Raw genomic sequence first — 72,089 nt, 5'->3', positions numbered from 1 at the left:
GGAATGTTCCTTCTAAGCCAATTTGCTTATTATGTATGTATGTATGTATATATATATATATATATTGAAAAGATGATGTATTTAATCAAATGATTTTTCTGCATCTATTAAGATAATCATACAGTTTTTATTCTTCAATGTGTTAATGTGATATGTCACATCTATTGATTTTCATATGTTGAACCATCCCTGCATACCAGGGATAAATCCCACTTGGTCCAGGTGAATGATCTTTCTGATGAGCTGTTGGACTTGGTCAGCTTGTATTTTGTTGAGGATTTTTGCATCTATGTTCATCAGGTCTATAGTTCTCTTTCTTTATTCTATTTTTTTCTGGTTTTGGAATTAAGGTGATGCTGGCCTCATAGAATGAGTTTGGGTGGATACCCTCTCTGTCAATTGTTTGAATATTTCAAGAAGAATTGGATTTAGGTCTTCTTGAAAAGTCTGGTACAATTCATCAGAGAAGCCATCCAGTCCTAGGCTTTTCTTTATTGTCAGTTTTTTTTTTAATACTATTCAGTTACCATCTTGGTTGTTGGTCTGTTTAGGTTTTCTGTCTGCATGACTCAACTTTGGTAGATCATATGTGTCCAGAAATCTATCCATTTCATTTAGATTTTTCAGTTTGTTGGTATATAGCTGTTTGTAGTAATTCCTTATGATTATCTTTATTTCTATGGTATTAATTGTTACATCTCCTTTTTCATCTCTGATTTTATTGATTTGGGTCTTCTCTCTCACTCTCTTTTTTTTGGATTGGTTGAGAAAATGGTGTATCAATTTTGTTTATTTTTTTCAAAAACCAGCTCTTCATTTCACTGATCTTTTTATTGTTTTTTTTATTTCAATTTTGTTCATTTCTTTCTAATATTAATAATTTCTTTCCTCCTACCAAAGAGGTGAAAGATATCTACAATGATAATTATAGAACATTAAAGAAAGAAAATAAGACACAAAAACATGAAAAAAATATTTCATGTTCATGGATTGGAAGAATTAATAACATCAAAATGTCCATACAACTGAAAGTAACTTACAGATTCAATGTATCCCAATCAAAATACAAACAACATTTTTCTCAGACCTAGAAAAAAAGGATGCTAAAGTTCACATGGAAACTCAAGAGACCATGAATAGGTAAAGAAATATTCATCAAAAGCAAAGCCATAGGCATCACAATACTAAATTTCAAGATATACTACAGGGCAGTTAGAATTAAAACAACGTGGTACTGACACAAAAATAGACATGTAGACCAATGGAACAGAATAGAAACATCGGAAATCAACCCAGACATCTACAACCAACTAATCTTTGACAAAGGAGCTAACATCAGGAGCAAGGAGAGTCTCTTCAATAAATGGTGGTAGGAAAATTGGGTCTCTTTGCATAGAAGTATGAAACAAGACCACTAGTTTACACCTTATACAAAAAATGACTCAAAATGGATCAAGAATCTAAATCTATGACCTGATTCCATCAAATTACTAGAGAAGAACACTGGGGAAACTCTGCAAGACATTGACATAGGCAAAGACTTCTGGAAAAGACCCCAGAAGCACAGGCAATCAAAATAAAAATTGACAAATGGGATTATATCAAGCTGAGAAGCATCTTCACTGCAAAGGCAACACTCAGCAAACTGAAGAGGCAACCAATAGAATGTGAAACTGATAAAAGATTAATATACAGAATCTATAAAGAGCTCAATAAACTAAACAACAAAGCTAACAATCTAGTTAAGAAATGGGCAAAGGACTTGAACAGGCATTTTTCAAAAGAGGAAAGTCAGATGGCCAACAGACACATGAAAAAATGCTCGGGATCATGAGCCATCAATGAAATGCAAATCAAAACCACAATGAGGTTTTTACCTCACCCCAGCTAGAATGGCTATCATCCAGAAATCAACAAACAATAAATTCTGGCAAGGATGTGGGGGAAAAGGTACCCTAATCCACTGTTGGTGGGAATGTAAACTAGTACATTGTGGAAGACAGTATGGTGATTCCTCAAACATCTGAAAATAGATCTACCATATGACCCAGCCATCCCACTCCTGGGAATTTACCCAAAGAAAATGAAATCAGCATATGAAGCCTTTATCTGTACCCCTATGTTGATTGTAGCACATTTCACAATAGCTAAGTTATAGAATCAACCTAGATGTCCTTCAACTGATGAACTGATGACTAGATAAAAGAAATATATATATATATATAATGGATAAAAGAAATATATACATATATATATAGGTGTGTGTGTGTGCGTATGTGTGTATGGCTGAGTAGTATTCCATATAATATTTATACTATATATATTCCATATAGTATATACTATAATATATATTCCATATATATACAAATTATATGGAAGACTACTCAGCTGTAAAAATGAATGAAATCTTGTCTTTTGCAATAAAACAGATGCAACTGGAAACCATTATACTTACTGAAATAAGCAAGTCCCCAAAAGACATGCATTATATGTTTTCTCTAATCTGTGGTAACTAATGGAGTTCAAAAAATATGTAATGTATATGAGCAACAATGACATTTTGAAATTTGATTATTATTACAGCTTTTGTCTCTACTGTTGCAGAACAGTGCTTTTTTTCTTGTTACTATTTGTTGAATTCTTTACTTAGTGGAGAACTAATCATGATTATAAAATAAACTGAAAGTATGTTATTGTAAAAATTAAAATAATGGATAAGAAAGGAAGGAGGAGATAGAGCAGGATTTTGGGCAGGAGGGAGGGGAGGGTGGAAAGTATCACTATGCTCCTAAATCTGCATAAAGGAAATACATGAAATTTGTTCACTTTATGTAAATTTAAAAAAATTTAAAAAACAAATATAAAAGAATATACCACCACTCCCCTGAGATATAATTACATTCCATCTTTCATCTGTTTAGCGAACATGTATTTTGTACATGTTCTTGTGATATGATGTGAAGATAAAAGATGATTCATTGTGCCTACTGTCAAGAAGTACCTACCTAGAGAATTTTTAAAAAACAAAAATACAGAAAACAGTGATGGGGCAGGCATTTTGCCTAGCAGTTATGATGCTGGTTAAGACACTTTTGTCCCATTTCAGAGTGCCTGAGTTAGATTTCCTGCTCTGGCTCCTGACTCCAGCTTCCTGCTGATGCAAATGCTGACAGTTAGCAGTGATGGCTCAGATGGTTCAGTCCCTGCCACTCACATGATAGACCTGGACTGAGATAGACCTGGCTCCTAGCATTGGCCTTGCCCAGGTACTGTAGCATTTGGGGAGTAATGTAAGCATATGTAAGCATATGGGAGCTTTGTCTGCCTTTCTCTGTCTCATGGCCTCTCAAAATAAATAAATAAATAGAAGAGAAACTAACTGTGACATAATGCTTGCTTTCATCAATGAAAATAATACTTCCTGTGTCATTTGAGTGCTATGGTCACAAGACCACTTCCATTTTCATCCCTCCTTTGGATTAATGATGCATGTGTCATAATTTCTGTTTTTGTGAATATGGTCTCGGGAAGTAGACATAAAAACAGAATACTCCGGCATTATAGAAGAGGAAGCAACCTAGCATTATGGAGGGGAAGATAGAGAAGGCTCCACAACAAGGGTGATATTCACTGCAGGGTTGAAGGAGGAGCTGAAGTTCACAGAGGAGCGAAGAGTATCTCAGGTCACAGTAGCAGCATGCTCAGAGACATCAAACCAAGAAATAGCCACATAAACCATGCGATCATCCTGATCTAAATAGTGATTTATGCTATTGCCTACAGGCCAAGAATGGCTGACCAGTGACTAGATAAATGCCACAGGGGAGAAGACTGAGAGTTAGGGAGGAGAGGGGATGGTGTCAGAGAAACTTCATGGGACAAGTCAGGTTTGATGCAAAGAAACAGCTTCAGAGACGAAAGATGTTGGGAGCTTTTCTTTCTATCCGATAGGACAGAATTCTCTAAGCTGGAGTATTGAGGAAGTCTTCTCGTGCATATTGCTTAGCCTGGAGAACGGCTGTTTCTACTTCTCAGACAGGTGGCTACAGCTAGACACATGCACCTTCATCCCTCTTCTGCAGGTCCTTAAGAGAGACCTGAGTATCTCATACGCCTCAGTACCCCAGAAGATGCCTCAGCTCAATGAGTCCTGTGAATCTCAAAGAGGACTCAAAAAGCAACCCCTTCCATTGAATGCAGCAGGTGCCAAATCAGGCCCGGCACCATGGTTGTCTCCTTCGCTGTTGTCCCAACAGAAGCCAGGAAACAGAAGACTGAAGTACAAATGTGGTATGGCTGGAAAAATCTGTATTTCATATAAGCACATGGGTAAATACCACCTTTCTTTTTGGCATCAAAAATGAAAAGAATAAATAATACTAATGTCTCTTTGGGTAAAATTTATTTTAAAGCATATGTAAACACCAAATTGTCAGTGATTGAGGCTCCTGAGACAGCTGCACCATAAGCACCTTGAAAATACTTCTTGCAGAAGATCATGACAGGTTTAAGTTCTCTTGCAAAAGTATTTCATGGGAAGATTGTTTTTACCAAAGGCAGGTTGGAGAATGGGTAAAGGAAAGAAATGGATCAATTTTATTTTTTTTTTCTAATTAAGATTTCTTTAAAGAGAGACAAGAGCTGAAATCTGTCATTGCACAGCCAGTGAATTCGGCACCTGCCTCATACCCTTGATTTTTATGGCTGGAAAATGGGACACTGCCCTATAAATTCTTAGGCAGAATACGATGTGTTTTTTATTCATTGGAGCCTTCTAATTGGCTTATTTTCCTGTCTTTCCTGGTGTGTCTGAGAAGTACTCTTTCAGGCAAAGCTCCAGTGTGTTTCATTTTGCTCCATCATGTTTATAGGAAGTCCCTCAGGTATGCCAGTTGCTGTAGGTAGACAAGGAAGTACAGATACAGTGGAGTTCTCCTTTCTGCCCAGAGATGCTGCAATCACAGTGCAAAGTGGGAGTGACTGATGTTGTGGGAGCGAGAGAAAGGACACCTACCCAACCTGGGCATCCCAGTGACAATGACCTGGCGGAATGAGCTGAAGCAAAAGGAACTGGACAAGTCACAGGGGCCTGCCAGGGGTCCATGTCAGGATACACGTGATCTGACAGGCTGCTGTCTCCAGCAGCCACAGGTGGTTTCCAAAATCTGGAGCCAAGAGCTTGCTGGTGAGCAAGGAGAGAGCATCATGAGACAATCAGAGGATGAGTATGCAGGGCCTTAGCATCTGATGATCAGCACAGCACTGTATCCAGTAGGGTCTGGGAAAGAACAGATGGAAAGAGGCACTCACAGAGCAGCGGCAGGGATGTCAAGGGTTCAAAGCAGAAGCAAACACTCTTGGGCCTGAGGAGTAGGGGAGGAAAACAGCGGGGGTCACCCACCACGAGCTGCTGTTCAGAAGAGACCCAGCCATGGTGGAACCCTGGTGCCATAGCAGGGAGAGACCAGGAAGCCACACCTGCAACCCTCGCTTCCTGCCCTTGATCTCCACCATTGACTGAAATTTTCCCCCTCTTGGCCAAGGCCAATGGGAAACCAGAGGCAAAGTAGCCCGGCAGAATTGAGTGTGAGTGGGTCAGAGAGTTGGTGACAGGGTGTGGGATACAAAACTGCTTCGTTTACAGGTTCTGCATCCACAATACATCCAGTTAATGCTGACCTCAGACAGACAAAAGGAATCTTGGTTTGAAATTTCAGATGTCATAAACACCAGGTGAGACATGGTTTTCAGGCAAGTATTACAAACATAGATAAATTCCATTATTATAAGTTCCATATAACAACTGTGTAGTTTTCCTCTATTTTGTTAAAAGACTATGCATTGCTGAAAACCATTTTCTTGGTGTTTTGAACCTAGATCTATTCTTCTAATAAAGCCCCTGGATGTTTATTGAATCCAGTGACTGGTTTATGGGAATTTGCTGGAAATTTCTATAGTGATTTATACGTTTAGGTGAAGGAATTTAAAAGGTTAATCTTGGTGGGAGAACAGAAATTGAGGAAGGGAACTGAACATTTATTGTGTACCTAGAGTCTCAGTTAATCCTCACAACCTATCCTTCATTTAAATTTTTTTTTAAAAAATCTATTTTTGTTTTATTTGAAAGTCAAACAGACAGAGACAGACACAAAGAGAGATCTTCCACCCGCTGGTTCACTCCCCAAATGCCTGCAACAACTGAGACTGGGCCAGACCAAACCCTGGAAATGCAATCCAGATCTGCCATGTGAGTGGGAGGGACCCAGGTACTTCAGCTATCACCTGTTCCTCCCAGGGTGGACATTAGCACAAAGCTGGATCAGAGTTGGGACCAGAACCCAGCCAGTCCAGTATGGAATGGGAGCATCTCAAGCAGCGTCTTAACTGCTGTACCAAACACCACCCCCTTCATTCTTTTTTCACACACTGTGGATATTGTGCCATTGAAGCTCATTAGATAACCAGTGGAACCAGAATTGAGACTTGGGTCTTTCTAATGCCAAAGCCCACATTCTTTTCACAAAACCACAGTGTCTTATGTTGACCTGAGGCCTTACAAGACAAAGACTCCTCTTGAAAAATGGGCAAAAACAACTTCCTCTTTGCTACTGGTCCATAAACACGTGTTACAGGCAACATATCATCCATCTCCAATCCCTGATGCTTCCTTAGAACATACATTTTATAATGATAAACTGTACAACCTCATTTTTCAATAACTGATAAGTACATCAGCACTGACAAAAATACCTTTATAGAGGGGCAACCTGTGTGAGGAACTGCAATGACAAGAAAACAAATGCCAGCTTTGATAGGTTCTTAGGCTAAAGGTCAGCTTTATTTTAAAGAGTTGTTTCTCAGATATTGTGGCCATAAAACGTGATCTAAAAAGAACACAAAAAGGAGGTACATACGTTATGTTTTCCCTTTCCTGGCTCAACGGCTGTTTGAGTCTCAGACATTCAAAAATGTATCTTCCCTGGATTCATGTTTTGCTGTGGGGCGTAGTTCTTTCTCACGTGCTTCACGTAAGAAATCAATATGACTATTATGGAAGAGAGAAATAATCCCCACCTTTGATGATTGGCTCATGCTGAGGGAACCCAGTTTTAAGCAGCAAGCTTCATGCTAAACACATCAGATGGGGAAGACCAGATGTTTAACAGGCTTTCCCTGTTTATTTATTCATTAAAATTAGTACTGTAAAGCCATCTGAGTTTTCAGGTTCTCCATGAAGTATTACCTGTTATACAAACTTCTGCTGAGTTCTATTTAAAGTTGCAAATTAAAAGAATGGACTCTAGGGTAGTTGTTTAGTATAGAAGTTAAGATACAAGTTGGGATGCTCACATCCCATATCAGAGTGCTTAGGTTCAGCCCCAACTCCAATTCCAGCTTCCTGCTAATGAATATCCTGTGAGGCAGCTGAGGACTGCTCATGTAGTCGGGTCCCTGCCATCCACATGGAGATCCATATCGGGTTTTCAATTCCTTGTTTCTACCCTAGAAACAAGGGGAGGGGAGGGGCAGGGAGAAGAGAGGTGAGGAGAAGAGAGGAGAGGAGAGGGGAGGGGAGGGGAGGGGAGGGGAGGGGCAGAAGAGGAGTGGGGAGGGGAGGGGAGGGGAGGGAAGAGATCGAAGAGATTGGATGACAAGCCCAAGATCTCATAGCTCGTTTTAAACTACAAAGGGAGGGCAGCATTATGGTGTAGCAGGTCAAGTTGCTGTGTGTGATGCAGGCATCACATGTCAGAGCAGTTGTTCTAGTCCTGGCTGCTCTGCTTCCAATCTAACTCCCTGCTGATGCTCCTGGGAAAGTAGTGGATGATGGCCCAAGTACTTTGGTCCCTAACACTCATGTGGGAGAACTGGACAAAGCTCCTGGCTCCTATATTTGGCTTGGCCCAGCCCTGGCCATTACAGCCATTTGGGGAACGTATCAGTGGAGAGAAGATTCTCTTGCTCTTTCTATCTCCCCCTCCCACCCTACCTCCTTCTCTTTATCTGTAACCCTGCTTTCAAATAAATAAAACTTGGCTTTTTTTTTTAAATGACTCCAAGTCAAGGATTCAGTCCAATATTCACACACATCAGAGGGCACCTACCAAATGTGAGTCCTTGCCATTACTGTTTTTAAGCCATCTCTAACAGTGTTGAGTGTCTTCCTTCTAGTTATTCTTCTTTCAACTTTCTTTATGCCCATGCATTTCTTCCCCTGGCTGGCACACTCATTCAGTCATCAAACACTCACATACCTCACAGTACATTCCTTCAAACTCACCCAGAATTCTCAGATTAAACTCTAGTGACCCTGGACCACTGCAGTCCTCTCCAGACCTGTGTCTCTCAGTATCACCTTGTCTTTGTGACATACATCAAAGTACAGTTTTGATACCCTCTGAGTCATATAAACAGAACAAGTGCTTTGATGGAATTGAGCAGGCACTCATGGTGCATACTGGCACAAACAAGTCCAACAGGGGGAACATAAAGCCTTTCAGATGAGTGCTCCATCAAGTCTATGAGCTGCTTCAAATTCCAGTGTGTCATCTGAGCTTTGCAAATGCTGGTCCTCCGAACATAAGGCTTCCTCACAATCGCTTTCTCCTGGGGTCCCATACTCAAGGTGCAGCAAGACCCAGCAACCTCCAGGAAGAGTTTTCTTTCCCTTTGTCCTTTATTTAAGAAAATAATAAAGATATACAAAAGTAAAACAAATACTAGTAAGTTCCCTTCCCATCAACCAGCTTCTACACTATCTTCTCATGTTCATGTACAATGCTGTCTCCTCTCTGGACCTGGGGGTGGGGGGTGCCAACAGAGTGCAAGCCACTCACAGTGGCATGAAGGGTAATAGGGAGTCTCTGACAGGTTTTTTAAGTTGGGAAATTGCATGATCAAACTTGCTTTTTATCAAAAAGTTCAAGATGCCTTCAAAAAACTTCATAAAAAATGAGTATTATGGGAAAATTGTGCATGGACTTCAAGTGTGTGTGTGTGTGTGTGCCATAGCAAATTCATCTTTTAATTCAATTTTCCAACAACTGTTTGAAGTGCCTTTGTACTGGAGTAGGATACAGGTGAGAAACAGGCAAGACTAAATGCAGGGTCATTAGAAAAGAAGCTGTTGCTGGAGACTGGGTGGAAAATAAAATACACAGACAGTTGGGATGAACTCTGGTCATGATATGTGATACAGGAGGCAAGGGGTGGGGAGAAAACGTTCCTACCCTGGGAATCTAAGAAGGCTTCTTATAGATTGGTAAAGTGTAAGCTTGTTCTTGAAGCAAAGTAAAGACAAGCATCTCTGAACTGTATTCTACTGAGAAGAGTTTACCCAGCAAAGAATGTTGTTTATGGTGCACTGATAATTAAGCTTGACCCTCTATTCTCAATGCTCCACTGACCTTCAGTTGGAAGGACCTAACAAATGTGTGATTTTATTTTAATGAACAGAATTTCTACTTCACCCCCACTAGCAAACAAATCCAGCAAGTTCGAATGGTTCTTGTAGAGCCATTACCGTGGGTGCTCACACTTCCGGCATAAAACCTCAAATGAATGTTTCCTGCTACCACTCTGCTTTCTCATTGATGCTGTTCAAATGTCAGTGGTTTTAGCACTGAGCTTAACCTTTACACATTTTCACCAGAGTTACAGAAACACAGCCTGTGTTAGATTTCCTTATGGTGGCGTGGGAATGTTTTATATACACAGTTACAAGCCAAGAATACTGGCAGCTCCATCAAACTGCCTTGGAGACATCATTCACGTTTGAGTGACTGCAATAAGGCAATGGTGCCCAATCACACCCAAATGCTAAGCACATATTGGTCATTCATTTCTTCAACTCATTCAAAAAATATTAACTGTAACCTACTATTGGACAAACATTCTTGAAAGCAATGAGAATACATGATTGATGAAAATGAAGTGCCTGTTTTCATGATGCTTATACTAGAGGTTTTCAAAAAGTTCATGGAAAATTACATTCTCCTTGGACCTCTATCCAATCTAGTACTTTCTAGTCTTCTCCACATGAGTCATTTTCTCATACAGCACTCATCACCACTTGATCTATTATTTTTGTGGTCTGTCCCTTCCATAGAATATATGCATATTTCAAAAAGTGAGTGAAAAAAAATGGACTCAAAGATATTTATTTCAATGTGAAAAATTTTTGAAATCCATGCATTTTTTATAATATGAGGAATATTCCAGGGTTCATAGAAAATATGCACTATGAAAAATCTATTCATGAATTTCAAAAGATTTGTACCAGAATAAGCCTACATTGTAATCCCCATCTGACATGAACTTTTTGACAAACCCTCATATCTTATGTGAACAATAAAGAAATGTTGGAAGATAACTGATCTAAATGTTAACAATATGTGGTTGATCTTCACTATCTGTAGATTTATGTTTGTGAATTTATCTACTTATGAAATTTATTTGTAACCCTAAAATCAATACTCATGGCACTTTCATGGTTGTTTGATTATGTCTGTATAGTACTGAAAAATTTGTCACGTGACATGCATGTCCCCAGCTCAGCTACATTGATGCTCTACAATCTTGTTTCAACTTTCAAACTGTAAAAAAATGGCCTTTTAATGGTCTATTAAGTGGCACAAATTTTGAATGTTTTTGGTTCTGTTAGTGATTCCTGTTTCAAAAGGCCCCCAAGCATAATGCTGAAGTGTTCCTAAACTCCAGAATGCGGTGGTGTGCCTTACGGGGGAAAATACGTGCACTGCATATGCTGCCTTAAGTTGCTGTTGGCTAGGATCTATGTTAGAGAACCAACAAAACATCTGAAAAAGGTGTCTCTCAACAAAAACATACACACATAAAACAAAGCTAGCTATTGATCAACTGACATAAACACGGTAACCAGGCCTTACAGGAAGGAATCTTCGTTTTCCCCAGGATCAGTAGGTCAGCACTCTCTCACTCGGTGTTTGCAGTGACTTTATAGAACACAACTACAGCGAACACTGAAAATAAACTGTAGCTCTCCTTTATGTTCTTGCTATTACCACATACTGAAAGGCATCTTAATATGGTTGAAAAACCATGGCTTTGGGGTGAAGCACATCTAGATTTTAATCACAGATCTGCTTCTTACATTTGTGTCATCTGGCTCAAGATAATTAATCTCATTGGGTCTCAACTTTACGATTCACAAGGTGGTACTTTGGCAGGTCCTTTGTAGGCTCGTGAATGAAAAGATAAGAGAGCATCAAATATTTGGTATATGGTAGGTACTAATTACTTTGAAGGTATTCTGCAAATATTATCTAAATTTTTATGTTCAGTATATCTTGGTAATAGGAATGCTCTAATGGAAGAAAACTGCTTGAATCTATCTTTAAACAATCCAGTTTTTAAACTGAAAAACACTTAAGGCAGATACTAAAAAGCCCACATGGTACAGAGAACGTGTGAACATTAAGCTTCTGGCCTACCCCCCAAATCTCAGTGTCTCTTCCAACAGGCTACCAGTGTTAACCACTGCGTATGTTTATAGAAGATTTATAAGCAAACATAGATATTTATTTGTAAATATTTCAGAAGGAAAAAACTTTATTTTTTTAAATTTTATTTAATGAATATAAATTTCCAAAGTACAGCTTATGGATTACAGTGGCTTTCTCCCCCTCATAACTTCCCTCCCACCTGCAACCCTCCCCTCACCCTCTCCCTCTCCCATTCTATTCACATCAAGATTCATTTCCAATTCTCTTTATATACAGAAGATCAATATAGCTTATATTAAGCTTTCAACAGTTTGTACGCACACAGAAACACAAAGTGAAAAATACTGTTTGAGTACTAGTTATAGCATTAAATCACAATATACAGCACATTAAGGACAGAGATCCTACATGAGGAGTAAGAGCACAGTGACTCCTGTTGTTGACTTAACAAATTGACACTCTTGTTTATGGCGTCAGTAATCACCCTAGGCTCTTGTCAGGAGTTACCAAGGCTATGGAGGCCTTTTGAGTTCTCCGACTCTGATCTTATTTAAACAAGGTCATAGTCAAAGTGGAAGTTCTCTCCTCCCTTCAGAGAAAGGTACCTCCTTCTTTGATGACCTGTGAAAGACTTTATTTAAAAAAAATATAGGCTCTTCCATCTCTTTGGATATTAAAAGCAAGGTTTGTAACAACTCTGGAGTTTTGCTCTTTATTGCTGTTTTGTGGTTGTTAAAAGCACAGAGGGATATATGCTTGGATGACAATACCCTGTTATAAGCATGTGCATCATTGGCAATGTGTATGCATCTTGTTATAGCTTCTCATGTCCCCTGCCATTCCTTTTTTTTTTTTTTTTTTTAGATTTTATTTATTGGGGCCAGCGCTGTGGCACAGTGGGTTAAAGCCCTGGCCTGCAGCACCAGTATCCCATATGGGCACCAATTCTAGTCCTGGTTGCCCCTCTTCTGATACAGCTCTCTGCTATGGTCTAGGAGAGCAGTAGAAGATGGCCTAAGTCTTTGGACCCCTGCACACACGTGGGAGACCTGGAAGAAGCTCCTGGCTCCTGGCTCCTGGCTCCTGGCTTCGGATCGGCAAAGCTCTGGCCGTGCGGCCATCTGGAGAGTGAACCAGCCTATGGAAGACCTCTCTCTCTCTCTGCCTCTCCTTCTCCTCTCTGTGTAACTCTGACTTTCAAATAAATAAATAAGATCTTTTTAAAAAATATTTTATTTATTTATTTTAGAGGTAGAGTTACAGACAGTGAGAGGTAGAGACAGAGAGAAAAGTCTTCCCTCCATTGGTTCACTCCCTAGTGGCCGCAATGGCTGGAGATTCGCCGATCCCAAGCCAGGAGTCAGGAGCTTTTTCTAGGTCTCCCACATTGGTGCAGGGGCCCAAGGACTTGGGCCATCTTCTACTGCTTTCCCAGGCCACAGCAGAGAGCTGGATCGGAAGTGGAGCAGCCAGGACTAGAACTTGCGCTGATAGGGGATGCTGGTGCCGCAGGCGGAGGATTAACCTACTGTGCCACAGCGCTGGCCCCCCCTGCCCATTTCTCACCTTTCATATCCACACCTCAGGCGACATAGTTGATTCTCTGTTAACAGACATTACCAACTTCTAACCAGCTTTGAGATCTCCTATCACTTCGGTTGATGATATCAGTTAGTAATATGTTCCAAGGATGAGTTATGATGAGTCTAAAATGATTGGTGTACTCTCTTCCCATTTTCTAAAGACTGACTCAGTTCCATAAGGCAACACAGACAGAACTTCTTGCCCCTTCATATTTCAGGACATTGTAATGAGCCATCTTGTATGTATGCAAAGGAAGAGGAATTATTGCCCAACTGGCGTTGGTCAACTGGAAAGAAGAGAAAAGTTTGGATTCTGGTAACATTGTGCTGCTGTTAACATTGTCACTTTCAGAAGCCCCTAGCTGTAGAAACAGAAAGGCAACATTCTTTCCATGCTCTTTCATCCATTTTCAGTTCTATACCCTGTTACTTGAAGCCAAAAGCAAGATAAATGGCATAGATCATCCCTTTGGAAAAGCTCCTATCAGGGGAACTTCACTTCCACTCCCAATAGCACTACTGTTTCTTTCCCTCTGACTCTCGCCCCATAGTTCTCTTGAAATCCCTCCCTGCTCACCAGCCTAGACATTCACCTTCCTTCCTGAGGGAGCCACCAGACATCTAAGAAGAACCACAAAAGTTAGCCATAGTTCATTCTCCAAGCCTTATAAGGCTGAATGGATGCAACATTGGTGCATTTGATCATTAAGCATTTATTAAAAACCCATTATCAAGAACTGTGCCTGCTTCAAAGGAAACGCTCAGCAAAGTGAAGAGGCAACCAACAGAACAGGAGAAAATATTTGCAAACTATGCAACTAATAAAGGATTAATATCCAGAATCTATAAAGAGCTCTAGAAACTCAACAACAACAAAATAAACAATACAGTGAAGAAATGGGCAAAGGACCTGAACAGGCATTTCTCAAAAGACGAAAGTCAAGGGTCCAGCACTGTGGCACAGCGGGTTAAAGCTCTGGCCTGAAGCACCGGCATCCCATATGGGCGCTGGTTCAAGTCCTGGCTGCTCCGCTTCCAATCCAGCTCTCTGCTGTGACCTGGGAAAACAGTAGAAGATGGCCCAAGTCCTTGGGCCTCTGCACCCCATGTGGGAGACCCGGAGGAAGTTCCTAGCTCCTGGTTCCTGGCTTTGGATCGGCGAAACTCTGGCTGTTGTGGCCATCTGGGGAGTGAATCATCAGATGGCATACTTCGCTCTCTGTCTCTACCTCTCTCTGTAACTCTGTCTTTAAAATAAATAAAATAAATATTAAAAAAAAAAAAACGAAAGTCAAATGTCCAACAGACGCATGAAAAAATGCTCAGGACCACTATCTGTCAGGGAAATACAAATCAAAATGACAATGAGGGTTCACCTCACCCCAGTTTGTATAGCTTTCATACAGAAATCAAAAAGCAATAAATGCTGGTGAGGATGTGTGGAAAAAGGAACCCTGTTGGTGGGAATGTAAACTAGTATAGACATCTGAGGAATGGAGATACCTCAGATATCTGAAAATAGATCTACCATATGACCCAGCCATCCCACTCCTGGGAATTTACCCAAAGGAAATGAAATCAGCATATGAATGAGTTATTTGTACCCCCATGTTTATTGCAGCCAAGTTCACAACAGCTAAGATATGGAATCAACCCGGATGTCCTTCAACTGATGACTGGATAAAGAAATTGTGGTATACATATATAGTATGGAATACCACTTAGTGATAAAAAGAATGAAATCCTGTCTTTTACAACAAAATGGATGCAACTGGAAATCATTATATTTAGTAAAATAAGTCTGTCTCAAAATGATAAATACCATATGTTTTCTCTGATCTGTGCTAACTAATAGAGTACTAAAAAGGTAATGTATATGAGCAAAATTGACATTTTGAGATTTGATTATTGTTTATAGCCCTTGTCTTTACTGTTGAGGAACAGTGCTTTTTCTCATACTATTTGTTGAACTCTTTTATTTAGTGTAGGATTAATCTTACGAGTTTAAAATAAACTGAATGTAGAACATTGTAAGTATTAAAAGAATGAATAAGAAAGGAAGTTAGAAGGGAGAGTAAGAACATGGGCAGGATGGGGGGTACGGTGGGAATTACAACTATACTCCTAAGTCTGTATATATGAAATATAAAAAATTTGTTTCCTTTAAAAACAATAAAATAAATTTTAAAAGAACTGTGCCTGATATAGTACTGAAGTTGCAAATTAGACAAATGTTCTCTGCCCTTGGTGAGTTTACAATAAACTGATTGATCAAATAATTATAAAATCAATATGTAATTGCTAAGTATGAACAGGAGCACAAAACCCCAGGTACTCAGTGTAAATGCACAGAAGGTGCAGAAGATTGTCAGGAGCAAGGGCTTCTTTTACACCTGGCCTTGAAAATTCACGAGGGTCCTTGAACTCAGAGTGGCAAACCATTGTAGCTTTATTTTCATTACTCCTATCCAAAACTTAAAATTCTGTCACTCTATGAATGTAGCCAACAACTGCACTAGTATTTTGTTGCTGCCAAGATCTTGAAATAGTGTTTACACTATTACTTTAAAATTATTAGTTAGTATACTTACCTCAAAGTCCTGACATTTAACAAGTTCATAACTAAGCACACATACTCACCTTCAAATAGCACCCTCATATATTATGATAATTTTAAGAATGATTTTGATAATTTATTTTCAAATAGAGTTGCATATTTCTGTATGTATTTAAAAATATTTTTTGAGAAAGGAGCCCCTAGGCTTCCTCAGACTCACAAATGGATCATAGTCCCCAAAATCATTAAGAATCCTTTTTCAAGTTATACAACTGGGGAGTTAGCAAGAAAAACTCATTCAATACCACCTTCCTTTACTACTATCCCCTGGGCCTTTTGTGTTGTAGCCACAGATCCAAATATGTGTTGCCCCAAAAGAGGTGGGGGAAGGGCTTGGAGAGGTAATTCTGGAAATGGCTCACTGAGAGAGAAAGTAATGCCCCAGAATTAGGGAAAGGGTGAGGTTTGGGTGTTTCTTGGAAGTAAAAAGTAGCACAATCCTCCCTTGCAGTTCCACAGGGAGGTGCAAGGACCCATGGCCCAAAGCCAGGCAATGGATCCAGGGGACTGGCACAGGCACCTACGCTCCCAACCTTAGTCCTGAATTGCTGCAAAGCATGGCACAATGGAGTGGGCTTTCACTGATGACAGTGAGTATTGTTCCAGGACCGCTGATGCTCTGAATACCAGATTCTGGACACTGCCCAACTCTGGGCTCATACGCACACAAAGAGAAAGAGAGCAAGAGAGAGCAAGAGTAAGAGCAAGGGCTAGGACTAGGGCTGGGGCTAGAGATAGAGAAAGAGAGAAAGAAAGAGAAAGAGAAAGAGAGAGAGAGAAAGGAAGAAAAGAAAAAAAATGAAGGGAAGGGAAGGGAAGAAAAAGGAAGGGGAGGGTGGGGAGGGGAGGGAAAAGTGGATTTTTTGGCCTTTCTGGTAAGCTTGGACTTAAAGTCGTATTTCTTTAGAGTAAATAATGTGTCATTTCTTATCCCCAAGTGTTTTGATGAATAAAATATATGGGTGCTTTATGAAGAGTTTATGATTAAACAGGAGTTAACTTGGTATGGTTGATGGGGACAGGGATGTTCTTGGCGTATGCAAAGTCTTGGATGAAGAGAGAGCACATGACCCTGGTGGAATGAAAGCCCAGTAAGCATAAGCGTAAGACTATAGAGGGACTTAGGAAGCCACCACAAAGCCTTATAGGCCACATTAAGAAGTGTGGCCTTTCTCATAACACTAGGGTGGCTCCAAGTATGTGTTTAGGGTGGGATAAGCAGAGAGGAAGAACATGAAATGATGAGATCTGCATTTTTCTATAAATACCTTTAGCTGAGTTATATTGAAAGCCTTGGGGGAGGATAAGATTTGGTGAATGAAGGCACTCTAGGAATCTAACTGCAACTGTCTGATGAGAGGGGATAGTGGCTTGCACTACATAGGAGGGAATGGAGGGAAAGGAAAGGGAGAGGGTTTAAGAAACAGGAAATAAATGTCCTCAGATCTGTGGGCAAATCAAACCTCTAGGGTGAGAGGTGTCAGAGTTCTTGGCTCATCAACATGGGTATATGGCACTCCTGGAGGTGGCGAAGGTGGCATTGTTCCCTGACATAAGGCTTGCTGGGGAAAGAACAGAGGAGAGGAGAGGAATTACGAGTTGGTTATGACAGTATTGGCAATGCAGTGCTTATCAAGACCTATTAAAAACCTAGGGGATAGATATGTTTACCCTGACTGGACATGATGCAATGTTTACTCGTATAGAATATTACACGGTAACTTGTAAGTGTGTATAATTTGTGTGGGTCGTTTAAAAATAAAAATTATAGAAAACGAGATGTTGTCATGGCATACTTGTTGAGGCTAAATAAGTAGTTTGAGGTGTGGAAGCAAGAGAGGGCATCCATAAGCTAAACAGATTCAAGGAAAGCTCTACATCTTCATATTTGAAGCCTTCGTTGATCATCCTTAGCCTTTACACATTGTGAGGATGATGATGTTTGATTATGATCCCATTTCATGACCAAGAAATGAGTTTCACAATCACATATCCAGTAAAGGAAGAAGCATGATCTACACCCAATTTGTTCAGAAACATGGAGACACCGATTACATTCACCTTATAGGGTTGTTGTAGAGATTAACCCTTCTGAAGCACTTGTTGTGTGATAGTTACTGCTTTAAGAATTTTTAATTTTTTAAATTTTTTAAAATTTTTTATTTGACAGAGTTAGACAGTGAGAGAGACAGAGAGAAAGGTCTTCCTTCCATTGGTTCACTCCCCAAATGGCCGCTAGGGCCCGCGCTGTGCCAATCCTAAGCCAGGAGCCAGGTGCTTCCTCCTGGTCTCCTATGCGGGTGCAGAGGCCCAAGCACTTGGGCCATCCTCCACTGTCTTCCCAGGCCACGGCAGAGAGCTGGACTTGAAGAGGAGCAACCGGGACTAGAACTCGGCCCCCATATGGGATGCTGGTGCCACAGGTGGAGGATTAACCAAGTGAGCCACGGCGCCGGCCCCAAGAATTTTTAAAATTTAATGTTTGCAAAATTTACCTGGCAAATGCTATTACTATTATCATCTCCACTTCAGAGATAACAGGAATGCACAAGACTTAAACAACTTGTTTTTTTTTTTTTTTGGTAAGTCAAAGCCAAGATTGGAACCCAGGAAGTTTGGCTCCAGAGTCCATGGTCTTGCCCACTAGGCTATGCTATTTCAGATTCATAAAGTGCAATGCAGCAATCATTCAGTAAATGTAAACAAGTTAGCCTAGGACTTAATACAGGATATCAATTCTTTGTAGAAAATAAAAAAAGATGTCACATTAACATTAAAGGCTAAGGAGCTTAAATGGAAAAACATTTGTCAGAAAGTAGATGGTCAATTAATATTTGTTAAATTAATATATAAGTGGGTGGACCCTGGATGAGAATAGCAAAAACTAATTACAATGTAATACCTGGTCTGCTAGTATTTCTTGGAAATGTCACTTGTTTTCTAAGATCTCAGTTCATTTTATTGTAAATGTGTTTGCTGGACATTTGAAGAGGGAAAACAGTGTATATATGCCATATATATATTATATATGTATAATGGTGCATGTATGCTATCACTCCCACCTCCTGCTCCCTTGACAGACATTGCCAATCCATCACAGCACTGTTTCCCACTGAGACCAAGGTCACCTTCATCACCACACTCTCTGAAACCATCAGGGATGCCACACAAGGTAAAATCTGATAGCCAATGTTGAATTCCATGGTCCCTAAAGTCCCTTCTAGCTCTGACATCTCATCACTTTCTGAAATGAATGGCCTCCTTCTGCATTAATCTGCTGCCTTCCAAGGTCTTCATTCAACCCCAAAACCAGACTCTTGTCTAGATTCTTCAGGCCGTGGGGCAGGACAATGAACCATGTGTTGAAAGGTCTCTGATGTGTCTGCTCATCTGATTGGTGATGTAGATACTGCCTTTGCAATTGCAGGCCACGTGCTGCTGTCAGCAGCGTCCCTCACCGGAGACTTCCCACTCTTCCTATGCATTCCCAGAATTCTCAGAAGTAATCAGATACTTTTTTCCACTAGTATTCTGTTCATCCTAAATTTGTTTCCAGTCAGCCTGTCCACAGCTGCTATCCACAGCAGCAGGGAAACCACATTGCAAGGGCTCTCGCTGATACGTCTTTCCTCCCCTATGTGTCCAACCCCCAGTGCTTCCTTCTGTTTTCTCTCTGCAGCTGTGCACCAGGACTTTAGGAAGCAGTTTGACCAGATACACATTTTAAAGAGCTCTGGAGTGATTTTTCACCATCTGCTTTTGAGTACTGGAACTAACAATAATGTCTTTGAGCATCATTCGGTATTTCCCTCAGCCCCCTCTCAACATTGCATCAAGACCTATCAGCAACTCTAATTCGGACTAGAGAACAATATTTATAGGATGATTTTATATGTACATATACTAAACAGACCAAATGGGTACAGCCAGGTGGCCTCCTGGACCCTCCCCACCACACTGGGCACATTGGCTACCCTGTGATATCTTGGCAGGACAAGAATGAACTAGAAGTCTGTGATCCCTCTTGGTTATTTACTCAAATGTGTGGCTATAGGCAAGACTCTGCACTACCCTGAGTCTCAGAGTCTATGGAGTCATTTCCACACAGGAATAAGACCCATCCTGCCCTGGAGACAGGAAGTGACTGGTAACAAGAAAGAGGAAATCAACAGAGTCCCTGGGACCCCAGTCTCAGGTATAGATGTGAAAATAATGCAGCAAGGCACTATATTTACAAAGTTTGACTCTTCCTGTGGCTATGTTGTGCGGTGAGCAGGGACAAGGTGCTTCCTGTACCACAACAACAAACAAAATCTGAGATTAGATCCTTAAATGAGCCCAGGAAGATGATTTAGGTACAGAATGCTACAGCAAGGCCCAAGAGCTCCCTCTAACATGGTAGTTTGCCTCTTCAAAGCCAGAAGGAGAATCTCTTACTGTAGCCTTAAATAATATAAGGCACTGGACAGAAATCTTATCTGCTTTGCCATGTCCTGCTCTCCACTTATACTCAGAGAAAAGGGAGACTCCAAGATGGCATGACTCCAGGGGATTCCAATCCAATCCCATCAAGGTGGCATGTACCAATGCCAACTCACTAGTCCACGTGATCGATTTCAGGTCACAATTATCACATTGATAGGTCTAAGAGTCAAAGGGATCACACAAACAAGACTAGTGTCTGCTAATACTAACTGATAGAATAAAAAAGGGAGAGAATGATCCAACATGGGAAGGGGGAGACACAGCAGACTCATAGAATGGCAGATGTCCTAAACAGCACTCTGGCCTCAGAATCAGCCCCTAAGGCATTTGGATCTGGCTGAAGAGCCCATGAGAATATTTTAGGCATGGAAAACCAAGACACTCTGGTAAAAAAAAAAAAAAAAAAAAAAACTAAATGAAAGATCTCTGGGAGTGAGATCCCAGTGGAAAGAACGGGGCCATCAAAGAAGGAGGTACCTTTCTCTGAAGGGAGGAGAGAACTTCCACTTTGACTATGACCTTATCTAAATAAGATCAGAGATGGCAAACTCAAAGCGTTTCCATAGCCTTGGCAACTCATCACAAGAGCCTAGGGTGATTACTGACGCCATAAACAAGAGTGTCAATTTGTTAACTCAACAACAGGAGTCACTGTACACTTACTCCTCATGTAGAATCTCTGTCCTTAATGTGCTGTATATCGTGATTTAATGCTGTAACTAGTATTCAAACAGTATTTTACACTTTGTGTTTCTGTGTGGGTGCAAACTTTGGAAATCTTTACTTAATATGTGCTAAATTGATCTTCTGTATATAAAGATGATTGAAAATGAATCTTGATGTGAATAGAATGGAAGAGGGAGTGGGAGAGGGGAGGGTTGCAGGTGGGAGGGAAGTTATTGGTGGGGGGAAGCCATTGTAATCCATAAGCTGTACTTTGGAAATTAATATTTATTAAATAAAAGTTAAAAAAAAAGATGGCATGACTCATGGAATCTCACTGTAGAGTCCTGCCCACCACAAGCACCCCATGGTCTGTTGTGCACACAAGCACCTTGACTCCTTAGCAGAGAGTATCACCCAGGGCAGGAAGCTTGAGAGCATTGTCCAACCTCAGTGGTGCTGATCCAACACTGCTGCTTGCATATATAGACCATTCACCGATGAAATTTTAGAGCTTTGCGGATTCGGGTCTGCAAATTATGGATGCTCAATTGTTTCTATATTGTGATTTGTTGAGTAAAGTGCCTGACTCAGCACATTCTATAAAAGGAATATTATCACAAAGCTAGCCACTCTATCTACTAGTGCTGTGTGGATTGGTCTCCCACTGTGCATCCTGGGAGAATTCCCATGACATCTTCTACATTCCACTTCCTCCATCCTATGCCCCCAAAATCTTTCTCTGTGCTTATCTTCAGTTAAAAGATAATTAGTATTACCCAAAATTCCTTCATTTGTTCATTGTAGATAAAAGTGAAAATAAATTTACAAGTAGCTTACCACTGGACCAGAGCAATCTCAATATCTCAACCAGAAGATATTTCACAATGGCTAGAGACATTTTTGGTTGCCCCAACCAGGGCAGGGCTACTGCTTTGCAGCAGGTTGTGGCCAAGGATACTGCTTGTCATCTTTCAATATACAGGATGACTCCCCTCACATCAAAAAATGATCAAGCTCCAATTGTCAAAAGTGCTAAAGCTGAGAAACACTAGACCAGAAACAAGAACTGGGTGCTGATTTTAGCTCTCTCTTGGGTAAATTCTATGTTAAAAAAGTACCTTGTCTTATCAGGGCCTTGGTTTTCTTATTTGTAAACTGCAGGTTGGCTTAGACCTATCTGCAAAAAGTTGTAGCAAACTCTTCATAAAGGTAAATGCATTAATTTTGAAATATTGTAATTTATATTGCCATTATACTCTGTTCGAGAAGGTTGTTAAATGTTTTTCCTTTTAAAAATGCTTGTGGTCATTAACCTGAAAATCATAAAAAAATCTTGTGACAATAAAAGTTGTGTCTCCAAGTCAGTCCCATAAACTTTCAAATTTTATTTATCCCTGAAATCCACAGTTTGAGGAACTATTGGCCTATATGATCTCAATTTTCCAAATTCAACAAACTACAATTTTGCTATGATTCTGTAAGAAAATAATGAAACAAAGTGGTTAGGAATTTGCTGCTTGATGTAGTGTTACCCTTTTCTGAAAATTATACTATTTCAACCATTAGTCACTCAGTAAACTTGAAGCAATTCTGTAGAATCGGGGACTCTGGAAGTAGGGGCTAGCCCACAGTTGGAAGAGCTGGGAGGCAGAGGTCAGAAAGCCACGGCTGCAGTCCTGGGCCCCGAGGTTCAGAAGCAGGCAGTTCTCAGAAATGTGTCCCAAAGCCTCCACGAGTTTCACTTTCATGCTGCAGCTGCCTGCCCGAGAATCACGGCTTTTCTCTTCTTCAACCTCGCAGGTCTGTAGAGTGCCTTTCACTGGCAGGCAAACCAGCGGGGATGGGGAGGTATCTGGGGATATATAGCCCTATGTCTCCTTTGTGATACAACGGAGACTTTAGAAAGGGGTAAGCACAGGGATTCCAGCTTGGCCAAAATCCAACACCTGCTCTAAACAGACTGAGATACCAGCCCATACCTCCACCAGCCTCCTTCTGCCACATCCTTACATAGATGCCTGGAGTAAACCCAGCCAAGACCGGGGCGACTTGCCTATGAATGTGTGCTGTGCTGTTGCAGAAGTGAAGAATCCGAAGAAAGGGGCTACAGTGAGTTAAATAGATCAACATTATTTACAAAAATACCTGATTTTTGAACTCATTCCCTGGCCCTATTCGCAAAGATCACTGGGATGCCTTTTGGGATTTTCAATTCCCCATTAGCATTTTGTAAGCCAACAAGTCTTTGAGACTCAGGTCCTGTGACCATCACATTAAGCTATAAAATTGTGTTCTGCTGATGCAGTAATTGCCTGACATGGCTACCTGGGTGGAACTCATGCTTAGTATGCAAATCTGCTCCAAGAATGCATTTGACAATCACTTTTCTGTCCGCAGAACTGCCCCTTGACAGAAAATGCATTCCAAAAAATGGCTTTCTATTTTTTGCCTTTAAAACTACAGCTTGCAAGTCCAGTGGTAGCAGAGAGTGAAAACATATGCTTATAATTAGGATTACCATCAGGGAATTCAACCTTACTGAGGGAAGGGAAAGAGGCCCGCCGAGGGGGAACAAAAAGCTCTCTGAAAAACAGGAGAAACAAGCTTGGTCTGGTTGGCTATTCCTGGTAATGGGAGAAATTTGATTGTGAAAAACAGTGCTGGTTTCATTCCAGATTTTAAATAAATGTTGCGTAGGCGGGAAGAGAAATGCTGACAAATAAAATCCAGCTTTGGGGATCTGCTTTTCATGAGGGGATGAAGGAGCTTCACAAAGAGCCACCATGTCCTATGCAGCTTCCCTGTGGTTGGACTCTGAAACCAGGCTGGCCACTTACTCCAGACCTGGGGACCCATGCATGGTTCTGATCCTGGGGAAGTCAGGACGAGGGCCCTCACTTCTCTCCTACTCAGATTCCCTGTTGGATTGCTGGGTTCTAAGTCTGAGGTTGCAATAAAACAAGCAAGTCTTTGATTGCTAGCTGTGATGCTGCAAGAGTTGGGCAGGTGATATCCTTTCTCTGGCCTTCAGCCTCTCCAACAGGAATGCAATGTCCACCTAACAGAAACATTCTCAGAATTAACTGAAACAAGGTCAAGGAATGCAGAGTGCCCTGGCCACACAGCCACAGAATCACTGTTACCATGCCTTTGCTGGACTCCTGAGCTCCTTGGGATTGGCTAATATTATGAGTCAATGTTGTTTTTTTTTAATTTAATGATTCATTTATTTCATAATTACTTATCAAATGCAACTATGTAGCAAGAACACTGGAGTAATTATGGTATACAGGATGAATAAACATGATCCCTGTTACTATCCGGCAAAGGAGACAAAAACTACTAGGACATTGCAGTAAGTGGGATGGGAGAAGACCCAGATGCTAAAGAATCACATATGAGGGAAATTTTGCCTAGGCTTGGGAGCCAAGGAAAGCTTCTCTGAGTAGGGTTCTGAGTACTCCTGAATTATGAATCTGACCAACCCAGAAACAGGATGGTGTGAAAGAGTAGACAAAGGAAAGGAGACTTGAAGCTTTAGACCACAGTGGGTATCAAAGTTCAGAGTGTGATTATGCACTGAAACAAGTTCCTTTTGGGAGGATGGGGCAACCATGACCAGCTACTTGGCAATCAACCACAGGTATCTGTACCATTTCCCCTCGCTTGTATGTTGTTAAGCCTTTTGCTTTTCTTGGAACCTCCCTTTCCCCCACCCCTCCATCCATCTGTTGGAATTCTTGTCATGAATTTGACAGACTCTTGCCATGTTACTTTGAGCAAGTTATTTCATTGTCTGAACCTACACGTTCTTGTCTATTGTAAAAGAATCAACTATAACTCTATTTGTGAAAATATACTGAAAAATATAAGGTGATTGAATTCAGGATGAGTGGGGTTAAGATCAATAATAAATGGAGGGAGAGAGAGAGAGACAGAGAAAGAAAACTGGAGGCAAAATGCCCCAAGAAGTCTGTAGATGGACTACAGACTCCATTGTCTGCTAAGTATGTCCACAGTTCCAAAAAGATACCACAACAATTGTCACAGACCTCTGTCAGTCCCTTGAGTCACTCAATTAGATCTCATGTAGTGAAAGGAAGCTGGGTATAATGTCTATGAAATCAGACAAATTGGAACTGAAATCCCATCTCTGGAGAGCCAAGGTCAAGTTACCCAACCTCTATCAAGACTTCTCATATAAATAAGATGATATATCTAGCTCATAACATTGTTAAGAAGACTAAGTTAAGTGCAATAAACTATGTGAAGTGCTCAGTACATAAAGGTACTAAATAATTCTTGGTTGTATAAGCAGGAGAGCCAAGGAAGACCACTCAAAACACGCCACATCGGAGTCCATCTTCAATTCACTTCTGCAATCATTTCCTCTAATTAATCTTATTTCTCCCCCTCCTAAATCACTATAACATCCAGTATAGACATTCCAACTGGATTTTGGTTTTGAAAGGGCAAAGTTTGTTTAGTTTAACTTGAGAAATGAAAGACGTATAAGGGGAACATGCACATATAAGAAAGCAGGAATCTCAGCTCTTTAACCAGACAGGATTTGTGGACACAGGAACAGAAATGCAAAGTGGCTTGGCACCCTCGGATCGCACCAGCGCTGGAGTTCACTGATAGTCCTTAAACTTAGTCTACTTAGTTTCAAGCATTTTGGAATGCTCAAAAGATTATTATTAATTATTTTTGGTTTGCTTGTTTTTGTATGTTGATTTGTTTTTCATATAGGTAAGACATGGAGACCCAAAACTGTACAGAGAACTAGATACGGTTCATCAGACTTAGTGTAGGTTCTTCATGGGAAAGTAGCTAGTGATGCGATTGTAAAACTGGACTGGGATCAGACCGTGGAGTGACCCTCAAATACCTTATAAAGAGGGCTTTGATTCTTCTAAGGTCATGGGAAGATATCCAATAATTTAATAATACTTTAATTTAAGAAAGTTCCTTTTGCAGTTCAGAAGATAGACTAGAGGAATACGATTGTGGCAAAATGTCTATTTGGAGACTATTTCAATGATGTAGGTGAGAATTCTGTGAGACTCAGTGAAGGGAAAGTTCAGATGAGCTGCTGGGTCCAAGCTGGGCTATATGACAGAGAGAAGCTCTGTTGGGACATGTTTTACTCAGCCAGTGCCTCAACAATTCACGTGGTGGCTTGGACAGGCTAAAGAACAGACTCAGAGTCTTTTGGTCTTTCAGGGATTCATACCTCTTTATTCTCACAGTGGTAGGTGAGGGTACACAGAAAACATAGTAGCTTGCTTGTGATGGCTGACAAGCTACAGAAAGGAGGGCTGCACCCAGCTCTGCCCTCAGTTTCTGATGTATGTGTTTCCGACAACAGTGGAAGGCAGCCAATGAAGCTACATAGTAGGGCTGTATCAGTTTCTAGGCCTGCTGATCAGCAGAAAGTATATGAGCTACCAGGCTTCCCTAGTTGCTATCACACCAGTTGCTGCAGAGGCACAGTTAGGGGAACATAACAGCATGGAAACTTAATAAACATCATCTTTCCAAGTTCATCTCCTCAACATGAGCTCACTGGATAAGGGGAATAGAGTATAGGACACATACAAGTTACTACATGAAGTGGGCTATTTAGGAGCCTGATGACACAATGAAGAGGAAGTTCATTGCTAACAGTTTGTGGAGAGAAATGGTACTTAGATATTAAGCATTTGAGAAGACAAATATTCTTCCAGCCACATGACACCACAAGATATCCTTTTCACCTTCTTAGGGAGATTAAATTATGTTGTGCTTGTATATGGACATCTAAAGTTTAAGCAGCCACAGGTTTATAAAATTGTTAGACCAATAGCACAAAGGAAAAGTGATTAGATGATGCATCAACAAAAATGAAGAAAAGTAATAGCAGTCTAAGAACTTTAAATTTGTGTTAAAAACTTTTGTACTCTAAGAATGAACCCTTACTAGTTAGGAGCACAAAAATGGAAAACTATCTTTAGGGATTCTATAAGCACTGTACTGAGGGAAGATACAAAACCAACCCAGTTTGGAAATTATTTACTTCACAAATACTTATGTAGCACTTGCTATGTGGCAGACATTATTATAATATATTTCATATTAGATTAGATTACAATACATTAGATTCTCTCCTTTGATCCTCATATAGAATTCACTACTACTATTACTGTAATCTCCATCATATAACAGGATTCTTCTTCCATTTCCTATCCCTACCTAGGTAGGGTTGTCATATACAACGAAACAGTTTATGTGCTGCCAAAATATGCCTTTCATAAATAGTGAGTCAGGGTCAAAATCTACCACAATTAGGTGAGGCCTGATTCAACAACACCCAGAGGAGGAGGGAACACATTCACTAGTTGCCCTCCCAGGAAAGTTTTTTCCCCCTAATTCACACAAAGGATGATGACTGGCTCAAATTCAAGGTTCCACTGAGGCCAGAGCCTTGGCCAAGATCCCATCCAATGACCAAGCCCTCCACAGCCTGTCTAGCCCTTTCTTACCAACTGGAACCCTCTACTGCGAAGTTTCAACTTCGGGACTCTAGTGTCATGACTGCTGGTTGACTTTGATCTGAATAGACTGATCATCTTAAGTCACAAGTCTTCCCACATGAGCTCTACTGCACACTCAGAACATATATGTACCTTAGAAGGTTCTAGTATGCCTTTGCTGCAGGAGACAACTAGGGATGTTGGGAATAGGATACTACATACGTGAAATCACCAAATTTAGGTGTCCTAAATTTGCCTATCTCTTGAATTTGAAAACTCAAACATGAGCAGTCAGGACTCCTGCCCCCGAGAAGCTAAGAGCTAGATCATAATTCCTCATAAAATTTGAATCTTCCCAGCACCATTTGCACGAAGTTCCTCTTCTCCATCCCTTCTACTCCCACACATTTCTCCTACCTCCATCCCAAACCATAGTTCTGCGGCCCTATCCAGGCAATCTGAATAATTTGTTATTAATTTCAATGTCAGAAAAATCTGTGCCTGAAAAGATACCTGCTCTCTGGTGTTGGTGCTAGGTGTATTTTCTCAGATAAACAGGTAAGATCAACATATTCATCATATGGCTAAGAAATTAGTGGGACAATGAGTAACACCAAAAAAAAAAAAAAAAGTGGGTTCAAGGCTCAGGTACAGTCAAGTTTAGTGTTAGAATAGCCACTGAAGCCATGTATCTTTGAGCAACTGATTTCACATCTCTGAGTCTCAATTTCAAAATATGCAATATGCTAATAATTACCTCCAAAGGTTGCAAAGATAAAAAATAAGATGCCCTGAAAAGTATGCCTATAAGACAGTTGCAGGTAATTAGGATATTTCTAATAAGGCACTTGGAAGGAATTTAAGGACTGACTATACCTGAAATGCTTTTGTTTCCAAAAGAAGATTTTTCTCAGGTACCACTAGAGATAATTCATTGATGAACTTTTACTTTGACTTTTCCCATACAGCACTTGGCTATAAAGGAAAAACACTAGAGTTGTATGTGCTGGAAATACTATTTGTCATCAACATAAAGAATCTGTTATATTCTAAATACTTTCTGTAAAATAAATTACTTACCCTCATAGTAAGGGGAAGACTTTCACCAGGAACCTGAATTGGGCCCCCGAGTTCAAAGTCAGGCTCTGCCTCTGACGAGCAAAAGACACTGGGCCAATCATTTCTCTTATTTGACCCTCAGTTTCTCCTTTTTCATATTCATGCTAATGATGACCAATTTGCAAGGCAAATAACATTTTGCAAGGAACTGATGAAATTGTTGACTCAGGATACACTATGGAATAAGGGCTCAGTAGGAATTCTCATTTCCTTTGAAAGGGTCCAGATTAACACTGTCATGAACACACACTGTGAAATGATACCATTGCACCTTTAACAGTTATTTCTAATCCTTTAGTTTTCAGTATGTCTTGGGGGAAGGGATTTGTTGATATTTGGACAAGTTAACAACATAGTTTTGTTTTATGAGCTGCCAGTATCAAACGTTGTCTCTATGTACTTTCATCCAGCTTTTATTTGAGATTTTGCATAAACTTCTCTTCTGTGTTGATTTGACCTTTTCAAACCCCTGTTCTCTGAGTGTTTGAGACAAGATGAGGATATGTAGTGTGATGAAGTTGAATCACACTACATATCCTGAGTCCAGGCAATTGGCTCTGATGCCAGGAGAACCTATTAAAATATTAAATGAGGAGTTAGTGACAGGTTTAACTAGCCTCTTGTGGCAAACCTCCAAGTCTTAACTTAGTAAGGTTGGGCTTTGGCTGTAACAAACCAGCTGTCACAAGCTGTGCGAGATCATTAATTACATACATGAGCACTGGTAAATTATTGCCTGATGGCTAGATAAAATTAGGGATTCTTATTTGTTTAATGTACCATCTTTCCACTTTCAAAGGAGTCACATAAGAAAATGACATTGAATTAAGTTCATGGAGGTACAAAAGTTGAATAAAATGAACCGTAACAAATGCTGGAACAGAGATCTCAGAACCAAAGAGTAGACGTGAGACTGATGTTGCTAATAGGTTGCTCTGACAATGGAGTGCCTATCCCAGCATTTTGCAATACTGTCCCAGGAGACCACTCTTAATGGGTCAGGCGGGTTTATAATGAGGCCCTTTTTGTATTTTACTAACCACGAAACTTTGGATCTTTTCCAAACTACAGCACCTTATTCTGAAAATCTGCACTCTAATGATAATGGCTGTCATTTATTGAGCAGTTATGAGGTATCATGCAATTGCAAAGCCTGGAGATTATCCTACTAATTAAAATACAATGTTAATAAGGAAAAAGGAATAAAATAGTATATTGAGGCAGGACATCCTATGACCTCGACTCGAAGAACATAGAGCAGGAGTGGAGAAGGGTTGGGGTGTTCCAGTCTTATATGCAGTGCCCCAAAGAGTCAGCTGACTTTGGGCCAATTCTAGCTAGTTCGGTGCCCCTGGAAGGTCAGAATTCTCAAGGAGAAACAGAAGACAATAGTTCCTGCTACTTTGTTTCTGGCTTATTACTATGGATGACAGCCAGCTGATGTAGGTAGACTGGGAAACAAGACTTCTGGAGTTTGATATCAGGCTAATAACTTGGAATCCATGGGAGACAGATTGTAATAATGGGCCCTTTTATCATTCCTCCATGTAATCATTCCCTTTGCCATGAGACTTTCAGTTCTTCTCACTCAAGAGAGTCCAAGTCTCTTTCCCCAAACGCTTTGTATGGGCTGGCCTTCTGACTTGCTAAGCTCAATGGAAAGCAGCAGAAATGACCTTGCTCCAGGTCTTGAGAGGCCCTTGTCTTTTCTATCTTCTCATGCACCTGCCATGAGGACATGCTTCAGCTGACTAGCTCAGCAGACACACACCAGGCAGAACTGCATTGCCTCATTCATCCCATATGAGGCCGTCCAAGATCACCCAATAGTCATCCAACTCCCAGACTTGGAGTGAGATAACCAAGATCAGCAGAAGCATCTGGCTGACCTATAACAGTCTGCAGATATATGAGCAAACCTAGCAAGATCAGCCGAATCCTGGGGATTCATGCGTCAATACATGTTTATTGTTCTATGCCACAAAGTATTTTTAGCTGCCATGCAAAATTATCGTGGCCGTGGATAAACCATATTGAGTCTTACAAAAAGTACTACTTCACTCTAGATTACTAAGAACAAACTCACCAATGAGAGCATCATTTGTACGTCATGTGACAGGGTTCATTATTAGTCAAGAGAAAGAATCTTAAAAGCTTATGAAGCTCTCCTGGTCAATCTGAAATAGAAGTTCTAGTAGATCCAACTCCACTCAAGGCACAGAAATTGATTGTCTATGTAAGTATGATGTCTTGCTAAGCAGTTTCAATGCTTGGAAGGATGTTTGTCAATGGAAATATACACTAGGGAGAGAGAGCAGAACCATGCTATGTAACTCATCTCCTCCCCCTGAACACTGAGAATCTGTGGGCAATACTTCTGTCATCATCTCTGTAAAAAATAGCTATTGTTAGAGGAAGAAAGTTGTACCCTTTGGCTGTGTTGAGTAGAAAAAAAGGTTGAAAACAATCAACCTAAAATCAGAACTGACTTTCTGTTATCAAATATAACCATCATTTATGGGCAATAGAGAACTCTGTGTGTTTTTATAGTCAAGTCTGCCAGACAGTAAGTAAAAGAATGGCAACTTTCACCTATACCCACGATTTTCAGATCTTGCGCTCCACCAGGCTATGACAATCCACAGACAGACACAAAGTCTTCCTTGAGCTAGGAGGTGGTTTCTCCCTCTGTCTCTCTCTCTCTCTCTCATTGTCTGTAACTCTGTCAAATAAATAAATAAAAATCTTTTAAAAAATGAATCTGGACTTGAAGTTGAATTCTATATTCTTTTCTCCTAGTAGGAGACTCAGTTAACATTCTGCCTGGATCTATGTGAATCTCCTTTAACTTTTCTATTCATCCTTCCCAGGGGTCTTGTGGGATTTTGCTTCTGAAGATTCACATCTGAAACTCTCTTTGGGCATCTTTCCTTCAGTTTCTGAAACTCTTTCCCAAAAGAGCCTAGGAGTTTGTATCTTCCTGTTTGTTCCTAGCCACTGACTGACTGGTGTGGGTATATGAAAGCCCAGATGCTCACCTTAAGCTGGATTGAACTCTGAGAAGTAATGTACTCTTCTGAGGTCCCAGTGAGATCAGAACTGAGGCTGGGACCCCGCAGTGCTCCTCCTTGACTTCCTGTGCTGCTTCCTCCCTCCCTTACTGGTCTTTTCTAGAGAAGTTTCCTCATCTCAGGGCTTTTATGGACAAACACAGTCTAAAGCACTCTGTGTATCTTCTTTTGGAGGGCCTACCTCTCGTTTAGCAGATACTCCCATAAAAAGTAGAAATTTTAGTTAGTCCTGGACCCATGAGGTGGATTCAGATGGATCTGCCAAAATATTAAATATAGAAAATACTAGAGTGACACAGTCACAGCATCTCAGGGTAGTAAGAAACCTAAGGTATTTCATTCCAATTTCTACCTAGTCAGGAATTCTTTCTCTAACACATCTGGAAAGTGGTCATCAAATTCTTTTTGAATAGTGTCTTCTTTTCAAAGTACCTTGTCCCTTTGTTGGACAGATATGTTAGAAGGGTTAACCTTACACTGAATCAATCTATCCCCCTATAAATAAAACCTATTTTTAAAATATGTATTTATGTATGTATTTATTCGAGAGGCAGAGAGTTCCCATTTGTTTGTTCATGTTTCACATGCCTGCAATAGCCAGGGCTTGACCAGGCCAAAGCTGGGAGTTGGGAACTCAATCCAGGTCTCCCCTGCAGGAGTCAACTCACTTTAACCATCACTACTGCCTACCAGGCTCTGCATTACCAGGAGGTTGGAATCAGGAGTGGAGCCAAGAATCAAACCCAGGTACTCTGATGTGGGACATGGGTATCTTTACCACCAGGCTAAGCACCTGCCTCACATCACCTTTTTAAAACAAGAAGTCTTTTCTGTTTAGAATTGATGGAAGGTAGAAGAAGAAAGAGGACTCAGGGATTTGTACTCACCATTGCACAATGAACATACAACTACAGACTTTGACACCTGAATTTCATCCAAGACCCCTTCCAGTATTTGTCTTGCCTTCAGCAGGGGCAGCAGAGCTTCATGACAAAGGCAGGAAGATGGGGCATTTCAATGCTCAGCATAGGATAGACATGTAGCCATAGGTTAGCAAACCTCAGAGAGGCTAATGGTAAGGGTGTGATAACATAGTTGAAAAGGTCACAGTCCTTATCCAATAAAACAAGCTCTATAAATGGTATACAATATTTGTTCCATCGAGTAAGACACTCAAAATCTATGAAGAGCCTCAGTGCTTAACCAGAGGAGGTGAGTTGTGGAATGAGAAGGCCATGCGAAGGTGGCCACTGGCAAGCGAGCATCAGTTAGTCAGGAATGGCTTTGAAACCCACCTGGCTCTGGAAACTGCCTGGCAACAGGCTGTGATTGGATGGATTTGAAACTGCCTGGCGACAGGCTGTGATTGGATGGATTTGAAACTGCCTGGCGACAGGCTGTGATTGGATGGCTCTGGAAACTGCCTGGCAACAGGCTGTGATTGGATGGATTTGAAACTGCCTGGCGACAGGCTGTGATTGGTTGGCTCTGGAAACTGCCTGGCAACAGGCTGTGATTGGTTGGGGTATAGACCGCCCCTTGACCAGATTGGCTGGTCTTGGCTATATAAGCTGTTGTACCAACTGTAATAAACGAGTCTGCAGGCTGCTCGCCTCAAGCCTGCTTTCACCCGACTCCCGGGGTCTGTGTGTTGACTCCGCGCCTCTTGCCCCCACCACGCTGCTCTTCTCAGAAACGAACCCACTGCAACATTGTGGAGAACTCAACGGCAACCGTGAGTCTTAGGGATCTCCTAATTAGTTGAAAATTTTCACTTCTGGGAAACATGACATGAATACTAATTGCTTAAGTGATGGGCTGATTTGAGCATGAAGACACACATTGGATCTAATTCCACATTTATGGAACTGTCGTTTAAGCATCTGAGACCTGGTCTAAGGCTCCCTCTGCCTGGCTGACCACCTGTAGGTACTTCATTGTTTAAAAGACACAGCTGGGCTCATTTTCTCTCCTCCCAGTCTCCTAACTGTTCACCCGCTTTTCTCCTCAGGGATTTCCTCTTCTATATTTCTTTCTGAGCTCTAGTTTCTTCTAAGCTGTGCATTTTGTTCCCCATCAAACTCTTTCTCTTTTTGAGGGCTGCAACTGGAGTGGAAATGATGATGAAGTCAACGCCCTTATTCTGGCCTAAAAGCCAGCAAAATGTGCCCAACAACACTCTCCCAGCTCCTCCACACTCTTCCAGGTTCCCCAGAGGCCAGCAGCACTGGCCTCTGCTGTTTCACATGCTAGCCTCATCTCCACATTTTCTTTCTCTTATCTCTGGAAACATCGTCCCCCAGATTCTCACAGCTCCTTGCCTCCTTGAGGCTTCTGCTCAGATACTGCCTCACAGGACATACCTTCATCCACAACTCTGTAAATCTCTCCTGTACTTGGACTCTTGGTACTTATCACCTCTTGGCATTTATAAGCTTCCTGGGTCTTGTCTTTCTTCCCTGACAGATTACAGTCACTAGGGGAGCAGATAATTTGTCCACCTTGTTCTTAGCTGCTACCTGACATCTTGAACCGTATCTGTAACTACTCAATAATTATCTTTTCAGTAAAAAAATAAAATAATAATAATTCTACATGTTGCCAAAGTTCACATCTTAGGTTATTTCTTTATTGGTATGTTTTTTAAGTTAGCAGAATATTTCTGAATCTTTTCTCACAGTCATCTAGTTTTCTCCCCAGTCAACAGCAATAGGATGACTTATACATAATGCGAGGGAAACTTTTTGCACATGGTGGAAAATACACATGAATATATATTTTTACTCAAAAGGTGATATACTATAAATACTATTTTACTAAGTGAACAATATAAGGTAGAAATATTTCACTCCACTGTAAGTGGATGTCTGCATGACCTCCCATGGAGTGGATATACCATAGTATATTTAATTAGTCCCCTATTGTTGGACATGTAGGTTGTTCTGATTGTTTCTTTGTACATTTGTTACTTGAATCATTTTCAAGTACCAAATTGGAACACAGAAAATTGCAGACATTCAACAATTTCGGCCTATCTAAAAGACAGTTTCATTTCATTCAAGCTAATTGTCATTAAAAAGATAAATTTCTAGAAGTATAATTATTGCATTAAAGGTGATGGATCAAACTGTCCTTCAAAGAAGATATGCATATTCCATTCCTATTTGCACACACTGCCTGCTAGCACAGAATCATATTAAAGGTTCTCAACCTTATCAATTTGATAGGTAGAAAACAATGCTTCATTATAGTTTAATTTGTGCCTCTTTTATTAGGTTAAGTACATGTATAAGGACCATTTGTACTTCTGATCTTATGAACTATCAAAATCATTTGCCTATTTTTCTTTCTAGATTTCTCTTTTTCATGTTGACTTGGAGTTGCTCTCAGTAGAATAGATGCTCTCGAAATCTGCAATATGAATTAAAAAATTTTTAACGATTTTTTTTTAAAGTTATTTGAAAGACCGAGTTGCAGAGAGAGGTAGAGACAGAGAGAGAGAGAGGTCTTCTGGTTCACTCCCCAAATGGCCCCTACAGCTGGAGCTGAGCCATCTGAAGTCAGGAGCCAGGAGCCAGGAGCTTCTTCTAGGTCTCCCATGTGGGTACAGGGGTCCAAGCATTTGGACCATCCTCAACTGCTTTTCCAGGCCATAGCAGAGAGCTGGGTCAGAAGAGGAGCAGCCGGGACTAGAACTGGTGCCCATATGGGATGCCAGCACTTCAGGCCAGGGCTTTAATCCACTGTGCCACAGTGCCAACCCCTGAACTGCAAGTATTTACCCCAAATTTATGCGTTGTCTTTGACTTCATTTTTTTGCAGAATTATATTTTTATGTATATGGTTATATTTATGATTTCATGTTAGTTTTTTGTTATGAGAAATGACTTCCTTCCTTCAAGATTGTTTTTAAAGAATTCTTCCATACTTTCTTTTAGTATTTTATGGTTTCAATTTGTACTGAATCTTTTAAAAATATGGTGCTCATTTATGCATGGGGTAAGGTCAGGAGCCGGCTATAGATATTTTTTTCAGATGGCTTCCCCATTTTCCAAGTTCCATTTTGAACAGCTATTTTTACAGCTCTTTCATATATTAAGTTTTAATATGTATTTGGGTTTCTAGTTGGGATTTCTTTCACTGATCTTTCTGTGTACACATGTAACAATCCCACATTGTTTTAATTAGGGTAGGGGTATAAGCTTTAATACCTGTAAGATGTAGGATCCCTTATCAGTCTTCTTTTTCAGTATTTTATTGACCTCACCTGTTGGTTTAATTTCATATACATGTTATACTCAAATGTTCTAGATCCTACCAAAATGTTGAAATTGAATTTAATGAATCTATTATTTCTTCATGAAGCATAATGCTGGTTTTAAGGGTAAAGTATATTTAAAATATATATTCACATGGTTATATGTAAATTAAAATGTACTCAACTTTTTCTCTTTATTAAAGATTTTAATAAAATGAGCGATTGAATTTTCTATCTTCTCAGCATCTTTTGAGATAATCATGATTTTTCACTCTTGCTCTATTTCTATGATGAATTCCCAACATTTCAACACCTTAGGATTAAGTCCCATTTGGTTATGATGTGTAACTCTATTAATGTGCTTCTGGATTCTGTTTGTTATCAATATAGATAACAATAATAGTTTGTCCCGCAATTCACTTTCTCCCACTTCTACATAATGGACAGCGTTTCCTTAGTTTGTTAACTTTGCAAAAGCAGAATTTCAAAAACTGTGTTCTGGAACAGATTAAATAGCACTGGATTTACCTCTTCCTTAAAAGTTCGGTGCAATATCGGCAATGGTTCCTTTTGGAGGATGTAACACTTTGACCATACTCACAGGTTTAATGGGTGCCAATGAAATTTAAGCTTTAGGGCCGCTTGTGTGAGATCCTAATAAGTCCTCAGAAGGGTCCTAGCAACTTTGTCCTCAGGGTCATCTGGTTTCGAGAAATTTGCAAAGTAAGAGTTTTTAAAATCACAACTGGCTGAGGCCGCTTTCTCTTTCCATGCTGGTTTATGACGTCACTCTTCTGTTTTCCTCAGGTGGTGCTGTAGCGGCTGCAGATATTTGGGGGGACCTGGCTAAGGGAAGCTTGGGAAACTTGGAGATGCACTAACCAAATGCCCTGCCCGGAAGCACTTGCAGCCTGGCTCAGGGGAGTGTGGCTCTATTCCAGCTGTTGGCACCTCCTTGCTGAGGTCAAAGCCTTCCCACAGCAGCCTTCTCACCAGACGCCCAAGTGAGCAGTACAGAAAGACTCCAGCGCTCTAGGCCAAGGCAGTGATTCTGAGAGGAGGGACTGTCTCTGGGGCTCTCTGCATCGCAGCAGGACAACTTCCTTCATATGCTCCTGCTTCCATCCCTTCTGTCACAGCTGCTGGTTCCTAATGAACACCTTGCACCCCAAATAGCATCCCAGCATCTGCCTTTAAAGAACTCAAACTCCAAAAGGAGAGTTGATTATGCTGTACACTTAATTTGGTTAGAATGAGCCACAATACACATACATACACACACACACACGATGGTTTCAGTCACTTGTTTTGTTTTACATTCATTTAGTTATTTCAAAGGCTGAGTGAGTGAGTGAAATTTTTCATCTGCCGATTCATTCCCCAATTGTCTCTCTGCAACAGCCAGGGCTAAGCCAGTCCAAACCCAGGAACTACATCCAGTCTCCCACGCGAGTAAAAGAACCTAAGTACTTGAGCCATCATCTCCTAGGAGCATTAGCTGGAAGCTGGATAGAAGTTTGAATTAGTCAGATCTCAAAGCAGCACTCTGAGATCGGCCACAATGTCTGCTCCATTTCTTAGTTTTGTTATGTTATTGTTAGCAGATCTGCTGTGTAGTAATGGCTTTTAAGGCATTCCCACTTCCCAGTATATCTACTTAGCTGGCATCATAACAAGAAAGTGCAGAATCAGAGATTATCTTGAGAGATGAATTTGTCCTATGGTGCTCATTTCTGGTAGTATCTGGGTTGACGGAAACCAAAGTGTGAAGTGCATGGAGCCAGAAGCTAATCTGCAGGAAAGTCTCCCAGTTGTCTCACATGGAGATGGTAAGCAAAAGACTTGCTTCCAATCAGCACCCAGTCAGAATGGAAGGTTTCTGGTGGAAGGAAAATACTCAATAATGTAGCATACTCACAAAAGCATCAGGCTTTTAAAAAAATCAAACTGTAAAAATCATAACCTGGAATTCTTTTATGTAGGGCACAAATCTGCAAGAGTAGCAGAAATAGCAAAACATCTGTATATGAAGTTGCCTTTTTGTTTGTTCATTTGTTTTTGTATACTTACCTGTCAAACTGTGTCTTAGAAAGGGTGGGAGGAGGTAACCAAATGGCATGAAAATTGCCACCCCAAACAGAAAAGTCCTGAATAAACAAGCATTCCAGCGACAGAACCACACATACTTATCTACATATCCATGCATGTAACTTGTAATTTGATTCCACAAGTATGAAGCACAGCGCAACATAGCAGCAATTTTAAAATGCATTTGAATTGCTCGAGGTAATGAGTAACAGCAATTCAACAGTATTCAGGATTAAGCCAGTGCACATGAAAACTGAAAATACCTATCTTACATGTGAAAGAAACTAACGGTGTTTTTTTCTAAATTTGCCAATAATCCTAAATTGTTTTTGCATCTCAGTAATGAATTATGAAGCTGAAAGACACTTTAAGAGACAACAATAAAGAACAAATATGTTTAACATTGCCAGAGCAAATATCAAATTACTTTTTTCATCTTTCTATAGCAAATGATGCTCAAAAAGGATCGCTATACAAGGGTACAAAGTATGTAGCCAAAAACTGTCATAAAAATGCAATAATTAATAAAAATATATTAATTACCTCCATTTTGTAATTTTTGCATTTGGATTTACTGTTTTGTTTGTAGTTTATTCTTTTTCTATTTTCATTGCAAGTAAGCATTTACTTTGCTATCTTTTTACATTCCAAAAACATGTATCATTTTGGTAAAGATTGGTAAAGAAGGTGACAAAACTGTTCACACTTTGAGACCAAAAAGCTAGAATTCACTTTTTTTTTTTTTACAGGCAGAGTGGACAATGAGAGAGAGAGACAGAGAGAAAGGTCTTCCTTTACCATTGGTTCACCCTCCAATGGCCACTGTGGCCGGCGCGCTGTGGCCGGCGCACCGCGCTGATCTGAAGCCAGGAGCCAGGTGCTTCTCCTGGTCTCCCATGCGGGTGTAGGGCCCAAGCACTTGGGCCATCCTCCACTGCACTCCCAGGCCATAGCAGAGAGCTGGCCTGGAAGAGGGGCAACCGGGACAGAATTCATTGCCCTGACCGAGACTAGAACCCGGTGTGCCAGCGCCATAAGGCAGAGGATTAGCCTATTGAGCCGCGGTGCCGGCCATAGAATTCACTTCTACTCTTATGTGAAAAGACAAATCTGCCTCTGATGATATTTGGCCATTTCAGACTTTCTACTTCCTCCAGGGTCAGTTTTAGTACACTAGGTTTTCCCAGATAATAATTCATTATAATCATTCATTTTTTCAGTTTTACAACTGGTTTACTTATTTTTACGCTAAGTAGTCTCATAATTTTCAATTTCTTCTGTCTATTCTGACTTACCTCTTAAGATTTAATTTGTATGCTCTATTTTTCCTGATTTGACTATTCAATGGTGTTTACCTGTTTATTGTCCCCTCCCCTTAAAAAATTAGCTTTTACTCATTAGTTCAATTATTTTTATTTAATTGCTGCTCCTATTTTTATTTATTCTTTCTTGCCTAGTGTGACTTTTTTAATTATTTTATTTTCAATCATTGCTTGTTTTAAAGTTGTCTCTTTTCTCAGCATATAATTGAGTTTTGCTTTGAAACTTGACTATAGTTCTTAAACAGTTGTAATTAGCCCATTTACAGTTATTAATATGCCCAATATGTTAAGTTTAATATTAACATTTTGTGCTTTTTTGTTGGTATTGATATTCTTGAATATAAAAAAAAAATTTCACTGGGAGGGTGCCAGGATGGTGGAATAGCAACAGGGGGTCTGATTAGGCTGGGTGAAATTAATGTTAAAAAAGTGGAGAAAGTACACTCTCAGGGTAAAGCTGTGGGGTAACTGCAGGGGGAGAATCTGCAAAGGCAGTAGAAACAGCCCGAACCTGTGCACAGAGAACAGAAATGCAGCAAAGGACCCAGCAGCTTGGATCTGGGGGGGAAGGTGCCCGCCCTATCAAACCAGGTGAGATTGTACTCCACAGGCCCATGCTGCTGTTGATAACAGTGGGAAGGAGAGCTTAGTGAACTGTATCTTTTTTATTACGACCTGCATCCTCCACAAAAGTGGGGCAACTGCTCACCCAAAGTGGGAGGGCAAAATGAAGCTGCCTGTGTCTCCCCCTCCTCCCTCCCTGCTACAACAGAGACATGCAACCAGTGGTGAGAGGGGTGGCACATTTTTGGACATAGGCAAGTAGCAGCCACCCAGCTCATGTGCATGCACCCAGAAATTATTGGGGTGGCCCTCTACCCAGTCTGCAGGGGCAAGCACAGCAGTTCAAGAAAAACCAAGGGAGATGGTCTCCACCATGCCAGATGCACCCAGCCAGCAAGAGTTTGGTAAAGTAGCAGGATACAAAATCAACACACAAAAATCAATAGCCTTTGTCTACACAGACAATGCCATAGCTGAGAAAGATCTTCTAAGATCAATCCCATTCACAATAGCTACAAAAATATTTAAATACCATGGAATAAAGCAAAGATCTCTATGATGAAAATTACAAAACATTAAAGAATGAAATAGAAGAAGATATTAAAAAGAGGAATAATTTTCTATATTCATGGATTGGAAGAATAAATGACCATACTACTGAAAGTGATTTATAGATTCAATGCAATCCCGATCAAAATACCAAAACATTGCTAAAATTCATATGGAAATACAAGAGACCCCAAATAGCTAAAGCAATCTTAAACAATAAAAACAAAGAAAGAAGTACCACAATATCAGACCTCAAGACATAACTATAGGACAGTTATAATAAAAAATACAGTCAACCTGGTACTGGCACAAAAACAGACACATAGATCAATGGAATGGAATAGAAACTCAAAAAATTAATCCACATATCTACAACTACTTATCCTTGACAAAGGAGCAAAAGTCAACCCCTGGAGCCAAGACAGTCTCTTCAACAAATGGTGCTAGAAAAAACAGATATCCACATACAGAAGTATAAAACAAGACCCCTACCTTATATTTTACACAAAAATCCACTCAATGTGGATCAGAGAACACAATCTATGATGTGATACCATCAAATTACTACACAACATTGGGAAAACCATACAAGACATTGGCATAGGCAAAGACTTCTTGGGAAAAAAACCCAGAAGCACGGAAAATCAAAGCCAAAATTAACAAGTGGGACTACATGAACCTGAGAACCTTCTGCACTGCAAAAGAAACACTCAGCAAAGTGAAGAGGCAACCGACAGAATGGAAGAAAAGATTTGCAAACTATGAAACTGATCAAGAATTAACTTCCAGAATCTAAAAAGAGCTCAATCACAAAACAAAGATTATACTCGAGAAATAGGCAAACGACCTAAACAGACTTCTTTTCAAGAGAAGAAATTCAAATGGCCAACAGACACATGAAAAAATGCTCAGGATCTCTAGCCTTCAGGGAAATGCAAATCAAAGCCACAATGAGGTTTCACCGCCCCCTCCCCCTTAAAATGACTCTCATACAGAAATCAACAAACAACAAATGCTGGTGAAGATGTAGGGAGAAGAATACGTTAATCCCTGTTGGTGGGGATGTAAACTGGTACGGCCACCATGAAATACAGTATGGAGATATCTCAGAAAGCAGAATATAGACCTACCACATGACCCAGCCATCCCATTCCTGGGTATTTATCCAAAGAAAATTAAATCAGAATATAAAAAAGTGATCTGTAACCCCATGTTCATCTCAGCTCAATTTACAATAGCTAAGAAAATGGAATCAACCCAGACGTCCATCAACTGAAGGCTGGATAAAGAAATTATGGTGTATATATATACACTATGAAATACTACAAAGTGGTAAAAAAATGAAATCATTTGCAAGAAAATGGATGCAACTGAAAACCATTATACTTAGTGAAATAAGCTAGTCACAAGAAGACAAATATCATATGTTCTCTCTAGCTGTGGTAACTAATTCATTACCTAAAATGTAATCTGTAGGAGCAAAACTGACACTTTGAGATACAATGATTTTGAACAACCCTTGCCTTGACTGTCAAGGAACAATTTTTTTTGTTTGTTTTTTTGGTTGTTTTTTTTTTCATTTTTTCTTCATAATAATTCTTGACCTCTCAGTGTGGGTTAATCTTATGAATATAAAATTTAACTGAAAATTGATCTCTATAAAAAAATAAGAATGGGAAAGGAAGAAGGAAGAGGAAAAAGGGCAGGGATATGGATGGGAGGTAGGTAGGATGAAGAATCATCATGTTCTTAAATCTGAAGACATATCTTCCTCTTCCTTTTTTCTATACTTCAATTTTAGTTGATTGTATGATTTCTTATGAATTATCATCATTCAATAGTATATTTTTATTTTTGATTCTATAGAATAAGGTTGTAAGCATACTTCCTCTCACTGTCTGTAACTCTACCTCTCAAATAAACAAACAAACAAAAAAAATCACATATCAGGAGATTCTTCAAGAATGGCTCCACAAACTGTATGTTATACATATTTTTCTGGGGTGCGTATTTGATTCAGTAGTTAAGATGCTGCTTGGGATACCTGTGTTCCATATCAGAGTGTCTGGGTTCTAGCCCCTGCTCTGCTTTTGATTCCAGCTTCCTGATAATGTGTACCCTGGGAGGTTCAAATAGTTGTGTCGCCGTCATCCACATGGGAAATGGATTGAGTTCTTGGCTACGGGCTTCACCATGGTACAGCCCCAGCAGTTGCAGGCATTTGGGTAGTTAACAGGTAGATGGAATATCTTTCTATGGGGATTAGCACTGTGTCACAGTAGGTTAAGCCTCTGCCTGCAGTGTCAGCATCCCATACTGGCACCTATTTGAGTCCTGGCTGCTCTACTTCCTATCCAGCTCACAGCTAATGGCCTGAAAAAGCAGTGGAAGATGGGCCAAGCACTTGGGACCCTGCATGCACATGGAAGACCTGGAGGAAGCTTCTTGGTCTGGCTCCTGGATCGGCCCAACTCCAGCAATTGCAGCCATCTGAGAAGTAAACAATTGGATGGAAGACCTTTCTCTTTCCCTCTCTCTGACTCTACCTCTCAAATAAATAATCTTTAAAAAGAGGTATCTCTCTGTATTTTCTCTCTCTTGCTTTCTCCCTCTCTCCTTTTCTCCCTTCTCTCTCATCTTCCCTTCCTCCTCCTCTCTGACTTTTACATTAAAATATTAATAAATACATTTTGAATGTTTTTGTCAATATTGTTTTTGTGTGTGTGTCTGAGTTAAGTATAAAATTGCTGAGTCTTGTTTCCTTGAAAACATGGTCATCTTTAAGGTCTGATATTGGAATTTCTTTCTTTTTTTTGACAGGCAGAGTTAGACAATGAGAGAGAGAGAGAGAGAGAGAGAGAGAGAGAGAGAGAAAGGTCTTCCTTCCATTGGTTCACTTCCCTAATGGTCACCATGGCTAACACTGCACCAATCCAAAGCCAGGAGCCAGGTGCTTCCTCCTGCTACCCCATGCAGGTGCAGGGCCCAAGCACTTGGGCCATCCTCCACTGCCTTCCCGGGCCACAGCAGAGAGCTGGCCTGGAAGAGGAACAACTGGGACAGAATCCAGCGCCCCGACCGAGACTAGAACCCGAGGTGCCAGTGCCACAGGTGGAGGATTAGCCAAGTGAGCCGCAGCACCGGCCTGATATCAGAATTTCTGACATTACTTCAGGGAAATATATTTGAGGCAATGGAATTCCCAGAGTCCAAGAAACTAAAGCCACTAAGTTGGTCCCTCTGTCTCTAAATAAAATGAAACCTGATGCCATGTTTCTTTCCCTCTGATATTCTGTAATCTGGGTACAAGCCAGAGTGCTTTATTTGAATGATGTCAACTGATTTGGGATAACATAGTTGTATATTTAATGGCAATTTGGCACTTTCTAGGTCATTTTTAACTCAATACTTTCTAATCAAAAGCCCATGTAGATTTTGAGTCCCCAAGAAACTGGAGTGCTCGTCATTTGAGACAATGACAACGATATAACTTGGTCATGCTCCTTTCTTCCATGGTGTACGGAAAGTTCACAACTCTGGTTTCTGTTCATAGCAATGTTAACGTCCCAGTGGTTTGTATATTTTTCTCCTCATCCTTTCCATGATGTTGATTTTTATTTGGCTACTTCCGGTTGTGTGTGTGGGTCATACGCAGAGTATTTTCTGGTTATTGTCTTTCTGTGAGAGTGTCATTTCCATTCTCATCCCTTGCTAATTCTGAGACATCCTCCAAGTTCAACTCCTCTACTTACTCTTCCTACAATTATTCTTGGGTGCTTCCACAGTCTTCATTTGTCACACTCATAACTGCATAATAATGTTTTGTTGACATAGCTCCTCAACCACACAGAAATTTTGAACTCTCTCAGGACCAAAAAAATGTGTTTTTGTATCTAATTCTAATTTTCCAACATCTAATGCTGGATTTATGTTTATTCAATGAATGACTGAACAAAGGAATGACATTGGTTTGTCTGCTTTTGATTATAAACCATAGTGACTATACTTCAACAAGAATACCCCACCTTTCTGTCAAGCCCTTTGTTTTCCATATTGATTTATCACTCAGCACTCTCCACATAGCCCCTCTGACCCAACCAACCCCAAGTCTTTCCTCATACATTTTGCGTTCCCTTGAGTGCGCCATCCTCACTTGGCTTCATGAAACCTGACACCCTAGATTTAAGCTGGTGGCACTGACTTTCCCCTGACTCCACTTATTCTTCAGCCAAAAGACCCAGCACGTGCAGAACTGCAGGCTTTAGATAGAGCCTTGGCAGCAGTCTGGCATTCTTTTCTGTGATGTGTCTGCATGTTGACACCTGGGTTACCCTTTAGGGCTTCTCCAACTGACTCCCTGGTTTTAATTTGTCTCTACTTCTACTACTGCCTTCCTTTCTTCCTTCCCTGGAAGAGAGGAGTTGCTTTAACTATTTCATGCTGGAATGTAGTTTCTTTTGTAAAACTTGTTGATTTCTCAATTGCATCCAGAAACAGAAATCTCTGTCAATTCAGTCAATTACTGAGTGGCTGTATTTCCTAGGTCCAATTCTGGGACAGAAAAAAATACTGAATTAGGAGAAAAATAATCTGGGGTTGATCCTATCTTTAACACTTACCCATTAAATTTCCTCAGAAATATGCAAAGGAATGGGATTGCCTCAGTGGAATTAATGAGTCTTGTGTGCATTATAGGATTATCATGAGGAGCAAGTGAATTTATGAAGATCAGAGCCTTCTATTATTTAATTTATTTATTAGACTATAGCTATGAGCTGGGAACTTATGTAGGTGGCAGTGACCAAACTAATTGAATTATCACCTCTGCCTCCCAGAATACACATTAGCAGGAAGCTGGAATGGAAACAGAAGCTGTGACTAAAACCTAGACATTCTGACATGGGATACCACCTCCCAAGCACTGGTTTAACCACTACATCCAGACGCCTGCTCCAAGGGGCATTTTAAAACTTTGATGGACTATACAAACCATAGTTGTTATCATAAAAGAAATTTCAAAAATAAGATCTATAATTCCTACCTGTTCTTTTCAACAATGATTACATTTTTTAAAAATACAATATAATGATGTATAGCAGAATCCGTGAAGGTACTATTTAGAAACTCTGAAAAATTGTGAACTCAGTGTGCATCAATTTTTGCTGAATTTGTTTTTGTATCCAATACCACAATATGTGATTCAAGTGTGGTGATTAGTCTCATACATTTTCATATCGTACTTGTAGGTCACCAGAGTGAACTTCTAATCTTACCCCTACCCATTTGCTTCTTCAAGCATGAATTTAGAAACAGTCTTGCTAACTGTAACCTGTAACAAGCAGGGTACCTGGCCTTGAAAAATGTTAGTGCTCAGGGGCTGGCACTGTGGTACAGCAGGTTAAAGCTACGGCCTGCAGCACTGGCTTCCAATATAGGCACTGGTTCGAGACCCGGCTGCTCCATTTCCTACCCAGCTCTCTGCTATGGCCTGGGAAAGCAGTGGAAGATGGCCCAAGTCCTTGGGCCCCTGCACCCACATGGGAGACTCAGAAAAATCTCCTGGCTCCTGGCTCCTGGCTTCAGATAAGCTCAGCTCTGGCATTGCAGCCAATTGGGGAGTAACCAGTGGATGGAAGACCTCTCTCTCTCTCTCTGGGTCTACCTCTCTCTGTAACTCTGTCATGCGAATAAATAAAAATAAATATTTTAAAAAAAGTTAGTGCTCAGTCTTCATAGCAAGAGGGTTTCAGTGTTTATCCTAAAGTATGGAAGTTCAGCTTCTTTGATTCAAGAATGTAATTCTAATTAATGGCAAAGATTATGTTACTGTTCATGCTTTCCTAAAACTATATTTTAAGAAATTAAGGCAATTTACATGTTTTAGACTTGAAATGATGACTCAAAACTCTACTGTATAAAACATTACACAGAGTTTAGTATATCTCCTAGTGTCTGTGTTAGAATCTCATCATGGTATAGAAAACATTCTGCTTGTTAGATTTTAAATTTTTCTGAAATTTCAAATATTTCTTTATTGTTTTTCAGCTGCTTAACATCAAACATACAACTAGCAGGAAGATGTTTAATAATGTTTCTAATCTTATTTTTAATGATAAATATTGGAGATTCCAAGGTAGTAGAATATGGAAGGGTGTTCTGTTCTAGGCTAGGGGTAAATAGTAAAAAAAAAAAAAAAAAAAAAAAGAGGGAGTGTAGGAAGTACATTATCAGAGGTAAGTTAGAGAGGAAACCACAGTGGAAATTCTATGGAAGAAAGAAAAATGCTGTGAATCAGTGAGGAAGGGGTGGACGTGCAGCAGGAACACAGACAAAAAACATGACCCCTGCAGCTAAGTGCCCGAGGAAGCGCCAGTTTTAGAGAGTGAGGTGAGAGGAGACTGCAGCACCCCCTGCCACTGGTGATACAGCCAGAGGAGAAGTGTGGAATGAGTCCAGCCTGGAGCAGACACCCACTGACTCACTGACCAAAAACGGGCATTTTTCTCTCATCCTATGCCCATTCCACAATGGCATTAGTAGTAACTGTAGAAGCTCTTGTGCACAGGCCCAGCAAATGGCTGAGACAAGATGCTATCTTGTCAGCAGTACCGGTGGCAGCAGCTTGGTAGTGCACTCTTGGCAACAGTGGGAAGAAGGCAACATTTAGCCTGCAGCTCTTGTGCATGCATGTGATCCAGAGATTCTACAAGAGGGAAAAAATCTGCAGTCCCAACTGATTTTGAGTCTGGCTTGGAGAACTGAGTGGGGGAAGGCACCCACGTAGTACTGTGAGGTGCCCTCAGCCTCTCAACGTATCACAGGCTCAAGGGTTCAAACAGACTAGGCAGAGAACACACAGGCAGCTGGCCCTCAGAACATCTGTGCCAGTGGGGGTCAAGCCAGTGGGGCAGAGCTGGTTCTCTGCATTCCATGACTGGAGAGTCTCATTGCTAAGACTGTGAGGACTCTGTGACTGTATGGGAGGGAGGAGGGTGCAGCTGGGTCTCTGGGCAATCACTGTGAGTGGCTCCACATGCTCAGAGCCCCCTGATTGCCAGGTAGGGGATCACATCCATGGGATCAGTGTTCACACACAGACTGCACAGATCCTTTGTGCAGATCATATGGCAGCACAGATGAGAGTTGCACCCACTGTGGGCCAACACCCAGGCATTGTTCAACTTGGAATAGAGGAGGTGAGGGTGTGATTACACCAACAGAGGTGACTATACTCTCCTTTTTGCTAAAAAGAGAATTACCATGCCCAACTAGGGTGTCACCCTGGATACTTGTCCCACCCTGGAGCACTGAGCAGAGCTCCCTATCCAAACCCAGCACACACCTCTGTGTATTCACTGAAAGAGCAGACACCCCACCTAGCCACAGTCACATAATTCAAAGATAAAACCACCAGAAGAAAAAATCAACAAGTATTTCCACAAATGCCTAACATAAATACAGAAATTCAAGAAACAAGAAAAAGGAAGACAACAAGACACTCCCAAAGGAGAACAACAAAGTTCAATATCAGCATGTGAAGATTAAGAGATTGATGAAATGCCTGAAGTAGAATTCAAAAGATTAATTATAGGATTACTCAGAAGCCATGAGAAGTGAATTCAGGAATTAAAGAAATCTATACATAATATGTATGAAAAATTTCCCATGAAATTGAGATTCTGAAGAGAAATCAAAGTGAAATATTAGACATGAAGAATTCAATATGTCAAATAACAAATACAGTGGAAAGCCTGAACAGTCTCAGTGAGGCAGAAGAAAGAAAATTCGAGCTAGAAGACAAATCTTTGGATATTTTTTCAGTCAGGCCAGAAAAAGAAGAATGAATTAGAAAAATTAAAAATAGTTGGATATTTATGTGATCCTATCAAACAACCCAACATGTGGGTCTTGGCATTTCTTTTAGAAAAGACAGAATGGATTAGAACACCTATTAAGTGAAATAATTACAGAAAACTTCCCTAATTTGGAGGAAGAAAGGGATGTATAAGTATAAGAAGCATATAGAACTTCTGATAGACATGACCAGAAAAAAATATTCACTACAACACACTGTAGTCAAACTTTCAACAGTTAAACATAAAGAAAAGTCTCTAAAATGTGCACAAGAGAAATGTCAGATTACTTTCAGAGGATCCCCAATTAGACTCACAGCTGACTTCTCATCAGAAACCCTACAGGCTAGGAGAGAATAGACACAGTTTAAGTCTTAACAGAGAAAAACTGTCAACCCAGAATACTGTACCCTGCAAAGCTCTTACTTATGAATGAAGGTGAAATAAAAACCTTCCATAACAAACAGAAATGGAAAGAATTTGTCACCACTCATCCAGCCATACAAAAGATACTTAAAGGTTGGCTACACACAGAAGCACAGATAGTCATCATTATGAAAGAATGTGAAGGGTGAAAATCTCCCAGTAAAAGTACAAAAGAAATCTAAAATAAAAAATTAGGAATATTTATGGGAAAATGGCAGGGCCAAGTTGTTACTTATCAATAGTAACCTTGAATGTAAGTGGCCTAAACTCTATAATTAAAAGATACAGGCTAGGGTACATGTGTTGTGGCATAGTGTGGTACGCCTCGATGTGTGGTGCTGGAATCCCAACTAGGTGCCAGTTCACATCCCAGCTGCTCTTCTTCTGATACAGCTCTCTGCTATGGTCTTGAAAAGTTGTGGAAGATGACCCAAGTGCTTAGGCCTTTGCATCTGCATGGGAGACCAGAAAAAGCTCCTAGTTACTGGCTTCAGATCAGCTCAGCTCCAGCTATTGCATCCATCTGGAGAATGAACCAGTGAATAGAATACTTTTTACTCTGTCTATGTCTCTCTCTCTCTCTCTCTCTCTCTCTCGCTCTTGCTCTCGCTCTCTCTTTCTGTAACTCTACCTCTCAAATAAATAAAATCTTTTTAAAAAGAGTCTGGCTGAATGGATTAAAAAAAAAGACGCATCTGTTTCCTGTCTACAAGAAACACACCTCACCAACAAAAATACTCATACTGAAAGTGAAAGGATGGATAAAGATATTCCATTCTAATGGAAAGCCAAAAAGGCAGGTATAGCTATCCGAACATCAGACAAAATAAACTTTAACACAAAAACTGCTAAAAGAGACAAAGAAGGGTACTATGTAATGATTAAGGGATCAGTTCAACAGGAAGATGTAACTATAATAAATGTATATGCACCCAATGCCAGGGTGCCTGGCTACGTAAAACAAATAGCAATGGATCTGAAGACTCAAATACAACAGTAATGGAGGACTTCAACAGGCCACTTTCATCAACTGACAGATTAAGCAGACAGAAAATTATCAAAAAAACAACAGAGGTAATCGACACTATGGACCAAATGGACCTAATGGATATCTCCAGAACTTTTTATCCCATCACTGCAGAATACACATTCTTTCCATCAGTGTTGGAACATTCTCTAGGATAGACCATATGGTAGGTCATAAAGCAAGTCTCAGCAAATTCAAAAAAATCTAAATTATACCATTCATTTTTTTTCTGACCATAATGGAATGAAGCTAAAAATTAACAACTCAAGAATCTCTAGATCATATGCAAACACATGCAGACTGAACAATATGCTCTTAAATGAACAGTGGATCATCCAAGAAATCAAAACATTTCTGTAAACTAATGAAGACAACAATACAACATGTCAGAACTTATGGGACACAGAAAAAAGCAACATTAAGAGGGAAAATATAGCAATTGGTGACTACATGAAGGATTTGGAAAGGCATCAAATGAGCTCTCAGTGCATCTCAAGCACCTAGAAAAACAACAACAAACCAAACCCCAAATTAGCAGGAGGAAAGAAATAATTAAAATCAAAGGAGTAATAACAAAATTGAAATAAAAAAACACAACACAAGAGATCAATGAAATGAACAGTTGATTTTTTGAAAAATAAACAAAATTGATTAACCATTGGCCCAACTAACCAAAAAAGGGGAGATGATCCAAATCAATAAAACCAGAGATGAAAAAGAGAAATGCATCAAGAGATAGCACAGAAATAGAAAGAATCATCAAGAATTTCTATGAGGAGGTATATGTCAACAATTAGAAAGTCTAGATAGATTCCTGGACACAATATACCAAAATTGAGTCATGAAGACACAGAAAACCTAAACAGACCAGTAATAAAGGCAGAGATTCACTCAACAATAGACCCTCTCGACAAAGAAAAGCTTAGGACAAGATGGTTTCACTGCTGAAGTCTACCAGAAATTTAAAGAGGAATTAATTCCAGTTCTTCTCAAGCTATTAAAAAAATTGAAAGAGAATCCTCCTGAATTCCTTCTAGAAAGCCAGCATCACCCTAACTCTAAAATCAGAAAAAGAACAACAGAGAAAGAGAACTATAGACCAATATCCTTGATAAACATAGATGGAAAAATCCTCAACAAGGGGCAGGTGCTGTGGAGTAGTAGGTTAAGCCTCCATCTGTATCACCAGCATCCTTTACCTTACATCTTATGCAATAATCCACTAAAAATGGATCAATGACCTAAACCATCACCCCAAATCGTCAAATTAATAGTAAAAATTGGGTAAACTCTGCAAGACATTAGCATAGACAAAGACTTCTGAGAAAAGACCCCAGCAGCTCAGGCAACCCAAGCAAAACTGATGAATGAATGCAATTACATCAAGCTAAGAAGCTTCTGCACTGCAAAAGAAACAATCAATGACGTGAAGAGGATACCAACAGAATGGGAGAAAATATTTGCGAACTGCACAACTGTTAAAGGGTTAACATACAGAATCTTAAAGAGCTCAAGAAATTCAACAAAAAAATCCAGTTAAAAAATGGGCAAAGGACTTGAATGGGAATTTTTCAAGAGAGGAAATTTAAATGGCCAACAGACACCTGAAAAATGCTCAGCTATCAGAGAAATGCAAATCAAAACCACAATGAGGTTTTACCTGACCCCAGTTAGAATGGCTCTCATACAGGAAAAAAAATGCTGGCAAGGATATGGGGAAAAAGGTACACTAATTGTTGGTGGGAATGTAACCTAGTACAGCTGTTTTAGAAGACACTATAGAGATCTCAGAAATCTTAAAATAGATCTACCATATGTTGCAGAAATCTGACTACTAAGAATTTACCCCATGAAATGAAACAGCATATGATAGAGTTATCTGTACTCCATGTTTTTGAAGCTCAATTCACAATAGCTAAGACATGGAATCAGTCCAGATGTCCATCAACTGTTGACTGGATAAAGAAATTATGGTACATATACATTATGAAAACTATGCAGCAATAAAAATATGAAAACCTGACTTTTACAACAAAATGGATGCTAATGGAAACCAATGTACTTTATGAAATAAGCCAGTGTCAAGCAGACAAATACATATGTTTTCCCTGATCTCTGATAACTAAGTAGAATACCTAAAAGTTACTATATATAGAAGTGAAATTGACAGCTTTAGTTTTGATAATTGCTTACAGTCCTTGTCTCTATAGTCATGGAACAGTGATTTTGCTTCATACTATTTGTTGAACCCTTTACTTAGTGTTTTAGTGTTGGGTTAATCTTATTTGTATAAAAATAGATCTTTGTCAAAATTAAGAGTGAGAATAGGAGAGAGAAGAGGAAGAAGGGTGGGAGCATGGCCAGGAGAGAAGGTAGGGTGGGAAATATCACTATGTTCCTAAATCTGTGTATAGAAAATCATGAAATTTGTGTATCTTAAATAGAATTTAAAAGAATAAAAATCTTAAGTTAATAATAAATATTAACATTTTAAAATATATTCTTCTAAATAAACATATAAACACACATGCACAATTTTTTGTATGTATAAATTTTTAAGCAAAGAGGCAGAGACAGACAACAGACAAAGAGAACTCTCACATGAAGCCAGAAACCAGTAAATCAGTACAAGTCTCTCACATGAGGTGGTAGAGACCCAATTTTGATCGATCATTTGCTGCCTCTCAGGGTTCACATTAGCAAAAAGCTGGAACTAGGAATAGAGCATGGCCTCAAACCAAGGTAATCTGATATGGACATGGGTATCCTAACTGCTGCACCAAACATTGCCTTGTGCACACATCTGTTGGGTGAATGTTTGGAGTAGAGGTTAAGGCACCACTGGGAATGCTCACAACACACATGAGAGTGCCTGGGTTCAAGTCCCAGCTTCACTTCTGATTCTAGCTTCCAGCTAATTACATCCTGGGAAGCATCAGCTGGTGACTCAAGTACATAGGTCTCTGCCACCCGTGTGCAAAATCCAGGTTGAGTTCTGGGTTTCTGACTTTTTCTTGTCACAGTTTTGGCTCTCAGACGCATTCAGAGTGAGTCAGCATATGAAAGCTTGATTCTCTTTTTCAAATAAATAAATAAATTTTAAAATATGTGAATTTAATATAGAAAATTTGAAAAGGAACTTAAGATATATTGAACTTAAGATATCGTAAGTTATCAAAGATACCTGAAATAACAGAAAGCAAACTATTGACTTGAAAAATATATGAGTAGCAAAATTAATTTGTATATGATAGAGTCAAGATACGAAGAGCTCCTTTAGATGTATAATGAAAAGACAAAACAAATAAGTAAAAAAAATGAGTTTTAAAAGTATGAACAGAGGTGAAATAGCAAAAATATAATGACCTAAAAATAGTACAAAGAAATGTTTTACCTCCATGGTTGGGCATACATTTTCATTGGGAAAATGAAAAAAAAGATACAAAATGTGATTTTCCAACCAATTTATTGAATAGGAACCAATGTTTTTGGATAAATTTGTGATGGACAAAATTTAAAATTTTGAACAATACCAGATTTTGATGAGGCTTTTATGAACAAAAGTGGTACAAAAATTTTAGAAAGTAATTTGGAATCTCTAGTAAAGACAAGCTTTTGTATATTTCACCCACAAGCAATTTCCCTTCTTGGCATAGACCCAAGAAAAACACTTTCACATGTGTACCAGGAGATGCATATAAGAATGCTTAGCAATACAATGCAGAGGAGCCAAACATTGGAAAGAATCCAAAGGTTCATGGACAAGAAAATGGATAAACTGTGATTTAACTGAAAACACACTTTCATGCAGCAAAGAAAATGAATAAGTTACATCCATATATTATTCTGTGTATGCTAGTACTATACTAATAATACAGGGAGGGGCACAGTGGTGTAAAGAAAAGGGAACTGAAGCAACAACATAAAAAGGTAAAAAAAAATTAACAGAGATGCATGGACAATGATAGTATGGTAGAACCCATGAATTACAATTAATCCGTTTTCATGCACACTAGGAACAAATTTTACAAAAACAAGTTATCTGATTATACATTTTTCATAAACCAAGAAAATTTAGAGGTAGCATTTGGTCTATTAATTAAGATACTAGTTAGGATGCCTAGACCACATATTGGAGGGCCTGTGCTTGATGTCTGAATATGGATCCTGGACTCCAGCTTCTTGCTCATATCGCCACTAGAAGGCAGCAAGTTATTTGTTGAGTAATTGTCCCTGCCACCCATGAGAGAGACCAGGATTGAGTTTCTGATCTTGGCTTTAGTCTCCTGCTGCCCTGGCCTTTTAGAGAGTAAATCAGTAGATGGGAGCTCTCTTTGTCTCAATCTCTTTCAGATCTTAAAAAAAAAAATGCAAAAAAAGAGACTCTCCATCCAAGATATTCTCCATCAGCCCTCTGTATCTACAAAGTAATGAAAAATAAACTAGAAGAAAATTGAAATGACTATAAAAAGTTTTCCCACTCAAACCTTCCATTCTTAGAACACATACATTAATATAATAGAAACAAGAGATACAGAGCTATAGAAGGTGCAAAAGAATCAAGTTAATATAAGCTTTGATTGACACATACATCTCAGTGCCTTACATGGTTTTATTCAAAATTATAGACCCCCTTCCCTGTTTATTTATTACCTTTACATTCCCACAAAACAATTGCTATAAATAATCTAAATGATTTAATCTCTCTCTCCCTCCCTCCCTCTCTCTCTCTCTCTCTCATACACACACACACACAAGCTCTATTATATTTGACAACATTTTCCAAATTGTGAATACATTTGACCCACTGTATCCCAGGTTCCATGGATTTAAAAAAACTATGGATAGAAAATACTCAGAAAAAAAAATTATCTCTGTACCAAATACAAAATTCTTTGTCATTAACAATATAACACTGAACAATAAAATAACAACTATTTATAGAGTATTGATATTGTATAGGCATTATGAGTAACCAAAAGATAATTTAAAATTTTGGGGGGGGGGGGGGGGCTGGCACTGTGGTATATACCTGGTAAAGCCACTGCCTGCAAAGCTGGCATCCCATATGGGCACCAGTTTGAGACTCAGCTGCTCCAATCCAGCTCTTTGCTATGGCCTGGGAAAGCAGTAAAAGATGGCCCAAGTCCTTGGGTCCCTGCACCCATGTGAGAGATCCAGAAGAATTTCCTGGCTCCTGGCTCCATATAGGTGTAGCTCCAGCTTTTGTGGCATTTGGGAAGTAAAGTAGCAGATGGAAGACCTCTCTCTCTGCCTCTGCCTCTCTGTAAGTCTTCCTTTCAAATAAATAAATAAATAAATACCTTAAAAATGTAAAGTATTTTGGAGGATGTGTACAGATTGTATGCAAATACAAAGCTGTGAGTATCCCTGAATTTTGGTATTTGAGGGTGTGTCCTGGGACCAGTACATACCGAGGGACACTGACTGTACCTAGAAAGCCAAGGCTGTTCTTGCTGTCTGTGCCTGACTAGAGTCTGTGGGGTCCCTTTAACAGGTGTGTCCATTTCCTGGCTCCTGTCTGTGCTGATGCCCAGAGCTCACACTTGCTATCTTCCAAGGGTTGACCCTGGGCAATTCAAACTCCAATGAAGATTTTTGTCTTCAGTGGAGGAGACAGTCACCAGTGACCAATTGATATGGGTGTTACAAGTCTTAAGATTCTTGCCTTAAAGCTGGGTGGACTCTGTGCTGTGTATTACACTCCCAAACTCTCCCCCAGGATAAGACTGATGCTAGATTTGACTTTGTTCAACATCTTTCTTGTCTTCCTTACTCCCTCACAGGAATTTCCCAAGATCACCCCCTCAATAAGTCACTTACAAATAAATTTCTCAAGCTCAGATTCTAGGATCTATCATCATCATCTAAAGTGTTGAGTATGAGTAGAATGCAGTAGAACCTTGGTATGATTTTGTTGAATTCAAACATGCTATACTTTGTTGGAATGATGTTGGTACATGTGTAAAGGAGAAAGAATTTATTCTACTTTTCTTACGCAGAGAAACATATGGAAGACGGCTCTTCATTATTAAAGACAGAACCTATCCAAGAATAGCTGAAGTACAAATGATTATACACACACACACACACACACTATATATATATATATATATATATATATATATATATATATATATAACTGAAGTATTGAACACAGTAGAGTTGATGATAGATCTCAAGCACAGCTGGACGTAGGCACTGGGAAGGTACCATCTTCCCTGTTTTCCTACTTTTCTGATGGCTTCTGTTTTCCTTTGAATATTGGTCTCATTGTCTTCTACTGTAGGTGATTTCCATTATTTGGCAGAAAAAGGTACCTATCCATAGCTTCAAATTACTGCATCCTTATTTCTTGTGAGCCCAGTGGAACAAATCCTCTCTTTGAGTAGCCATATGTGAAAACCTCAAGGAATATCCTAATAAAATAATCAACTCAAAATGAATCACCATGGCATGATGAAAAGGGAAGTAAGCAAACTTGGTTCATGGGCACACTGCTGTGGCTGAGGGCCCAGGTCCTACCTGAAATGCATCTAATGGAATCCTGCCAGTCATAGTGTGTCTGCTTGAAGAAAGGAATATTGGCTACTTAACAAATGAGAGCAACATCTACCTGCCATCATACACACTAAGCCTAATTGTTGGCAAACCCATGTGCCCATCCTATTTACTTACCACTTTTTTCTAATGTTTTGGATACTTTTTATGTTGCTTGCCACATAACCACACTTAGAAGAGAGCTTCTTGTCCCAAGCTCCACTCTTCGGTAGTCATGTATGTGGGAGTACTTCCTCAAGATCTTCCAAGTCCCCTCCAGGAACTAGAACCAGCAGGGGTTGGCAGTGCCATGTTCCTAAACATCCAAGAGTAGATGTGGTCACCAGAGTCCCTTTGCTTTAAATTTTGTGTTCCCAGTCCCTGGTGTTCTTTTCTTCCTACCCAGGCATGCTCTAGCCCTCTACACTTGAGGTTGACCGCATACTCTGAGGAGCACTAGACTTCCTAGAAGGTTGTCTTGGGGCCCCACATTTTGCCCCTGATTCTGGGAACAATACAATTACATAGGTGTGGATTGTTCCTGTTTGCTGGAAAGTTTCTTTCACAGGGTTGTATAGAATCGATCTCAGAATGGTACTAACTCACAGCTCTATGTGACTCTCACATGTACTGGATTAGACAATTCACACACACACACACACACACACGGAACTCTTTTCCATCCATCATTCTAAATATTTATCCATAGATCTATACTTCCATGAGCCCATTCTTAAGCAAAAAGGAAATACATTTTAAAACAAATTGTCTATATTGACATGGGTCCAAACAGGAAAAGTCTGCCCTGGGCCACACACACTCTGAAGGAGGCCCTGTCCAAAGACTTCTAAAGGCTTTTGAAATATGTTGCATGCTTGTCCCCTATAAAACTTTAAGTTTGGAACGCTCTTGTTTTCTCTTTCTTGCTATCTCTTTTCCACTCTTCCACACAATAACACTGCACAAAGACCTTTGCCAGGATGCAAGTCCCTTAACACTGGATTTCCAATTCAATAAACTTCTATTCACTATAAATTACTCAGCTTCAGATAATCAGCTATAGCAGCAAAAAATGCACTAAGATGCATTCTAAGGAAAATTGCCTCAACCACATTCATTGTTAAGTGATGCAGCCTTTGTCTTTTCCCTTATAATGGGAGTCATGTTCAGAACCCCACAATCCCTCCTCAGCCATAACAGTTTGACTAAAATGGTTCTATAGTTAAAGGACATTGAAATAATGGGTTGATAATTCATATGCTTTGGTAAAAACAAAAAATGAAAACCGACAGCAAATTCTTTAGCATCCTCTGATAAAGAACACTAATCTATGTCTCCTCTTCTTGTCTCCACAATGACTTAACCAAAGGAATTCAGTAGAAGTGGTGCCATACAGGTTTCCAAAGCTAGACCTCAGGAAATTGCCAAACTTTCCTTCCTGTCTTTTGGAATTCTAGTCACCATACTGTAGAGAAGTCCAAGGAGTCACGAGGAGAGGCCCATTTAGAATGAAACGAGGCCAGAGGCCCCACCAACTCCCCAGCATGTGAGCAATTGACCTCAGAAGTGAATCCTCCAGCTCCAGTTGAGCAACCTCAGCCAATGCCACAAGAAGCAGAAAGAATCTGAAGCCCCCAAGCCCTGCCTAAATTACAGACTTGTGAATGGATCTAAGGGTGGTTTGCAATAGATAATCAGAAGTCCTGTTCTCTTAGTCTCCATTTCTTGGATATAGAAGTAGGGAGCTACTTGTCTTCTTAGATTCTTTGATTAATAGTTTAAATTGGGAAAGATGGAAACATTTAAAAAGATGGAGAAATAAATTGGGAAGGCTGGCAACAGAATGAGAAGTTAGACATCCACCAATACAGGAGAGAGTCCATGAAAGGGAGAGGCAAGAGAAGCCAAGAGAAGTCTAATAAAGTCCATGCTATCCTCCCCATCAACCCTCATATTATCCTGTATATGATGGCATTAAATTTCCTCTGCAAAGACAGAGGTATGGGTTCTACTGGGAGCCAGAACTTAAGATACGAAAGAAGCCTGAATGAAAATGAGGTCAGGTCCTGTCCCTTCTTACGGGTTTATGGGCATCAAGAATTGGTTGAGAAATTTTCAAATCAAGACAAGGAAACTCAGACTATGATGTGTTCATTAGTTTTCCACTGCTGCTTAATGAATTTTACCACATTAAGTTACTTTAGACACCACAAATGCATGATGTCAGTTTCTAGAACCCAGGAAACTGGGCATGGGTCAACTTCTCTGCTCAGGATCTCACATGGCTGAAATCAACCTGTCTGACTCTATAACTGAAATGCCTGTCTCTTCCTGGAAGTATCTGACAACTTTCAGGTGATTGTGTACCCCTCCAGTCTTCCACACCATGGCCATCTACATCTTCAAGACTAGCAGAAGACTCTTGAATGCCACAATTTTCCCCCAAGAAGGGAACAGTCTCTTTCAAAGGCTCACCACATAATGTCACATCCACACCCAAGAGGCCCTTCCTTTTGATTAACTTGAAGTCAGCTCATTTGAGACCTTATTTAAGTTTGCAGAATTCCGTGTTATGTAATCCCTAATCACAGGAATGAAGTCTTTCATATTCTGTCATGGTGTACTCCAGGGGGAGGGTCACACACAGCACAGGAAGCAGGGGTGTGGGAGTTTTGGGGGATATCCTAGAACACTGCTTACCACTATAAGGTTCAGATATAATATGGGATATATAATATGGGATATCAAGTTAAATTTGAATTTTACATGAATATCAAAGATTTTTAATAGCAAATCCCCCATCGTAGTCTTTGGAAGGTGCCAATGTCTAAAACAGGGTCCAAAGATCAAATGCCCATAGAGGTCAAGCATGTGATATGAACAAAGCAGGCCAGGTAGGAACTATGGCAGACTTGGTAGCTCATGCCCCAGATAGAGGGAGCCATGGCTCCCAACTCCAATGGGCCAGAATTTCACAGTATTTTGCAATAGTTAGCACTTCTACTTCAACTTCTATAGGATTCTCCAAGTGATGACAGTTAATCCACCACACCCAAATTTTTTTAACATCTTAAATGCATTGAGAACTCTGCAAAACATATTTATGGATTGTAGTTCAGCCCTTGGAAGCCAGTTTCCAATTTATACTCTAACACTGTCATGAAAAGATAATATTGGAGACTGCCTCTCTCTCCTAGGCTGTAGGCAGGGTTTCCTGGTGGCCCTCTGCCAAGTGTAGGGGTCCCTGTTCTTCTCACTTGGCCACTGCCCTTCATCTCTAAAACAACATCGATTTGTCCTGTCAGAAAACTGATTGACAAGTCCCACAAAGCAGCCCTGATGCCAACAAATCAAATACTAGATTCACAAATCCTCTAATGTATACAAAAAATGCCAAATAAATACTTCCATTTTACCAGCTTTTATTTGTAGGAAGTATAAATCAGAAACTAGGATGGAATGGCACGAGCACTTGACTATGATTAAGTTTGTAAATCCTGCTATCACTTTTTTGTTTTAAACTCCCTTTCATTTTTTTGTGGTTAACTTCTTTTTTTAACTTTTATTTAATGAATATAAATTTCCAATGTACAGCTTATGGATTACAATGGCTTCCCCCCCTCCATAATTTCCCTCCCACCCGCAACCCTCCCCTCTCCCGCTCCCTCTCCCCTTCCATTCACATCAAGATTCATTTTCAATTCTCTTTATATACAGAAGATCAGTTTAGTATATATTAAGTAAAGATTTCAACAGTTTGTCTCCACATAGCAACACAAAGTGAAACATACTGTTTGAGTACTAGTTATAGCATTAAATCACAATGTACAGCACATTAAAGACAGAGATCCTACATGATATTTTTTAAGAATTAATTAATTTTCTATGCCATTTCAAATTTAAACCAAGTGTTTTTTTCATTTTCAATTATCTTTATATACAGAAGATCAATTCAGTATATACTAAGTGAAGATTTCATCAGTTTGCACCCATACAGAAACACAAGGTGTAAAAGTACTGTTTCAGTACTAGTTATAGCATCACTTCACATTGGACAACACATTAAAGACAGATCCCACATGAGACATAAGTACACAGTGACTCCTGTTGTTGATTTAACAATTTGATACTCTTTTTTATGGTGTCAGTAATCTTCCTAGGCTCTAGTCATGAGTTGCCGAGGCTATGGAATCCTTTAGGGTTCGCCGACTTCGATCTTATTCCAACAGGGTCATAGTCAAAGTGGAAGTTCTCTCCTCCCTACAGAGAAAGGTACCTCCTCTTCTTTGATGGCCCCGTTGTTTCCACTGGGATCTCGCAGAGATCTTTCATTTAGGTCTTTTTTTTTTTTTTTTTTTGCCAGAGTGTCTTGGCTTTCCATGCCTAAAATACTCTCATGGGCTCTTCAGCCAGATCCAAATGCCTTAAGGGCTGATTGTGAGGCCAGAGTGCTATTTAGGACATCTGCTATTCTATGAGTCTGCTGTGTATCCCCCTTCCCGTGTTGGATCGTTTTCTCCCTTTTTGGTTCTATCAGTTAGTTTAGCAGACACTAGCCTTGTTTGTGTGATCCCTTTGACTCTTAGACCTATCAGTGTGATCAACTGTAAACTGAAATTGATCACTTGGACTAGTGAGATGGCATTGGTACATGCCACCTTGATGGGATTGTATTGGAATCCCCTGGCACATTTCTAACTCCACCATTTGGGGCAAGTCCAATTGAGCATGCCCCATATTGTACATCTCCTCCCTCTCTTTTTCCCACTCTTATATTTAACAGGGATCACTTTTCAGTTAAAATTTAAACACCTAAGAATAATTGTGTGTTAATTACAGAGTTCAACCACTAGTACTAGAACAAAAAAAAATTACTAAAATGGATAAAGATTTACATTGTACATCAACAGTCAGGACAAGAGCTGATCAAGTCACTCTTTCTTTCTTTCTTTCTTTTTTTTTTTTTTAACAGGCAGAGTGGATAGTGAGAGAGAGACAGAGAGAAAGGTCTTCCTTTGCCATTGGTTCACCCTCCAATGGCCGCCACAGCTGGCGCGCTGCGGCCGGCGCACCGTGCTGATCCAATGGCAGGAGCCAGGTGCTTCTCCTGGTCTCCTATGGGGTGCAGGGCCCAAGGACGTGGGCCATCCTCCACTGCACTCCCGGGCCACAGCAGAGAGCTGGCCTGGAAGAGGGGCAACCGGGAGAGAATCCAGCACCCCGACCGGGACTAGAACCTGGTGTGCCGGCGCCACAAGGCGGAGGATTAGCCTGTTGAGCCACGGTGCCGGCTTAAGTCACTATTTCTTTTTTTCTTTTTCTTTTTCTTTTTTATTTTTGACAGGCAGAGTGGACAGTGAGAGAGAGATAGAGAGAAAGGTCTTCCTTTTGCCGTTGGTTCACCCTCCAATGGCCGCCACGGTAGACGTGCTGCGGCCGGCGCACCGCACTGATCCGATGGCAGGAGCCAGGTGCTTCTCCTGGTCTCCCATGTGGTGCAGGGCCCAAGGACTTGGGCCATCCTCCACTGTACTCCCGGGCCACAGCAGAGTGCTGGCCTGGAAGAGGGGCAACCGGGACAAGATCGGTGCCCCGACCGGGACTAGAACCCAGTGTGCCGGCGCCGCAAGGCGGACGATTAGCCTAGTGAGCCGCGGCACCGGCCTTTAAGTCACTATTTCTTATAGTGTTAAACTCCCTTTCAAATTTCGTCTTTTCTTTATGAGTGGACTTATGGTTTTAATAACTGTATAAATATTTTAAGAATTTTTTAAAGATTTATTTATTTGAAAGGCAGAGTAACAGAGAGAGAATGAGGGACAGAAAGAAAGAGACCTTCCATCCACTAGCCAAATGGCACCAATGGCCAAAGCTGGGAGCTTCCATCCAGGACTCTCATGTGGGTGGCAACTTGGGTAATCCTCTGCTGCTTTCCTGGATACATTACCAGGGAGCTGGATCAGAAGCAGAATGGCAAGGACTGGAACTGGTGCTGTAATATGGGATGCCTGTGTCACAGGCAGAGACAGCCCATTGCACCAGCCCCTAAATGATTTTTTATTATTGCAGCTTAGAAAGAAGCTTAGAAAGAAGTTCAGTCATTGGGAGTTCAAGTCAGATGTTGAAGCCCACAGTGCTTTTAACTTGGACAATCAACAAGGCCTATGGGGAAATCCTTTCTGGTGTGTGTTTCACTCAGCAACAGGATGTCCCAGACTCAGGACATTGTCTTCGAACAGAATTTTCTCTTTGCCTCAGAAGCCCTGGAAAACCTCACGCCCACACAGGCAAGGTGAAAACATGAGGGGTGAGGGTCACAGGTGCTCTTGGTGGCTCACGCTCTCAGGCAGTCACAGGGAAGAAGACATGTTTGTTTCCGGGACGCCCCTGGAGACGATGGAGCTGGAGGCTTTAGCATTTCTGCCTCAGCTCTCTTTTTATCAATAAAAATGGCTAGCGTTTGGGGCTGGCACTGGTATAGTGGATAAAGCTGCCACCTGAAGTGCCAGTATCCCATACAGGCACTGGTTTTAGTCAAGCTGCTCCACTTTTTTTTAAAACTTTTATTTAATGAATATAAATTTCCAATGTACAGCTTATGGATTACAATGGCTTCCCCCCCTCCATAATTTCCCTCCCACCCGCAACCCTCCCCTCTCCTGCTCCCTCTCCCCTTCCATTCATATCAAGATTCATTTTCAATTCTCTTTATATACAGAAGATCAATTTAGTATATATTAAGTAAAGATTTCAACAGTTTGCCCCCACATAGCAACACAAAGTGAAACATACTGTTTGAGTACTAGTTATAGCATTAAATCACAATGTACAGCACATTAAGGACAGAGATCCCACATGAGGAGCAAGTGCACAGTGACTCCTGTTGTTGACCCAACAAATTGACACTCTAGTTTATGGCGTCAGTAACCACCTAGGCTGTCGGCATGAGTTGCCAAGGCTATGGAAGCCTTCCAAGTTTGCCGACTCTGATCATATTTAGACAAGGTCATAAAAGACAGGGTGAGGATAGTAACCAATGATCCTAACAGTGGCATTAACCAGGTCTGAACAATTATACAGCATTAAGTGGGGAAGAGGACCATCAGTACACACAGGTTGGGAGTAGAGCCATTGGTGGTAGAGTAGAGGTTATTATTACAAAGGAATGAGGCCCAAGTGCGCTAGACAGGGTCTAGAACAAAGGACAGAGTCATTATTAGAGGAGCTAAGAAAGGTGCTGTCTAAGCTACAATTAAGTTTTCTGATTGAGAGGCAAATAGAACCTGAAAGAAGGGGTTTGATAATAATCTGGTGGGCTTTAGGCCTTGTAAGTTAAGAGGCCCAGACCTATCTATCTCTTCACATGGGGCACATCCTAAGGGAGGTGTGAACCTCCTAGGGGAAGGCACTCTGTTGACTTTCATTACTTGGCTGGCCTGGGAGGAGAGCTGGCCAGGTAAAGGCAGGGGGCATCTCTAACAAGAAATTTACAGTTCTGCCTGCAATGTTGCTGACCCTACTTGGCCGTCCCCTCACTTTTAATCCAGATCCCTGCTAATGTGCCTGAGAAAGCAGCGGAGGATGGCCCAAGTTCTTGGGTCCCTGCACCTTCGTGGGAGACCTGAAAGAAGCTCCTATTTCCTGGCTTCATAATGGTGCAGCTCTGGCCATTGCTGGATAGAAGATACCTCTCTCTCTCTCTCTCTCTCTCTCTCTCTCTCTCTCTCTATCTCTCTCTCTCTCTCTCTCTCCCTTTGCCTCTCAGATAAATAAATAAATCTTTTTTTAAAAATGGCTAGCACTCCAATACATTGATAATTGCCAGAGGCTTGTGAAGCCTGTTGTATCAATACATGTTTGGGGTAAAAGAATATGCCAGAAAAAAGAGAAGCAAGCCCTCAAAGCAGACCTCAGCAGGGGCTGGCACTGTGGCATAACAGGTTAAGCATACACGTGCAATGCCAGCATCCCATACGGGCACTGCTTTGAGTCAGGCTGGTCCACTTCCAATCCAGCTCCCTGTTAATGCACCTGGGAAAGCAGCAGATTTTGGCCTGAGTCTCTGGGGCCCTGCACCCATGTGGGAGACATGGATGAAGCTCCTAGCTCTTTGCTTCTGCTTGGCCCAGCACTGTCAGTTGCAGCTATTTGGGAAGTGAACCAGTATATGAAAGATTCTCTCTCTCTCTCTCTCTCTCTCTCTCTCACTCTCACTCTCACTCTCACTCTACCTTTCAAATAAGCAAAATAAACATAAAAAAGAACAAACTTGTCTTCTTTCCTCTAAGACACTGCACAGTTAAAAATCACAGAATCACTTGGCAAAGTGATCACCATGAGCATCTAATCCAGCCTCTCCACTGGCTGTGGTCCTCAAAACTGTTCTCTGATCCACCCTGGACTGCACAGCGGAAGAGGAAAAGAGCAGCTCAGGGCCGAGGCTGAGAGACATGGAGGTGTTAATGTGGCTTCAGGATTCTTGTGTGAAGGAGGGGCTAGACAGGGCACAGAGAAAGGAGAAGAGGAACAGGCTGAGATGGCAGTATCTTTAAAGCAGTAGCCCCAACCTCTGCAAGACGATGGCCCTTCCCTTTTGTACACTACACCTACAAAAAAAAAGTCCCCAGGGCAATCTCTCCCAGAAGCCCATAATGTGTCCCACTCAAAGACGATCATTGTATGAAGCCCCTCTGAAAGGACCCGGCTTCTAAAGAGATGAAGTAACACGGATGACATCATAACGTTATACTCCAGACCAAAAGAAAAGTGGTTTTAATGATTGTAAACATTCAAAGTGCCAAACAGCCACTGTAAGCTTAGCATCAGCGCACATTTGGGATGTAGCAATGCTCTGACTTGTTCAGACTGTGGACTAGGTCCTGTGTGTGACTCTCACCTTGTGACATCCCTCTCCCTGATGCTCCCAGCCCTGCACTCACACCATCTAATATTGTGCCAGAAACATATAGGTGCAACTAGTTATTACAAATATACCATGCATCTGCTGTGTTTAACACAGCACCCAGTTGGTCAGCATCACCTGTTGGGGAAAGAAAAAACCAGGCATAACAGCTCTGCTCTTGGAGCTCTTACTCTAATGGAGAAAGTCTTGACTCGGTGGTGATGTGTATCATATGGGATATTTGCTACAAATCAATTTTTGAAATTTGCAAAGGATTCACTTTTAACAAAATGGATTATAGTGGATTCAACTTTATTTCTTTGGTATTATGACTCTCACTGCCGCTTCAAATTTGTTGCCATGGTTGAGAAAGAAAGAGATGGGAATTGTGATTCGCATTTCAGAAACTGTGGATAATAACCCTATACTCTTCTAAGATACAGAATCACATATATGAGCACTTTCTGTCATACTCTTTGTTGTAACTGAGCAGAAAAAAGCAAGGAGCATTGCTTTGTAGAATTTGTCACTAGGGGTGTTTCTGTGGGCAGACGTGGTACCCATGGAACAAGCCATGAACCTATGCAAACACCTGCTGTTGGAGCTCCTGAAAGTAAAATGACCCTCACTGGTATTGAGAAAGGAAGAAGTAAACAGATATGACCAAGTACAATTACCAATTACATCAAGTACAGCACACCTTCATGGAGGCCAGATCTGTGTCAGACGCTGCGATACAGACATCAACCAGAACTACTCCCACCTGATGGAGGCTTTGGTTGGAGAAAGGAAGAAAGTGGCCTGAGTAATTCTGAGACACTGCACGATTCATCCAGCTCACAGGTCAACTGCTGGAAGGGACGATAATCACATGGCAGAGTTTCATCAAAGGGATGACTATTGGAGGGAAAGGATGGTCTGTCTGGCGAAGAAGGAAGTGGAAGGACATCAGCCCAGGTGGACAGAACAACTTATGGAGAGGCACCCAGTCTGGAAGGTCATGACCTGTGCGGTGTGAAGAACTCAGGGAGGCCAGCACCGTGGCTTAACAGGCTAATCCTCCGCCTTGCGGCGCCGGCACACCGGGTTCTAGTCCTGGTTGGGGCAACGGATTCTATTCTGGTTGCCCCTCTTCCAGGCCACTCTCTGCTATGGCCCGGGAAGGCAGTGGAGGATGGCCCAAGTCCTTGGGCCCTGTACCCTATGGGAGACCAGGAGAAAGCACCTGGCTCCTGGCTTCGGATCAGTGCGATGCGCCAGCCACAGAGGCCATTAGAGGGTGAACCAATGGCAAAAAGGAAGACCTTTTTCTCTCTCTCCCTCACTATCCACTCTGCCTGTCAAAAAAAAAAAAAAAAAAAAAAAAAAGAACTCAGGGAGTCTGGAGAGAGAGCAAGCCAGAAAGATAAGCTGAAGTCCAATTGAGAAGACTTGGTGTAACATTGTGTTTGGATCCAATCTTTAGGGCTAGTGTTTCCAAAGAAGTGTATGTATGAGGGGCTTCAAAGAGTTCATGCCACAATGGATTTAAAAGAGAATGTGAGGGGAGGCAGTGTGGTATAGTGGGTTAAGATACCTGAGGTGCCCACATCCCACAGAGTGGCAGTTCAAGTCCCAACTGCTCTACTTCTGATCCAGCTTCCTGATGGTGAGCCTGGGAAGGCAGAGGACGATGGCCCAAGTACTTGGGTTCCTGCCACCCACATGGGAGGCTCACATGGAATTCCTGGTTCCTGACTTCAGTCTGCAACAGCTCTGGTTGTTGTGGCCTTTTGGGGAGAGATCGAGCAAATGGACAATCTCTCTCCCTGCTCCCCTACCCCTGTTATTCTATCTTTCAAATAAATAATCTTTAAAAAAAGGAAAAAGACAATATGAATTTCTCACGAATTCCTTCAATCCACCTTATACACCTTTGTTGGCACACCAAATCATTTAGAATATTTTAAAAACCATTGTTTATATATCGTAATTTTCCTTCCTGTAATGAAAAGTTTCAAAATTAAAATTTAATGAAGACTGTTGCTTAGGACAGGGCAGATTTAAAAAAGTGGTAAGTAAGCTTAAAGAAAATATTAAAGACAGCATTGTAAGAGGGCATACATTAGGCAAAATATGGTAACATTGGGAGAAAAATAATGAAAGTTTAAACCTGTAAGTCCTAAGTTTTCAATTCTGTGAATATTTCAACCACACAATATTTATCTGAAATTTAGTCTTTATAAGTATCCTACATACAGGATGATGGGACACAAGGGTTTTAAGGAACTCCCTTTCCTAAAGTTAGGAGAGGGTGAGGAGAGCATCAGAAGGGACACAGCAGGATGTGCAAGGACTTGACTTGCAAGCTGGGTTTTGCTTTGCAAAAATCACTCACTCATCGGAGTGGCGGTGCATGGGCTAAGGCAGGGGGAATACAATGATAGGACTCTGGGTTGGGAGACCAACAAATGGTCTCAGAAACTGACCACAAATCCTGGAAAACTACAGCAGAGATGGTGTTGACAGAGACCGAGGGACACATTCAAATCTGCTTCCCTTGCCTCCTAAGTAGAGCACAGCCTGGCTAACAGGCAGGAAATGAGAAGAGATGGCTTTTTTCCCAGATTATTATCATTTATGCTTCCTTTCCCAATTACTGGTATTAGAATCATAATGTCGCATGATGGGGATGTTTTCTCCCAGTGCCCGGAAGCTGCAGCTCTAAGTGCTCATAAACATCTTTGGGAATGCAGGAGCCACAGAGTAGGGAAATAGACTTTCTGAGTTAGTCATTACAGCATCTGGGCGTAACTGTCAGTCACTTACACTGGTCATGTGCACGGAAAAGCCACTCTCCAGTTCATCATTACCATCAAATATCAAAAAGGAGACAATTTATACCAGGTGGATTGATGGTGTTTAATCCCCTCCTTGTGATGTCTAGAATAACCCAAGACTCACCATGTCCAAAAAACATGGGCAATGGGGGTTAATGAAGAAAAGGGAACATGTGCACACCATTCCATTTTTCTTGGTTGGCATCCATCTTCATTTCCTATCCTATCAGCACCCAAATTTTCCATTCCCCACTTTAGTCCTTCAGTTTGGATGGGCCTCATCCACTCAGCACTGCCCAGCCAGATATAAAAAACACTAAGCCAATTTGAGCAGTCCTTTCCTGTGTCCACAGTGACTAGTTCACAAGGAGGCATGTGGTTCAACTGGTCAAGGAGACTCCATCTCAGCACATTTTAATGCAAATGTGACCTGACAGAAGCAGAGGGCCACCACATGGAGGGACGACAAATCCTATCCAGAGAGAAATGGACCTTGGGGATATATACCCTACAGTCTGATGGCAGTGTTAGGCCTCTCCCTCTTTCTCTGGACTTGCCAGTTTTGTGAATTGGGTTTCTGTTATCCGTAACTAAATTCATCACTGAGTTAAGCCCAGCTCACTAGGTCCAAAGGTAACTGGTATGGGATAGGGAAATGGCAATGGGAAGGAAGCAGGCAGAATAGGGGGAAAAATAGGGATGTTTTAGCCTTCATTTTAATTCAATTCTGTGAACATTTATTATCAATTTGCTATGTGAAAGGAAAGGTGTGAGACAAGGTTGCATAGGGAAACAGGGGATATAAAGAATTAAGAAAATGGTCAGTGTCTATAACTGGTTATAATCCATTCAAGTGAGATTGAGGTAGTGTTGCTTCTTGATTCTGTGTCTACCAAAGTCTATTGCCTCCTTCTCTGACTCCTGAACTCTCCCCATCTCTTATGTGATGGTGTCTCCAATCCAAGGAGGAAGTAGACACCATCAGCTGAAACTCCCTTAACATCCTCATTACTGTATTCTCAGTGTCTGGACAACATTAACTCTCAGGAAATTATTTTGTAAGTGGATGTGAAAACACAACCAAAAGCTGAAAGGCCCACACACAGACCAAATGCTGAACTGTGAAGGCCTGCCCCACAGTCTTCTCTCTTCTTGTGTCTTTTTCTCTACTGCATTTGTCCATCTGGCAACTGCACTTCACTTAGATGCATATAATCGAGTGTGGTATGCAGCATTAGGAAGGAAAGAACAAAGAATGGAGGTAGAGAAAGAAAAGAGGAAAGGAGAAAGATGAGATGGCAGGAGGGATGAAGACATGGAAGGATGGAGGGAGTGAGGCAGGGAGAAAGGGTGTGGGGGTAAGAAGAATATTCACTGCCTCTTAGAGTCTGTTGGCATGGAAACATGAGGTATCTTTCCCTGAACAAAGACTCAAATACTCTTGCAATACTACTGTGTCTCAGTTGAACAAAATAACCAATGGGAAGCGAGCACAAAGTGCTACCAAAGAAATACAAGCTGAAGAGAAACTTGTATAAGAAATTGGGCAGATATGCCCTGAATATTCACAGAGAAATATCCAGGCAGATGTTGAAGTCAGGAAGCTGAGTCCCAGGTCCACAGAGCTGGAGAAGGCTGCTGGTGCCTTCCCCCTTCCTGCTTAGCCTGCATAAATATGATCAACTGCAGATCCTACCCGCCCTCTCTCCTGCACTATGTGCTGTTTCTCCTGCCTCCTGCCTCCTAAATGGAATCCCAGGTCTGTGGGCACAGTGAGAACTGAGCATGCAAGGCGTCCACACCATGGGACCTCTCTTGCTTTTACGGCTGTGCTCTTCCATCTTCTTGCCTCAGAAGCCCTTATCTGCAGGCTCCTCTGCCCAGCTGCGGGATTCTAGGTGTGTCCTTCAAATAGAAGAACACCTAGTTATAGTTCTTCCTCTAGAATTGAAACCTAAGATGGGTAAAGCAAAGCAGGAAAGCAGGCATCTTTCCTCTTACACATGCTGCTCAGTGAGTCAGCATGAGGACTGGCATGACGGAAATAGTCAGAAATGCTGTGAAAATCAAGAGTCAGGAAATGTAATAATGATGCTCAAAGTATGAGCACCCCATGATCCCAAAATGGGACACCCACATTTGCGCAGGGCTATGGGGATGTGTATATATGTGCATTTAGATAAAGACACATAGTTGTAGTCTCAAATGCTTTTCATTAAGAAGTAGGAACATGTAAGTTATAAATTAACATTAAATTTACACCTGACTTAAAAAGACCCTTCAGCAAAATTAGGTGACTCCACACGAATGAAGGTGTTGGATTCCTACAGCCTATGTCAGCCTCAGGGAACTGAGTGCCTTGTCCTTAATGGGATGTGTCAAAAAACACTCCAAAGTCCAGGGCAGCCAGGAAGGTGGTCAAATCAAGAGGGAGGGAGGTAGAAGCATGGTGCTGAGAAAACCAGGGTCTGTGTGGGAAATGCTCATTGATCTGGGAACCAGATGAAGAGTATGAGATATGAAGAATGGCAGAGAAAGCCCAAGAGGTGGTATGAGGTCAGGTAATGCTATTTTAGGGAATCTGAACCTTATTCATAGTCAGTCCATGGAAGGATTTAGAGTAGGGAGTGCTATAATCAGATTTATGCTTTTTGAAGTCACTCTTTGGAGATCTAATCCTAGCATGAAACCCAGAATGAGCACTTCAGGAAATTAGCTTTTCTACCATGACTGCTCTAAACTTCCTTGGGAAATTGGTGATTCTGGGTATGGTGGAAACACCAAAGCTCCTCCAGTGAACTTCCATTTGTTGCTAGTCTTGACATTAGTCCAGACTGGGATATTCTGTCTCAGACCCACCTTTGGAAGCAACTAGCACATGTCTTGAGGTACCCCCACCTCAGTTTCCTCCTCTTATAATTGTTGTTTCCAGGGATGAGACAATAATTACTGAGAAATCATACCTTCCTCCCTCAGAGCATGGACAAGAGGTAGGTCAATCGATAACAGCATGAAAAATTCAAAGGGAAAAAGAAACACTGGCTGCCTTTTGGGGTTTATAGCATAGCATGCTGCAATATTGCCTAAGAAAAGATTCTAGTTTTTTCTTCACTCTCAGGCTCAGGACCCTGATCAAATCCAGAGCCCTTAGTGCCTTGCCATCTTCAACCATAGTGAAGTCCACCTTCATCACCCTTGGGGCACCCACAATTGGGATCTCTTTCAGTACCTGAATAAGATGCTCCTGTTTCCTCCCCTCCCCAGTTGATACCTCCATTTCATCAGCTCCTTCACTATACTAGTCTACCCTCAACTATATTCATCTATCCCTGATGCCCTGTTTAATCTCATCTATCCTCATATGCCTCATCTATCTTTGATTATCTTTGCTTCTCATGGTGAATCTCAAAGTTTCATTACCAGTGTGATACCTGCCACCACAATATACTAACAACAATAATGAAGCCATCCATGACACACAGTAGGTTTGCAAGAAATATCATTGGAATGGAAATTTACAGATTCTTCTTGACTTATGATATGGATATAACCAGATAAAACCATCATAAATGGAAAATATCATAAATCAAAAAGGCTTTTAATGTACTTTATCTACTAACCATTATACCTTAGCCCAACCTACCTTAAATCTACTCAGAGCACTTACATTATCCTACAGTTGAGAAAATCATCCAACACAGTACCTACTGTGTTGACTATTTCATACAAGTTACTGAACACTGAACTGTACATGACAAACAGAATGGTTATATAGGTATGCTGATATCCCTCCAGTTAAACCATTCTCAGTCAGGGCATGTGTATAGGAATCACAACACTTGATGTGTACTGGCAACACAGCTTCAATGCTGTTTTACATCACTGCTATTTAATCTTCATAAGGAGCCTGTAGAGAATGTGGCATTTTCCCCAGATGAAGAAATTTCACAGCTTATGAAGGTGTGGTTACACCTAAGCACATGTGCAAGGCCCAGGGAAGTACTACTGATCCTGTTGGCAATGATGAATCCCATTTAGAGTCACCCTGCAGGGTGTCCCAACAAACTGTGCAGGAGGCACTTTCTGTACCTGACCTCTTCTTACAAAAAACGAGTATGAAGTTCAGGGAAGGTCAGTGACCTAAAAAAACCCAACTGACCAGCAACGGGCAGAAGTAAAAC

The sequence above is a fragment of the Lepus europaeus genome, chromosome 16, assembly GCF_033115175.1.
Source record: "Lepus europaeus isolate LE1 chromosome 16, mLepTim1.pri, whole genome shotgun sequence".
Lineage (NCBI taxonomy): Eukaryota > Metazoa > Chordata > Mammalia > Lagomorpha > Leporidae > Lepus > Lepus europaeus.
The sequence above is the reverse complement of the archived record's forward strand: the minus strand, read 5'-3'. Positions refer to the sequence as shown.